The sequence below is a fragment of the Glycine soja genome, chromosome 2 (genome assembly GCF_004193775.1).
Source record: "Glycine soja cultivar W05 chromosome 2, ASM419377v2, whole genome shotgun sequence".
NCBI classification, from domain to species: Eukaryota; Viridiplantae; Streptophyta; class Magnoliopsida; order Fabales; family Fabaceae; genus Glycine; species Glycine soja.
In genome coordinates, this window is record NC_041003.1 from 9,361,768 (window position 1) to 9,422,715 (window position 60,948).

The 60,948-nt window shown below is 31.7% G+C and overlaps 4 protein-coding genes across 4 annotated transcripts; 3 read left to right on the forward strand and 1 right to left on the reverse strand.

Moving 5' to 3' along the window:
- Nucleotides 1-1,706: 1,706 nt before the first annotated feature.
- On the reverse strand, nt 1,707-12,962 carry LOC114385870 (receptor-like protein 4). The gene is made up of 9 exons (XM_028345921.1): nt 12,325-12,962; nt 11,178-12,233; nt 10,318-10,468; nt 9,726-9,797; nt 8,294-8,362; nt 7,486-7,554; nt 5,805-5,882; nt 4,602-4,807; nt 1,707-2,377 (listed from the first exon to the last, which is right to left on the reverse strand). Exons 1-9 carry the CDS (start codon nt 12,467-12,469, stop codon nt 2,271-2,273), a joined length of 1,953 nt encoding a protein of 650 aa, XP_028201722.1. The 5' UTR covers nt 12,470-12,962; the 3' UTR covers nt 1,707-2,270.
- A 17,833-nt stretch (nt 12,963-30,795) lies between these two features.
- Nucleotides 30,796-32,437, forward strand: LOC114385878 (probable galacturonosyltransferase-like 3). Its single transcript, XM_028345925.1, has one exon. It carries the CDS (start codon nt 30,901-30,903, stop codon nt 31,921-31,923), a length of 1,023 nt encoding a protein of 340 aa, XP_028201726.1. The 5' UTR covers nt 30,796-30,900; the 3' UTR covers nt 31,924-32,437.
- A 15,826-nt stretch (nt 32,438-48,263) lies between these two features.
- On the forward strand, nt 48,264-53,995 carry LOC114385887 (serine/threonine-protein kinase STN7, chloroplastic-like). Its single transcript, XM_028345931.1, has 10 exons — nt 48,264-48,811; nt 49,005-49,091; nt 49,853-49,972; nt 50,121-50,219; nt 50,739-50,907; nt 50,999-51,092; nt 51,819-51,912; nt 52,024-52,080; nt 52,454-52,861; nt 53,631-53,995. Exons 1-10 carry the CDS (start codon nt 48,365-48,367, stop codon nt 53,799-53,801), a joined length of 1,746 nt encoding a protein of 581 aa, XP_028201732.1. The 5' UTR covers nt 48,264-48,364; the 3' UTR covers nt 53,802-53,995.
- A 5,737-nt stretch (nt 53,996-59,732) lies between these two features.
- LOC114370789 lies at nt 59,733-60,471 on the forward strand. Its single transcript, XM_028328177.1, has one exon. It carries the CDS (start codon nt 60,039-60,041, stop codon nt 60,180-60,182), a length of 144 nt encoding a protein of 47 aa, XP_028183978.1. The 5' UTR covers nt 59,733-60,038; the 3' UTR covers nt 60,183-60,471.
- The last annotated feature ends 477 nt before the right edge of the window (nt 60,472-60,948 follow it).

Sequence of the window (60,948 nt, forward strand, 5' to 3'; positions counted from 1 at the left end):
CTAGAGGTGAGAGAATAAATGATAGTTCAGACAATTGTATGTTTGTGTTTCTTTCTAGCGATCTCGACCTTGAAGCATATTCCTCAAATTTCTTCTATTGTCTTCTATTTTGTTCTTACATATTTAAAATTCAAACGTTAACATTCAAAAAAGAGAGGCAACCAGATTGTGAGAAAATATTTGGTACGAGCACTTCTCTTTTTAGCCAAAGTGCATTCAATACATAGTTGGACATCACTTACATAATATAAAGTGTTTGTTTAAGTGCTTAGGCCCAATGGATGCATATGTAAAAGACTCAAATTATACGCATCGGTTTTCAAAAGATTGAATGTTGAATTTTATACTTAGTAAAACAAGTTCCAGTGAATGGACGACCATATAAAAAAACAATAATTATATAGAGATTTACCATATTTGCTCCAAAAGATAAGTCTTATTCACTTACAAGTAAACCATTAGTTCAACATTAATTTATATCTTTGTAATCATAAACAATAAGTAAAGGAAGGATCGTCTAGTAGTAAAACATGGATCATTTAGTCCTAACAATTGAGTATATATTTTAATTTATTATTTTATAGGAAAACATTCATGAAAAAAAAATGTAAAAGAAATGTTTGATCAATATTTTTCTTTTCTTACTTCATATTTGATTATTAGTAAGTGTGAAATCACTCATAATATTATTATGATTATATGATATAAAATTAGACTCATATCCTTAGTTTTTTTTTATGATTGTAGAGTTAGGTTAATTATTTATATTTTATTTTTTAAATGTTAATAAATATGAAATACATAGTTGATAAGAAAATATTTGATAATTTACCTTAATAAATTATAGTACTTGATATATTTTATTTTATAATGATAATCATATGAAAAAAATTGATAATTAACATACTTAATTTAATAAAAAAAATACACATAATATCTTAAAAAATCATTTATAATAAATTATAAATTGATAAAACAAATTACATTATAAAAATACTTTTATATATTTAAATTAATTTTTTAAGTTTAAACAAACTTGTACAATGTAGGGATATTACATCTAATATATTGTAAAATACTCTCTCCAATCTTAAATATAAGAAAAATATTAATTCACGATAATTAATAAAACTAACTAATATCATTTAATAATAAAAATTTGGCTTAAATATTTATTTAAACTATCCTTTAAAACTTGATATAAAAAAGTATTGATCACTCAATCTCAATTAAATGAAAACTATCCTGACAATTATTTTATTAAATATGATAAAATTTATTAAACTATACTTATATTTTATACCAATATACATGAGTTTAGTTTTGTTTTTGCTTAACTAAAAGGAACCCAAAGGATTAACCTAGTAGTATAAGGTCCCCTAAATCACATGAGTAAAAATGATATATTTAATAAAAAAAATCGATATTTAATTATCATGTGTAAAATTTCATTGATCCAACAAGAGTCATGCACCAAAAACATGATCAGTTTCTAACATTATGGTTGAGAAACACTTGTAGTCTGCAACCTAATACCATAAAGAAAATATAAAGACTAAAAGGAGTAATGGAGAGGATTAAAAAAAAAAGTTAAGTTCCCTGGGCATTGTAACATAATAGTGCACATGAAAGCTAATAGAAATGCAAATTTTATTGATGTAGATAACATTAAATTTTAATCCACTGAAACTAACTTTGACATGATCTTTCGAAACTATTGGTATTTGTCACTAAAGGTTTATATAGCATAAAAGAAAATTGATATACAAAAATATTTTGGTGCTCAAGTTACAAACCTCTCAAGTCTGAATAGAAAGAAGATGCTCGAAATACAATGTACAGTAAAGTTCAATCACTTGTCTTTTGCTACATAGATCGGTCTACAATGTTAGTGTCAATCAGACTCTGTGCCACGAAAAAATGTACACTAATTTGTGACTCAAATTTCATAAATTAATGGGTTGTACCTATCACATATTCAGCAAAAGTTGCGGCTAAGTATTGACATAACAGGGTATATGCTTTTTTTTCGTGGGTCAAGAAACAATGTGACACAGAGGGGAGCATGCATGGTACAATAAGTGGCTTCCAAAAACCTTGACGAGACAAAGAAAGTTGTACGAGAAAAGCCATTTCTTTTCTAAAAAAGCTGCAGTGTTGTTCCATCATTTGATGCTGCAACACATTCAAACCCTTTCAATAAGCTGTGTCGTTGTATGTTTGGCCAAAAACTATGAAAATCAGTATTCCATTTCCATTAAGAAAAATGGTTATTGTGTAGTAAAATGTGAAGGTAGTCCCTTGGCGTGTTGACTCTCCATCTCAAGAACCATTAAGGATTTCTGCCTTTGATACCGGTTTCTCTTGGTGGCTAATGCTGCATGAGAAACCATAAAATAGTCAACAACACTTAGTAGAGAATCTTAAGCATCAAACATATCAGAGATCATTCTAAACCCAAACATTTCTTGTCATTTTAAGGAACTTAAATGGTTCCATACTGAACAAATAGATTTAAGGACAGGATGTGTCTATTAGCAGTCCTAAATGAACTCATCAGGCTGAAATAGTTATTTAAAGAACTAATATTTGGGAAGGTTACAATTTACAAAACTGACACTCATTACTCATCAGTGACAATCAGACAACCCTAAATTATCACCACAAATCTAGTGTTTCTGAGACAACCAAACACATAGAGATTGATTGTTATTTTATTCAAGAAAGGATCTTATCCGGAGACATCATCATCACTAGTTTTGTCAATTCAAATAATCAACTATCAAATGTTCTCACCAAGTCATTGAGAAGGTCCTCGAATTAGTTGTATATGTCATGAGCATGCTACATATGAATTTTTAAGCTCCATCTAGAAGGGAAATGTATTTTTTTTCCTTTTGAAAGTAAGATATCCCCATAGCAGGATGCCATTATTGTATGTATTATTATCTGTATTTATGATTCTAATTATTAAATAAAATAAAAAAACCTTCGCTTTGTAATTCAGCCACTTGTGAAACATATGTTCCTGACTTCTTCAATTACCATTAGGAAATTCTACACAGGTGTAATAATTTTCCTTTGTCCTAAGATTAACATGGTAGTTAACAAGTTATTTATTGTACTTTGATTCCAAACACCTATCTTAGAAAGTTGGTTGAATGGACTTAGGAATGAATGAAGAATTAATGATTAATAAAAAATAAATCAATCAACTCTTGCTAATGAATTTGGGATCTAATGATAAAATTAACTTGCTAGAGAAATTGAATGAATAAAGAAATGAATTTCTTATGTTATTCACTAGGTTAAATATTTGTGATAGCATATTGCTGGGTGTTAACCCAAAGCTAAAATAATGGGGGAAAATATTCTAGAAATGAGTTTAAAGTAATGTCATACTCTAGAGTTAACACAAAGCTAAAATAATGGGGGCAAATATTATATTATTCTTCTAGTTGTTCTTAAAAGTAAAAGATGTTATTTCATGCTATTTGGACATTAAGGAGCATTGCAGGATGCCAACCTTGATCAGTAAATTTATTTGACTAATTTACTACCTTGATCAGTAAATAAGAAGTATTACTTGCTAGCCTTGATTACAACATTAATTTGACTAATGACTGGTCTAATCTTTGCTTCTTTTTTTTACAGTTGGTCTAATCTTTGCTAAAGAATTATTCTTTTATATTTAAATTAGAGAATTCAATTTAATAAATTAAATGAATATTTATGAGTGGAATATGTGTGTGTACATACACACGAATAATTCACCAAAAAAAAACACATACACTATATATACACAAAAACTACATTCACTGGTGTGGGTGGTGCAGTTATAACAATAAAGATTATTTTTTAACAATTGGGGTCAAGTGTCAAGAATTAATGGCAGTAGGTTGCTTCTCAATTTTTAAAGCAAAAATAAATTCTTCAATGCAAACTCGACGTTTTTGGTTTCTAGAAACATGATGGTGCAGTGCAGACTTCAAAAAATGGTGTGCGGGCACGAGATTCAAGCTTATTGACAATCTATAACAAGGATAGACCAAAATATGGCTCTACCAATTATAATAAACAATGGAACATGACTACAATAACACACATAAATGCCAAGGTAAAACCAGATTTGTCAGTACTAGGCCAATTCCACAATACACTGTCAAAAATTATGGTGCATTAACACTACTATTAAAAATAAGGAAAAAAGAAATAAAAATAATAAAGTGGATAAGCATAACAGTCCATGGGTACAACAAACAATTAACAACGAAACTATTGTAGTTTCTCTAAATGCAAGAAACACAAATAAAAATACTACATAAAAATCAAATCCTATTTTCTTAAATAAGATTTAATTTTGATTTGCTGACCATATAAATACTTTTACTTTTTCACTATCAATGAATTAATTCTGCTACCATTCAAAAAAAAGTTAAAATTTGAACTGTTTGTAATAAAAACCTTTTGGTTACTAGATAAATAAAAATTCTAATGTGTAACAGAAAAGACAAGAAACCACAATAAAAAAGTAATTAAAATCATACCAATTGGCTTAAAAAAAACTTACCAGAAGAAAATCTTAATGAAATCATACTTACATGTTAATTCATGAGGTAGAGCAAAGTCATAGTCATTCCTTCTTCTCCTAATGTAAATATAGACCAGCAGCAGTATCACACAGAAAACAAAGAGACAGGACAAGCCTATTGCAATTTTACCCTGAGTAGATAGTTTTCCATTCTCCCAAAACATAGGACAATCTGGCAGAGATGGTACACCACACAAACCTTTGTTTCCAGAGAGACTGAACACAAACAAATCAAATTGAAGATGTCAGAGATTATTTCTCATTGAATTATATAATTACATTTAATTGCAGCTTTAATAAGTACAGCCTGACACAATCCTTTGGTGAATTATTAGAATTTGGACTTAGAACCTAATTCAACCCTACAAAATCGGCTTGTAAGGTGAGGATTACCCAAGCCTTATAAGGACTACATTGATCACATGTCTAGTCGAAGTGGGACCTCAATCCGACTGAGAGTCAACGTCTGACACTACGAAGTTTCACTCAGTTTTTCTGGTCAGCCCCTCCTTAGGTAGCCTTTTCTAAGACACTAGCAACTAACATTGAAAGGCAAAGGCCACAATTAAAGAAGGCTAGGAGTGACTGCAATTAAGGTGATTTTCCAAAAGATATACGACTTTAGTACCTATAATTACAACCCAAGCAACTCAGTCCACAACTAATGCCTCTGATTAATTCCCAGAAGGAAAAAATGTTAGGAGGAGCATCCATGTCAGATTTGAAATGGGCAATCATCTGATTTTTGTGACTTCATAAGCATACTTTTCACTTTTCAGTAAAATAAAGCCATTGCATAGTCAGTCCTTTAAAGATTGAAGGTAAATCGAAGTTGAGGATTTCTGAATTCTGAAATCATCAATTTACTTCAACTTACATGAATAACTCAATTTGGATATCCTTACATAAAAAATGATTGTACAGGCAGAAAAACATTGAACAATGGAAAGAGACAGAAGGGAAGGAAAGTTTATGTAAAGATCTGGCATTGAAGCTAACTTTGGTATTAAATGCCGATGGCAAATGATATCATGAGCCAAGGTGGGTTTAGCTCAGCTTAGCAGTTTATTTTAAATAAGTACACACATGGACAAACACAAGAAAAACAGACAGGACCTTATAGATAATCAAGTATGGAAGTCGCGCAATAGTTCAATCTTAACACATTATCCAGAGGATTAAAGAATAAAAATATTGAATGAAAAGGACATACTCGATAGCTCCACCATGCACACCAATTGAATAAAGTTGCTCTGGTACTCGTCCTTCCAATAAGTTAGCATTCAATAGCCTGACATGATAAAATGAATTAGAAAAACGGACCGATATAAGCAAAAACTGTCAGGTGGGTAAAAGGAACACCTGCTTAAGACTCACTAGACATAAAGTGTTATCTACCATTTCTTTTCTACAATGCCAAACCACTTAAAAAAGAAGAATAGCAGTTTCATTGATGACTTAGGAACTTAAAAACAAAATAGTCTTTTCATTTGAGGAATACGGAACGGAATTATCAAGAAATTGTCGTGCTTCTCCCTATTTTACAATTTTTCTATTCAATAAATTGAATAGAAAAATTGTAAAATAGGGAGAAGCACGACATGTTATGTGTTGTCCCAAACAAATATAACTGCAATTTACAATCAGAATTCATTTTTTCTGGTATCCAATTGAATTGGAATATGGAATATCATAATAATGATAGAACCGGGATGCAGTTTTTTATATTCCTTAAAATGAAAAAAATCTTGAAATCCGGGTCGAATTTTTCAATTCATTTCCATTTTGAGATTATAATTTAGATTCTATCTGTTTGTTTTGTTGCAAATTCCTTTCTTCGAAGTTGAGTATAAAATTCTATTTTATTTATTCCTCTTTTCCTAATAGGTATTTCATACACGGGATTAGTTAAAATTTCATGTAATTCAGTATAAAGAACAGAAATTCCAGTATTGCTAAATTGATTCATGTGATTTGATGAAGAATGGCAGCAAATCGGTGGAATATTTTTCGATAAAATTCACAGGGAAATTGAAAATGCTTGGGGATGGAAATGAATAAGATGCAGTTTAATGGAATGCTGTATAACACTTATAATTACAAAAATCAATGCACAGATTTTTCTACTTTGATCCAGTGGTTCCAGTTTCCAGATCCACTACAAAAGAAGTAATCAGACCAAATTTAATATTGAGAACATTATGTGTATGCATTTGTGGGGGAAACAATATCAACAGAGAAAAAACAGCATGAAACATCTATGCTCTAGCTTGAGGGGGAGTGTTAAGAGTTGTTCAGAATAAAAAGTTTTAGTATGTATACGGGCTTGACCCATGTGCTTGTCTATACTTAACCTAGTAATTTAATTTGGGGGGAGCTACACATTGTAGAGTACCCAATTACAGTTTATTCATATGTCCCCATTCTCTCTCTTCACAATGAGAATAAAAAGGAATGGATACTTAGTGCACAGCAGGCAGCAGCATGAACAGATCAAGGGAATGATTTTAAGCAAGAACATCCGTGCATCTGCTCTCAACTCTAGATTTATCTTTTTATATTCTGTATTTTCCATTCTTGTAAAGAGCTAGTATAAGTTGGTTTTGGTTTTATCAGTAAAAAATCATCTCTATCAGATTATAGCACCTAATTTATGTCTCCACACCACCATTATCTAAGTATTTAAGAAAAGGACAATCACAATAAATATAAGGGTTTTGCTATAATGAACCTGTAAGAAATAACAAGAGCATTCATCAACAACCTTATTTATTTAAGAATGAAGGTATTAAATGTTTATAATTTTCATTTAATAGTTTTTACTTTTTATTCCTTACTTGTGTCCTAAAAGTACACATCAACAAAATCCTAAATATAGTGCAGTAGGTACTTACACAAGCTGCAAACTTGAAGAGGCCATACTATCTGGTATGGGGCCTGTTAACTGATTGTTGGACAAGTCCCTACAGTATATTTTCAAAGAAAACAATTAAAATACTAGATAAATAACATTAGATTTATTTACTAACAACTGAATTGTAATATTTACACAACTTATTCTTTTCATTAAAACAATTTACACCATTAAGTGACTCCAGAATTTACCATGTGGTTTTTTTCTTTCTACTCCTAAAATTTCTCTAAGACACGAATCATAAATTATTTTGTTACTCAAAAACCCCATAGAATTTGCAAATTGATTTTTTATTGTGTTTGGATAAAAAAAATGTTCAAAATTTTTAAAGATGACTTGTTTGTTGTAACTTGGAATAAAGTACTTATGCAAGAAAAACATATACTATGCATATATATGATAATATTCCAGTACATATCCATTATGGTCCTTCATTTATAAATGAATAATGCAACAAATTGATCATTCAATTTCAATTTATGGTATCCGATTGTACCTTATAGTAGCACCAAATTGGTACCTAAAAGGACAAAACTGATGGCATTTAATCAGAATGATCTATTCAATATTTCTAAAGGTGATATTTCATTGCTTCTGAAAAGCATAACGGACATTTTCTCTTCAATATATAATACAATAGCAAAAGTAAATGAAAGAAATATCTTTTACAAAATATGAATTTTAAGTGGATAAACTTGTCTACAGCTAATCAAACAAAGGACTCCAATCAGTCGAGTTCTATAAAACACTTTGCATAACATCTAGATAAACAAAAACCCAAAACTTACAGGTGTATCAAGGATTTTTGACCAAGTCCAGAAGGTATTTCACCCACCAACAAATTAGAACTCAAATTCCTGAAAATTAAAGAGAAGTTACCCAATGATAGAAATCAATATAAACATTACTAAGTTTGTCTTGGAAAACACATACCGAAAGCATAAACTTAATGAATTACAATCTACTACAGAAGTATATGGGCATCTATGATAAAAAAAAGTCCAGCCAAGATGCAAGTACAACAAGGCTGGCACAAAAATATTGAAGGAATTTTATCGGTGATTTAAGAGCAGACACAATTTAAAATAATGTCCATTTATCAAATATGATGCAGGAAAGGTGTTACTACATATCATGATTGTGTCAACATGATGTGCCATATCAGAATATAAACAGTGTAGCCACTGCAAAGAAAACAAGTTTGGTTGAATGTACCAAAGCTGATCACATTAAAAATGAATAATCAAACTAGCAAGTGAAAAAACTAGTATAATTGTACAACTTTACAATTTTAGGTAGGCAAATCAAGTCTACTCACTCACAAACTTGTTTCTCTGAAACCAGCAATCTATTTGGAAAACCAGTCACACAATCAAAGCATTTTCTGCATATTGTGATCCAACAAATCCAGGTTGTGACTCATGAAGGGGAAAATTGTTGTTGCAAATCCAGGTCATGACTCTCGAACTCAAATGCAGGATCAAATCATTTCTTCAAATCTGTTGTAATCTGTGCTTGCAAGTTTCAAGTATAACCAAGTTTTGTATGTGTTCTATTTCTGCTCCGCTTCCATCTGTTTGTTTTTCATGTACTGTTTGTGCTCAAGTTCTATCATATTCTGTGGTGTTTAATGTATTTTCCCAACTAACATTATATTATGCTTGTTTTATTGGGATGATGCATAACTAAGCACAGTTCTGTTTTTAGTGTTTCATTTCCCAAGGTAAAGTTGGAATATGTTTTCTTGTCCCCATTGCAGAATGTCCAGTTGAGCTCTATTTGTGTTCAGTTTTTTTTTTTTTTCTCATTTTGGCGTTAATACTTCTATTTATTCTATTCATTTCATGTTAGAAGGAGTGGCCTGTGTAAGTCATTAAAGGTCAGAGGATAAGGACTAAAGGTTTTGTTGATTTGGAATACTTACTAGAAGACCATTTTTCATTTTTTTATTATTTTTGCATCGTTAAACTTTTATCATTTTATGAGTTGAGTTTTTTGAAGCTCCATAAACAAGAAGTTTGCATAGACAGTTGTGTTTGACAACCTCGGTTCTGATAGAAGAAACAAGTATAAGCCAAGCAAAAGATAATGAGACCATAATAATAACTGCAGACTATGACTATCGCTTGAACATATAAACCAAATAGCACCTCAAAACATTTTAACCACGTGATGTGAAAGATGACTAGCATATGTAAACATTTGGCTGCTGATACTTACAGGCTTACCAAATCTGACAAAAGACTAATTTGATCACTTATGGACCCTTTCAAGCCTTGACTGCCCAAATCACTGAAATGAAAATTAAAACAAGGATAAAGTCAAAGCAGCTTTAGGAGAGGAAATAAATCATAAATGATTGGAGAACTATTGTCTGAACAAGAAACAAATTGTAACTTCCACCATTTTCTTTTTCTTTTCCTAGTTTCAGAGTGCATGAGCTGAACCCATAAACTCCTACCTACCAAGGTATTTAGGGTAAGGAATATTGATAAGCCCAAAAAGTGATTGGCAGAATAATTTAGATGAGGGAGAAATACTATTTTTAGTTTTGTACAAAAAATAAAAAAGAAGCCTTTCTGATACAATGATATGGCCACAACATATCATGAGCACTTTAGACTCGCCCACCCCTCTTTAGTCACATGATAACTACCACACCACAGCACCACTAACCTTACACAGTTTCAAATGTCAATTATTATGAGACTTTTTAAGTAACTCTCCTTGTATACGTAGCCATAATTTTCTTTCCCATAACCAATTAGAAGATCAATTGCATAAACTAAGAGAATGGAAAAGGAATGCATACATTTGACTGATCACCAGAGCAGTATTATTCTTACTCGTACGGCAGGTAACTCCCTCCCAAGCATCCCAATTAGTAGGAGCACAAGGATCACCATTCCAACCCATTCTTTCGGGTACCCGCAGCGAATCTTTCAATGCTTTCATGGCAACCACTGCACCCAAACAAAGAAAATGAAAAAAGAAAAAGTCATTCACTTACCACAATTCTCCAGTCAACAAAATCTTGACCAAGTCACTCCTTCCCCATTGTTGTAAATAAAAAAAATCATTACCCAAAAAGAAACACCAAAATAATTGGTAAATACTAACTATATTTGCAAAAAAATCATAAGCCATAACCCCTTAACAAAGTTTCCAAAAATGCACCAATTCATGCATCAGTTCACAGTGGCACACAAAATTATTACCCAAATTTTTCTTAAAAAAATCACACACACCAACCACCAAAATAATCGGTAACCATATTCACACAAAATTCGTAAAAAAATCATAAATCATAACACCCTAACTAAATTTCCAACAACACGCCACCTCATGACACCATATTCCCACACACAAAATTATTAACAAGACACCAAAAGAAGAAAACAAAATCAGATTCCTTCTAACCACCACAGTTTCCAAATACGCATGCAATGCAATTCAAAAAGAAAACCTCCCATCTCAAAACAAAAGTAAAAAAATTCATCAACAATACACCAAATCAAGAAAACAAAACCCGATCCCTTCAGGACATCAAATTTTCCAAAAATCATACAGAATTTAAATAAATCAAAAGCATAATTTTCAATCCCTCAAAATCCACAAAAGTGTCAAAAAGTAAAAAATAAAAATAAAAAAAATCAGAAAACCACCACTCACCTTGTTCCGGAACAGTGGAAGGATCACTCGGCACCAAAGCGTAATTCTCAATCCCACAAATCAGAGGCGCACCCACCACACCCACGAGCTTCACACTCAACACGCTGCTACTCAAATTCTTCACAGTGTGATGCCATGTAAACGCAGCAAAACCCCCAACTTGCTTGTATATATCAACCCTAGTTAAATTATCATCGTTGATATACACATCAAACACTCTTTCTCCCACCCTTCTCACCCTCTCTTCAATTTCTGCAAAATGAAGCCACACCAAGTAATCAAGCTTCGCGTCCACGCTCAATTCGTACTCCAGAACACCACCGCCCTCCTCCGCCGTCGCCGCAGTCTGGTACAGCTTCTCCGGGAAGTAATTCGGCTTCTGTTCGGTCCCGCTGATGCGACTCCGCGTCGACATGGCGCGGACCTTGCTCCGGCCGGTTCGAAAGTCCGAATCGGACTGCCACGACCGGCCGAACCGGTCGGAGTCGTTGGAGAATCCCGGCCCCCACTGCTTGGAGCCGCAGGAGAGTCTACCATAGTTGACTAAGACGCTGTCGTTTTTACCGATTGCGGCGGCGTCATAGGAGGCTGGATCGGCGGCAAAGAGCTCAATCGAGGAGACTACCGGAGGATCAGTGGCGAAGCTGTAGAAGCAAATTAGGGCTTCCGAGGAGGCGGTGATAGTGGCGAAGAGGTCAGCGTAGGCGCCGTCGCGGGCGAGGGACTGGGGCCACGGGGAGCGCCAGGAGAAGACGACGGTGGCGGCGATGGCGACGTCGAAGGAGGGAGGGTGGGACCGGCCGTCGTAGTTGTCGTAGACGACGAATGTGCGGAGGAGGTAGCGGGAGGGAGGAAGATTCGGAATGGTGTAGCAGTTCTTCTTGCCGGAGGAGATTGGGAAGAAACGGAGGGTCTTCTCGTGCCCGTGGCGGAAGCGCAGCGGCTCCGACACGATTCCGGTGGCGCCGCCGCTGAAGTAGCGGTCGGAGAGCCACGTCGTGTTGAACTGGTCGGTGGAGTTCGTGGGACTTCCACAGTCGATGTGGTACGACAGACCTGCGAATAATGAAAATTAAAAAAATAAAATAAAATATTTATTAACTAGTGTTAGTGAGAGAGAGTTTTGATTGCGTGCGGAGAAGCGTACCGGATGGGAATGATGGAGAGGAAGGAGGGAGAGTGGTGGAAGTAGTGGTGCTGGTGAAGAAGATTATGCATAAGAAGATTGGGAGAGTGTGAAAGAGAGACATTGTGTCTCTGTGTTTTAGTTGGGGTGATGATGCTATGGGCATAAAGACATAAAGGAGAGAGAAGTGGAAGTGGCTAATGTAATGTAATCTTTTTTTTTTCTATGCTTAAGAAAGGCCACATCAGATGTTACCACACATACTTTACTTAATCAATCGAGTTAACTTTTTTTTTTCTTAGTAATGCAATGCAATCTAAATCTAATCTAACTTAATGAAATGAATGGGGAAGAGAGAGAGAAGTGGATAAAATGTAAGCTAATTCTAAAGCAATGAAATGAAAGTGAAGATTCTAAATGGTTAGAGCATAGAGAGATGGTGTTTGCGTGGTTTACTTTATCGTTTGTGTGCCGTGAGCTAGAGGGTAGAGAGAAGGAGTGATAAATTTGGTGCCCAAAGTTTTGGCACTTTTTGAGTTTTGGTTTTGGGGGTGCTTTATGGTGAGTTAGTGTATTTTGTGGTTGGAGCTTGTTTGCTTCTGGTTGAAGGTGGGTGGAAGGTATAATGAGAGCGAGGGACTACTAAGAAGTGAGAAAAATTGGCAATTAGGGGATCCTAATCGTGTTAATTATACAAAATTGGTGAGGTTTGGCTCTTTAGTTACTCTACGTGAGTGAGTGTTGGTTGTGAGATATTGGTGAACTAGTACTTGATGTCGAAATCCATAAATGAAGCTTTTTAGGCCAATAATGATAGTGATTAGCTTTGCATGCACGTGATCATACTCAAGCCACCGTTTCTACAATGAGAAAGTAAAAAAAAAAAAAAAACATCAATTATTTATACATTAAAATTTTAAAATAATTAGGAGTATATATTTATATATATATATATATATAACAAAATGTGTAAGTATAGTAAATTTTGATAATTTAATTCTTACAAATAAAAAATATAATAAAAAGATATACTATGAAAAGAATGTGAAAAGGAGATATAAAAAAATTTAATGTTTATATACTAATAATATAAAATAATTTTATATTATTATTTAATCACAAATCATTATTTATTTAAATTATTTTAAAAGTTAACAAATTTATCATGGTGGATTGTAATTAGATGATTGTGTAAATTCTTTTACGATATAAAACATTTTTTTTCAAAAATAAAATAACAACTTTTATTCTAAATTATAATTATAAATTATATAAAAAAGAGAGAAATAAAAAAATATGTGATAATACAACTAATATAAAATAAAAAACTGTCGAATATGAATTATATTCTTTCCAACTAGATTAGGAAAAAAGTATCTTTGTTCCCAAATGTCTACTTCATTTGGTTAAAGAGGCTATTGTTTTTCAAAGAAGATACTATTCAATTCCTCCGTGAAATGGTCCCTGGTGGACAATTTAGAAATGGTTTCTTTTTTATAATTAGTTTTCTTTTATAAATTTTAAATCGGTGGGTTATGGTCAAAGTTTATGAAAGTTTATGGAATAAAATAAAAATTCAAGATTTCTACATAATAATATCACTCAACATTTATAATAACTGTTTAGGTTGTTTTTCTCTCTTCTTTCTTTTAATTGGGTAGTTTGATTGCCTTATCTAAATTGTAATTGCAATTGCATTTAATTTATTGTAATCTCCCATTTATTTTTATTTTTAAAAGACAAAATATTATTATTATTATTACTATAGCTCAGTTCAAAGCTTGTGCCTGAACTTCATCATAACAGCTAAATATAAATATTGTGCACCCACCAATATAATACAACTACAAAATAAAATAGCAATTACGTACAAATATACTTTATATACTTAAATTTCCTCTCAGCCAAAGATCCCTGATCATAACAGCAGTAATCTTCCATTTACTAAAGAGACAACGAAATTTTGTCTGTAAAACTTGGACTGCGGAGTCAAATTGTTGGTTGAAAATTCTTACTATACAAATAAGTTAATAATCGATTAACCAAGTTTAATTTTTATAGAAATGAACACATGAAGTCACCTTCCAATGATCATTTAATAGCTAATAAAGGCAGCCGGTGAATCCAGCGGCGGTGTCAGGATAGGCGGCAAATTCGCAATGTTATTTGCCAGAAAAAGCGGTGCAAGGAAATTTTAGCTAAGTTTCTCAGTGTCTCTGTAATGGGTTTTAATTAATCAAAATTACTGTTTGTGTGAAATTACTTAGTTTAAAAATATTTTTTAAAAAGCCCAGTATCTTTCTTTTTATTTTTTGGACAGAAAGCATGATGACTGTATATTCAAAATTTAAATTTAAGATTTTTAATTAAATTAAAACAATCCTATATATAAAAAAGAGAATGGCAAATAAATACTTCTCCCCTGAGTCAGAAGTTTCTCATCCTGTGAGAAGAGTTGTTCTTAGTTTTCCTTTTCTATCAAACAGTTTTCCAAGCCCTAATCTCATCCAACCTACCCATTATCTTTTGTAAAACCTACCCAGTTTCCCTACAGAGTTTTCGAGCCCATCTTTATGGAGAATCCAAATAACGAAATTCCGCCATTAGAGCATGATGAAGTTGACCTGGAATTCCCAAATGACATTCCAGAAGAGGAGAAAACGAATACTCCCTTGCCTGGTTGGCATATTCCTTACAATAAGAACCATTTGCATGTGTCCCCTTCATGAAAGAACGTTTAGCGAATATATGGATGTCGGATGGAGGTGTTTTCATCTCATAGATTGTTGAAAGCCTTGTTCCTTTTCATATTCTTCCATCATGTAGATGTCCAAAGGGTAATTAAAGGTGAACCATGGATTTTGACAAACGTTTACTCATCCTGAGTGCCATCAAAGAAGGAGAAATCCCAACTGTAGCTCTTCTTTTCTACGTGCCTTTTTGGGTTCAAGTCTACAATCTGCCCATTGGTTTCATGTTCCAAATGATCAGTCAAGGCATTGGAAATTTCCTATATGTGTGTTTGGATGAGAAAATTTAAAATTCTGATAAATTTAAAATTCTAAGAATTTCAAATATTTTAATTGAAATTTTTTATTTTCAAGATTTTGTGTTTGGATAAAAAAATTAAAATTGTGAGTGTGAAAAAAAATGGATGCAAAGAGAAGAAAATATATGGTTGGTGTGCTTCCAAAAAGAGAAATATTGATGCGGCATGGGAAGTCACAGGGGAACCAGGACACGGCGACATATATCACTACACCCGACCACAATATTTGGTCAACAACACAAGGCATGGCTAAGGTCATTCGCATCGACAAGCACCTCCGTCGTGTGATGGGTAGTGACGGCTGCTCCCTTGACTGACGGATACAGTTCTACGTGTCCCCTTACGCCCATTCCCGATCGATGCTCCACAAACTCATACAGTGTTTCTTGAAGAAGAGGATTAACGGCGTGAGGAAAGAGTTGTGAGTTCAAGAACGAGATTTTGGAAACTTTCAAGTGGAAAAGAGATGATGAAGGTTATAAAGGAAATACACAAAACGTTTTGGAAGATTCTTCTATCAAGAAGAGAATTTCAATTTCTCACTTTTTAGAAGGAAATTAAAATTTCACATTTTTAATTGTTTAAAATTCTGCTTTAAAATTTCAAAAATTTAAATTCTTCATAAAAAAATCCAAACAATGAATTTTAAATTACAAAAATTTAAATTCTCTAATAAATTACTTTTCTCAATTAAAATTCTCTATCCAAACGCACTCTAAATGAATTCTCAGAGTATGACGAGAAGAATAGCTGTAATTTCTGGAGACCCTAATGAAAGTTAGGGTTTTGATCGACGTATGTAAACCCCTAAAGAAAGTGAAAAGAATCAAAAAGTCTGGAGGTATTTTAGTTGAGGTTAACTTCAAGTATGAACGTTCGGGAATCTTTTGTTACGTATGTGGAATGATGTGGCATGTTGAAGAATCCGGCCAGAAATTCTTGGCCATGAAAGAGGATGATGGAGCTTGATCACTTACGAATGCCATATGCATAACTTCTCAACAAACTTCATGATTAGTGTTGAAATCTATAAGATTGGCTCCCTTACCTAGCAGTTGAATGGTTTCTATGGCATCCCTGACAGAGAAACAAGGTGTGACTCCTAGGACATCCTCAAACATATCTCTTCCCTTTCTTCGCTCCTTTGGTGCATCTTTGGGAATTTCAATGACCTCCTCTCTCAAGATGACAAAATTGGCTACAATGAACATTCAAATTGGCTCATTCAAGGATTCTGAGAAGCCTCTGTTGATTGTAACCTCCATGACCTCCCTACGAAGGGTTACAAATATACGTGGGCTAGACAAAAAGGCAAACCAAATGTTGTAAAAGAAAAACTTGACAAAGCTATGGCAAATGATGAGTGGATTGATCAGTTTCCAAATTTTCGTGTCTTCAATACCATTGCCTCCAAATTTGACCATTCTTCCATTCTTCTCAAACTTCACCATTTCACAAACAAAACCTACCAAAAGCAATTTTGCTTTAAAAATTCCTGGTTCTCCCACCATGATCTTCCACAAACTGTTGAACAAGGATGGTCAAATCCCATACACAATGACCTCATTTCAAAACTCAACAATTGCTTATTTGAGATGAATACTCGGGGATGTCAAATTCCAACTGAATTTGTTAGCAAATTGATACACATCGAAGAAAGATGGAATTTCTACGTGAGTTTCATGATGAGGAGTTAACAAAAATATAAAGGAATGAGTGACAATATGAACTCTTTGATTCAACAAGAGGAGGCCTACTAGAAGCAACGAGTAAAGTATTACTGGCTAAAAGATGGCAACATTGTCAACTCAAGTTTTTTCACTTGTATGCTTCATCCAGGAAAAAAAAAGAATATCATCTCTTCTATCTCATGTGATGATGGTAATCTTTTCATCAGCCATCGTGATATCAACCATGTTGCTAGGAATTATTTTTGAGGACTTTTATTGTAATGATGTTGCTGATTTTGATTCAATCATTAATAATATTATGTCTTGCCTTTGGTATGTTGGTAATCTTGATTTGCTTGCCCCTTTAGATGAGTACAAAGTTGCCCTATTCTCTATGCATTCAAATAAATCACCTAGACTAGATGGCCTTAACCCTATTATCTATATAAAAAAAATTATGGCATTTTTGTGGTCCTAAAATTTTCTTTGCAACTACCTCCAAGCTTGAAAATGACAACTTTCCTTCCCAACTAAATTCCCCTTCCATAGCCCTTATCCCAAACATTAACAACCCAAAGACCATGAAAGACTATATAGACCCATCTCCTAGTGTAATGTTATTTACAAAATCATCTAAAAAATCCTAGCCAACTATTTCAAACACCACCTTAATAAATGCATTTTCCCATGAGTAGATGTCTTTGTAGAGGGCCGTTCCATTCTTGATAATGTAATCCTAACCTCATAGATTATTCATCATATGAAATACAAGACTACAAGCAAGAAAGGTGAATTAACTATCAAAATTGATGTCAGTAAAGTTTTTGACATGGTTCATTGGGATTATCTTTTAAATGTCATGGCCAAATTCGTTCCTGAAAGTGTGAAATATTGATAAATTGGTCCCTTAAAGATGAAAATTTCAAATTTAATCCTTAAATGTTCACAATGACAATGCAACAAATTAGTCCTATAAGCAATTAAATGACAAATTAATTCTTAAACTAGTATAGTTTGTGTATCTCCTTTCTACTTTAACTGACAAAGATTTTAAATTTTTTTTAGATCTCATATCTTGTTTTAATTTTAAAAAAAAATTATTTTTCTCAACATTGATAAAAGGTTATATCAAAATTTTATTTATTTGTTTTTAGATTTATCTAGATCAGATGATAAACGTGTTTCCATCTTAAAAAAAATTAAAATTTTTAAAAACACAATTCAATTCCTCTTCCTGTATTATTTGCTTGTACAGGTGGAGGAAGTGAAATTCCTGTGTTATTTGCTTGTACAGGTGGAGGAAGTGAAATTCCTATCTTGGTCCTGGTTGCATAACAAACATCGGAATTATTTCGGAGATGCTGGTTGCAGGGTGTTTTTTGGTTTGGTTTTGTATATGCTATTGGTGGTAGTTACTCTCAGCGGATACTTTTCTCTTGACAGGTGTGTTTTGCAGGGTGTTATTCGGGTTCCATACATGTGTAAGGGCTCTGCCTGGTTTATTCGAGTTATTTGGTATTTATGACAAATATCCTTTGTAACTCTAGTTAATCCTTTTGGAGCATGATTGTGTTGTAACTTTGTGGTGGTTAAGTATCTCTTATACCCCAGATATATATATATATAACTCCATTCTTGCTGGAAAAAAAAGCAAATGACAATAAGAAGTCACTAAATGCAGCTCGTGAACCATGGACACTTTAATGAATAGGGACAGTTTTCTCAAATGATATCAGATATACCATGCTGTAGTAACCTTGTACCGAAAAACCAGATAAGTACACCTGCAATTCTACAATAAATAATTAATGAGAAATTATTTTCACCAACATTTTTGTATAATATTTCTACAAGTAGGAGAGAGGACGAAAAAATAATAAAATATAGAATAAAATGAATGATGTTCTTGATATTTAATAGAAAGTGTCGTAAACTTTTATGTACAAATTAATATATCTCAGAATTAATAGTTCATGACATAATAAATCTAAATTTGATTCACATTCAGTGTGATAAAATGGATTAAAATATCAGTAAAAGATTTTAAAAAATAGTCTCTGATAATATTTATTTTAACAATTTAATGGTACATAATGAAGTAATCTTTTTTACAGGAAATTAAGTAAGCCTTTTTTTATTCAGACATCAAATACAAAACTAGAATCTCTAGAAAAAATGAGTACCGCAATGTCAAAACTTAAAACATTTCAAACAGAAATGCTAACAAATACATTATATAACACATTTTTTTAATATACTTTTATATTAACTAAAATTTATTGAATATTGTAAATTTTAAAGTAAATTACACAAATCTTATGTATTTAGGATTTATTATACTCACACTCACTTCCTCAATGCATTTTTTTTTTACCTAAATTAAATTATTACGGTTACTAATGATGTTAAATTTTAAACAAAATGTCCATAACATCCTTATCATTTAACACCACTCTCAGAAAACCCTTATCACATAACCCTTCCAAATCTACAACAACACTAGCCTTTGTCATCTCCTCCCCTAGCATCCATAGCGGCCACGTCGTCTTCGTCACTCTCCCAATATTCTTGCCATGAACGAGCTCTACATCATCATGGCCTTCATTGGCATCATCCTCAACAACATCTATACTTGCATCATCTTTGCCACACCCCTTCTTCCCTTTCATTTGGGCCACATAGAGGAGCAAAAGAATAAAAGCAGACGAAAAAAATTTGAGTGTGAAATTAATTGAAGTGAAGTGAGGTGATTTTTTTTTTTTTTTTGCTTCTTAGTTACTAGAAGAATTGTATAGGAATGAATAATGATAGGTTTCATTTTTCTTTTTCTTTGCCTTGTGAGGAATTTTTTGGGAAAGTGAAAATTGGTTAATATTGGAATGTTTACTTGGTTTCTTCAATTGTAGATGATATGGTATGGGGTTTTAACGATGAGAATTGTAGGTTAGTGAAGAGATGGAGTGAAAAGGGAATTTGAATTCTTCAAGATGGGAGTATGGTGTGGGCTTCTTCAAGTGCAGATGATACGGTGTGGGGTTTTAAGTGTATTTTGGTTTCTAAATGTGCTAAAGATTGCATTTTTTCATTCAAAACTATGTTTGGATATGGGTTTTTTATTATGTGCATTGAAACTGTGTCTTTGAAGTTGTATTGAAATGTTCTTGGTGTTCTTGAACTTATTGTTGAAAGCAAGAACATCAAAGTGTGCCCATGAAGATGATAAGGATATTAAAAATTCATTAAAATGCATGTGCATGGCACATGACCCCATGGAGTTAAGGGAATGAGGGGATCTCTCTACAACAAGTTTGTAAAGGTTAATGTAGGGGTACAAGAATGAGTGGGTGTGTGTAATAAGTATATAAGGAATGATAGTGTAATTTGCTCTAAATTTTAATGAGTGTCAATGTGTCATTTATTATTTAACGAGTCTCTTTCTTAATTTTGTTATTTTTTAAAAATTTAACAAATGACTAAATATATGTTAAAAAGAGTGTGTTAGGAAAAGTATTGCTAGCACTTCTTGCTTAAGTTGTCAAAATAGACCGTCCAACCCATCAAGCTAAGACATAAAAGCAGGTTGAGCTAAGCTGACTCAATTTTCATATGATGTTGGTCCAATTGCCCGGTCAAGTTGGGCCAAATTGCTCTGTTTTTGCATAAGATTATATGTATATTGTAAGAAGAAAAAATCAGAAGTCCCAAGCCAAATACATATGTGTGAAGTAGAAACTCAATTTACAAATAAAACTATTAAAATTTAAAATCCAAAAATTAAATTCCTCAAAAGTTTCAAATATATTGAGGAAGAAGAATTCTATATTATCTATTTTAATGATAGTTACCTCATAATGATTTTATTCTTAAAAGGTGACTGAATAAATTAAAAAAGAAATATATTTATAAACTATAGACCTTGATTTTTAAGCAATGAGACTTTTTGGCATAGTGGAATAAGTCTCTTAGTTGATACTAAGGTGAAGGAGTGACAAGTTTTTCTTTCTAGGACCAATATTTTGACATGAAGTCCATCAGGTCACCATATACAAAGTATTGGCCGTTTTGATACTTGATAACTTATCACATTTTTATCCTTAAAAGATATCTTAATGAGTTAAAATATGAGAATGTTTAAAAATTATCTTAACCTCAAGTCCTAAGTGATATAAGACTTTTTTTACATATAAATAACTGCGAGAAATTACAAATTAAGACAAGAAATAAAGAAAAAAAAGAAAGAAGATAAGAACATAAATCATATTTAAACTTAAAATATACTTGACAAGTTGAAACAATGTACTCTATTTATTAGGGGATATAATGTTGATGGGAAATAAGAAAGAATGAAAAGAGGAAAAGGTGACCAATTCTTCTACTAATAAAAAACTAGCTAAGTAATTATTAACATTTATCATAATAAATAAATAAATATATATATATATATATATATATATATATATATATGTATGTATATATTATTTAATTTGTTTTGCAAGAAAAACTACAATCTCTGTCCCACTTTTTTATCCGATCTTGTTATGAGAAACACCAGGAAAGCAGCGTGTGGGGATGAAATATCATGGTCAACAATTCCTTTTACGCATATATATGCTTATTTTGCACATCTCAAACGTAATTTTTTTCCACGTTATTTCTGAAATGTTGGTGCTTGCAATATATTTATTCGTTTTTACTTTTTAAAGAGAATACCTACTAGATTTGACGAGCTTTAACTACGATGATTTAATCGTGCATAGATAAGTCAAGAATTGGATGTGTATAGCTACCTTCCAAATTGATGTTCACGTGAAGATTCTCTTCACGGATGTTGAGTACTAAAAAAGCATCAATATATTAAAGAAAATGTGTTGTCATATATATCAGTATGAGTGCTAATCAACAGAACTTCATATTTCTTATACTAATTTATGAAATGCTCCATAAAAATTGAGTAAAATATTGGACCAATCGAGTGAATAGACTGTAGATGCTCATAGTCGTGGCTTAGAGTGTTACCAAACCGGTTCACAATTGTGAGAATGTGCGTGCGAATACTCTCAAGTCTCAAATAAGAAGTTTTTGTTCAAATTTATGAAAAACAATATTTGAAAAACATCTTATTGCATTTAATTGACAACAGTAGTTTGGGATTTTAATTCACGCATTACACATTGGCATTCTTTTTTGACAAAAATACACATTGGCATTTTAAATCTTGTTTATTTAAATGTCTTTTTTTTTTTTTACCGAAGTATTACTTTCTCACAACCAAACACACACGCATGAGTTTATTACAAGAAAATTTTTTAGTTTCTCAAGAATATGAAATTGAGAAACTTTATTTCCTATATTTGGCTTACTTTTCTAAAAATAACATTATTAGGAAATAATATTTTTTTAGAATGTTTTTAGTATTTTTTTTAAGTTATGTTTTTTCACGCATCCATGCTCACACGAGAGGTGAGGTGAAAAAATAAATAAAAAAAATAGTTAAACTTTTTTATTATAATAAAAACACTATGTTACTATTGTATCAGATTATTTAATGTGATAAATAATTAAAATTTTGAATAATAATTTCATGTTACTGATTCCTATAAAACTTACATAAATCCTTTCAAAAATATTTATGATCAATTAAATAAATTTTAGCCATTCCTTTTTTTTTACGGAAAATTTTAGTCATTTCTGAGAATAATAATTTCTGAAATATAATTGTCAGAAGTCATTAAGGCATGATTTTTTTAACAAATGTGCCCTTAGTTAAAAGTGTTCGGGAAAATCATATTTTTCCATTTGCATGGAATGAAATATAAGATAAGCAAATTATTGTATACTTTTGTGATAATTGTAATTTGTAAAGAAGCGAAAAGCTATATAAAAGAGTTGTGATAATTGTTAGGAGACTTTAAGGTAATTATTACAAAATAAAAAATCTTATTATATAAAAAATAATTTATAATTGGATGAAAATATAAAAATATTATCATTATATTCTAATTACATTCTAATATAAATATTTAGTTATTCGACTTATTTCACATATAAATTATTGGTTTAATTATGTTTCTATATTTTTCCAAATTTTCATTAGGTTTTCAAATTTTCTTTGAATTGGGTTTTTGAACTTTTTTTTTTAATCGGCTCCTCTTGTCCAATTGTTGTTATAAAAAAAGTTAAACTCATACACCTAACTAAAGGTACAGACAATAGATTGATATTTCTAAAGTATGTTATAAGCATATTTGAGTTAATTATAAGAAATTTCTATAATGTTTTAACTTATGCAGGTCAATTCAATAACCCTAGTACTGATTCACAACTCTTTTAGAATTATTTGACTCTGCAGAAGGTTAAATTTGTAAAATAAACTCTCTCAATTAATTCAATTGTCATTACAATACAAGTACTAGTCTATTGTTTGCACCTTTAATTAGGTATTTATAATTAATTTTTTGTCAATTCGACCAAATGATCGAAAAAAAAAGTTTAGAGGACAAATTTAAAGAAAAAAAAATAGAGACCTAATTAAAAATTTGATAAAAATATGGGGACAACCTGCTAATGAATGTAACCTAAATTATTAATGCATACGAATAAATTTTTTTATTTATTTGCACGATTACTTCAATCAAAGGTATCAATTTATAAAGCTTTTTACAGGTGCATTATGTATATATATTGGTGTATATTTCTAGTGAAAAGATGAATCATTTAGTTTATTTTTCATGAGTTATTAATAGAAAGATTTTCATATTGTTGATCAATTAAATAATCTTTCTTTAAAAAATTAATTAAATAATCTTACATTAAGTAATTAATATAAAATTTGATAATTTTATAAATGATTTTTGGTCTCAACTCATAAGTAAGGTGAGACTTTGACCTTTAGCAACAATAGTTGACGTAATTGATAATAATTTATGTCTTCTAATCGAGTGATTTAAGATTTGAATTCTAATCTTAAATATAAAATAAATCATATTAAAAAAATATTCAAATTGTATGCGCTTAATCTCCTGAAAAATAATTAGTTTTGCCAATTCTAATATACATGATAAGTTGTTAGATGGTAATGTAGTTTTTTTTTTTTTTTACATTCTCAGTGCATTTGAATTAAATTCATGAATAATATCCTAACTGAAATATATAAAATTATTTTTAAATAACGGTGTATAAAAATAAAATCTAATGAAGAGTGATTTTTTTTTTCCATTCCACCAATAGAAAGAGTGTAGAACACAAGTTATAAACGGTCAATGGAAAAGTGCCCCATGCTCAAATGCAAATGAAGAAAGGAGGTATCTCTAAAATTGTTAATTTTGATGAGTTGTGATTGGCAATGGTTGGAGTTTGTCAAATCCTCTTGAAACGTAAACACTGATTGCCGCAATTGTAGCCATGATTCAGGATGTCTCATGTGTTCCACTTAAATTATACCGTTAATTAATGTGTTACTCAACTTATTGGATAAAGATTATTTATATTCACAATGTGTAATTATGGCTGACTCAAAAAAGATTTACTTACTATAAAAGTCGAATACAGCTTGTTTCATTAAATATATCCTTTGCACTTATAATAGACTCAAACAAGGATTACCTAGTAGCATAAAAGCTAATAAAATTGATCATAAGTCTAAGGATAACTCACTGCTCTAAATTATTTTTATTTTTTAAAATTCTAGGAAAATATGAGCACCATTCCCTCTCATGGGAGTATATTGTGAATTATGATCGTTGAATGAGATTGGGTCTTAGCTCACAAAAACTTGAAGCCTACTTAAGAATAAACTAAAAGCAAAGGCCATGTCGTCGAACGGATGAAACTCAAAGTCTAATATTCTAAAAAAAAAGTCTAATATTCTGTTTTAAAATATAAAATAGAAGAGTCTAATATTCTGTTGATATGCAAGGCACAAAGTTGACCCAAAAAAGAAAGACTTTCCTTTCTTAAATTTATTAAATTCAACTTGAAATGTACTTTCATAAAGTTTGAGTTTAAAGATGGGCTAGTTAATTTGGAAAACAAAACTCAGTTGAATTTAAACCAACTTTAAATATCTAATATTCGAGTTCAATATAATTATATTTTAGTGGATTATACAATTAGTTCTACCCAATATTGGAACAAAACTTCATGGAAGAACCACATATCCAGAATGTCTATTTCTTCATGGGTGCTGCGCTGGTTTGTTCGGTGGTGAGTGATGGAGATCAAGGATCCAAATCAGAGCTAAATATAAGTGATTTACTGGTGTTTTGTGGTGTTCCAATTACAAGAGCTTGCGTGAAGAGAGTTAAAGAGGTTATACTAGCCTAATCGTTTAGAATTCAATTTATACAAATTTAGTCATAGATAGCAACATAATATTAGAAAAGTACCTTGAAAAAAAAAACTTGGTTATAATTAATTGGAGCTTTGGAAGATTAAATGGCTAAATGGGTGTATTTAGAAATATTAGAAAAGTACAACCAGGCTTAAAATATGTATTGACATTAATATGGGCGCCCATGCATGATTAAAAAAATCTAATTTGGACTTCTAATTATCTAAAAACAAATTGTTCTTCTAGTAATCTAATTTCATAAGGTGAGAATTCATTCATTTTGGTGGTTGAACATTGCTTTAAATAAGAAATTTCATATTCTCTTCTCTAAATAAAATAATATCTTTTTTCCTTTTAAGGGTTGTAATAACGTATTAGAATAATATCAAGAATTATGAGCAGTCATTTTTAATAAATTTTTCCCTTTTAGGTTTGAGATTGCGAAATTTTCATTAAGACAAAGATTATCTTCGGGGAAAATGTGATTTTAGTTTCTAGTTAAACTTAATTTTTGCATCTCACATATATTTTCAAGTTGTTGAATTTATTCCTTTAATTTTAAAAAATGAATGAATTTAGTCTTTTCTTGAATTTAAATTTAAAATTCTTCAACTCTTCATAGTCAAAATCAAATCTACATTAAAATAAAGTCATTTAAATATTTTATTTTGTCTTGAATTAGAAACTAGTGTTTTTGACCAACTGAACCAAAGACTAATAATATATGTCATACAATATAAAAAAAATATTTTATTTTTATTAGTATATTGTAAAATATTAGTTTGTAGATAATTTTGCATTAAAATTACTTATGATAATTAATTGATTTGATCAAAATATAATTACCTTAATTCCCATAATAACGTGTGCTTTTTTATGAATTATTAGAGAGGAAAATCTAGCAGCATTTCCACACAAAAAGAAAAAATGATTTTAAAATACTTTTTTTTAAATAATCTTGAGGTATTCATTTATGATTTTTAAATAATAGAAATAAATTTTGTGATATTCAAGACTATTAGAATTTTCTTATGAATTCAATAAATTATTCTATTGGTATTCAATTAAGATTTTTTTATAGTTTAAAAAAAGTCTTTCATTGTTCAAAAATATACAAATTTCGATGAATTCTTTTTTAGGATGAATTTTAATGAATTTTTTGGTAGAAAATACATATCAAACAATCTCACTCAAACCCTTGAGATTTCATGAATTTTTCTTTCTTTTAATGCTCATTGACATTTTTCCTCATCATATATAATCCCTTGTTTTTTTGTTGAAAGCGATAAACATTTATAATTTTTTATTGTTTTGATCCATGAACAACATGTCTTGGAACATGTGATATGAGAGATCTTCACAATTCTTTAAATTTGGAATATCTTGGTTACATTTTTATTTTTAATGGAGGTGAGAAGTTGACTCATATATAAGTAGATAAATATATAAATGGTTTATTTTTTGGTACATGAGCTTTTTTTACTACATCTATAAATGAGGTTTGAAACAATTGTTGAACATGATTTTTGTTTGGTGTGATCATTATTCTGAAAATGACTACAAGTAACTATGCTAATGAACGTTGCAGTATATAATTTTTATACCATTAACAAAATTGATAATTGAACAGAAATGAGCCTATTGTGTTTGTAAATATGTTAGGGAAAATTAATTCGTTATGTAACAAGTTTATGGTTCTTTTTATAGATGATCTTATTTAAAGTGTTAGGTGAGAAAAATTCATGGACCTTTATCAATAATTTTGAATGTTTTTTAAAAATTTACCAAATCCTTTAAAATCTTAAAAATTTATAATGTGTTTTTAAATTTTATGAATTCATTAAAATTCAAATTACAAAATCCTAATCATAAAAGTCTTTTAAAAATTTTTAAGAGTCATTATATTCTTATAAAATCTTTTAAATTAAAATCCACAATTTTTTTTGTTAAAATAATATTTTAAAATCCTAATCCAATACCTCTAATATGATTTTTTTTTCAACATCATCGATACACTATCAATATTCAAAGATTTTTACATTGTTAAGTAAATAAAAAACTTTTATAAATATATATAGAGAGATAAAGAGAGAGACTTATATGAACACAATCCTAACACATCATATTTACCATCATTAAAAACTAAAAATTAAGTTACAAACTAGATTTTATCTCTTCATTCATCCCTCTTTTCTGCACTACAACCCTCATCCTCGTAGCCTCATCTCTTTCTTCCTCTATTGTCACCCGTAGCCGCACAATCCACCATGGCAATTCATTGGTTAAATAGAATATTGATTAAATAAATTCCATTGGATCTGTAAAATTTTCATTTTTGATTCCCTCAACAAAGCACTACATGTTCAATTTGTGGTTATTTTGGCATATGATTTTAATGAGCGACTTTGGCATATATATTTTATCATGCAATATACAATGAGCAACTTTTGCACATGATGTTATACAAATAGTAGCTTTAACGATCGAACAACAATTTATGGTTAGGTTCAGTACAGAAAATTTGAAAACATTTTTTTTTTAAACTGAACCTGATGGAAGCTTGCTTGTGGAGCTTCTATGGAGGCTGGATCTTTGAGCTTCAATGAGGTCCTTCAATGGTGATTTTTCACCATGGAGATGCAGCGGAAGACAAAGGAGAAGAGGTGAGAGGAGGCGCCATCCATTAAGGAATAAGCCATGGAAAAAAGAGCTTCACCACCAAGATGAGCCTTGGATAAGAAGCTTGGAAGGATGCTTCAATGGAGGAAAAGAAAGAGGGGGAGAAAGAGAGAGGGGGGAGCACGAAATTGAAGGAAGAAAAAGGGAGAGAAGTTGAACTTTGAGTTGTGTCTCACAAGACTCTCATTCATCAAAGTTACAACAAGTGTTACACATGCTTCTATTTATAGACTAGGTAGCTTCCTTGAGAAGCTTTCTTGAGAAAACTTCCTTGAGAAGCTTCTTTGAGAAAACTTCCTTGAGAAGCTAGAGCTTAGCTACACACACCCCTCTCATAACTAAGCTCACCTCCTTGAGAAGCTTCCTTAAGAAGATTCCTAAAGAAGCTTGAGCTTAACTACACATACCTCTCTAATAGCTAAGCTCACCTCCTTGAGATGAGAAGCTAGAGCTTAGCTACACACCCCCTATAATAGCTAAGCTCACCCCCATGACAAAAAACATGAAAATACAAAAAAAAGTCCTTACTACAAAGACTACTTAAAATGCCCCAAAATACAAGGCTAAAACCCTATACTACTAGAATGGCCAAAATACAAGGCCCAGACGAAGGAAATACCTATTCTAATATTTACAAAGATAAGCGGGCTCATACTTAGCCCATGGGCTCGAAATCTACCCTAAGGCTCATGAGAATCCTAGGGCCTTTCCTTGGATCTCTAGCCCAATCTACTTGGAGTCTTCTACCCAATGCCCTTGCGGAGTAGGATTGCATCAGAACCTAATTAGAAAATACTGCATCCAAACCAATCAAATTACTTCTTTGATTCAATATATTATATTCTAAAATTTGAATCGAACTATTTAGGGCTACTGAATTGAACTATTGTTATGTTCTGAATTGAATGGGAAAAGCACGTTGAGAATATGGAGAAAGGGAATTTCACGATTTCAAACTTGTGCATTGCAAGTTTTGTTGAACCTAGGATATAGAACTTTGATTTGGTAGCAAAGGTTCATAATGAAGAAGATTTCTGGAAGGGAGGAAATAATTCTTGTTGATGAAAGGCCACAAAGTCGAGCGAGATGATTTTATGGTGGAGGAAGAAAGAGATGTGTAGATAAAATGATGAATGAAGAGAGAAATTTTTCTTTTTAATTACTAATGATTTGTAAACTTTTTTATTGGATGATACTTAATCGTTATCACTTGTGTCGTTTATATAAGCATGTTGAAGTAAAAAACAAATCATAAACATCAATGATCTTTATCATAATTTACAATATGATCATTAAATTGTAATAATAATTATTAAATTATACGGATATTTCTTTTTTTGAGTTTAATACAATTACATACTTCATCAAAGTCTCTCACTTCATACTTCTTAATTCTTATTGGGTTAGTACTAGGAAAATTTCAATCGGAGCTTAAAGGGAATAAAAGAGTAAAAAAAATAGAATATACATAAAGCACGATGAAATTTGAAGGTCAAATTAAAACATTCGTATAAATGACCAAAATTAAGTTTTTAATTCATAAAAAATGATAATACAATAAAGATGACACAAGGGGGGCGAGAGAACCATTCCATACCTGCTCTCACCTTTGAATGAATCACACTCAACTCAATCAAATATTCCATTCTACTCAATGGTGCTATCTCGGGCAAAACCGTAAATATAGCAACATCTTAACACCGTTTCAAACTTATTAAAAAAAATGCACACTCCTAATATGATCATCCACGTCATACCAGTAATATCCTACGTGTCAACGTAACCTCGGTCAAGTTAACATAATTCTTCGATCCAACATATTTTTTAAGCTTAATTATAATTTTTTGGAAATTTTATCTTTAATTTTTTAATTGAATACATTTTATATATAATTCTTATGAAACTTGTAAATCATTTATTCATTAATAAACACAAAATAAAATTACCAAAAAAATAAAAATTAGGAATAGAATTTTCCAAAAATAAAAAAATTGAGTGCAAAGTTTATAAAAAAAATAATGAGAATAAAAGTATAATTTGATAGGAGTAAAATCTACAAATGTCTTAAAAGTTGAAATAAAATATGTTAAATTAATTTATTAGAAATAAAATTTATCAGAAATTAAAAAATTAAGAATGAATTAATATTTTAGTCCTTTAATTTTTAATTTAAATTTAATTTGATTTTTTATTTTTCTAGTATTTTTGTTCAATTTAATTTTTAAAATCAATTTATTTTTTTAAAAAAATATATTTTATGATAATTTAAAATTATTTAGTGTCGGTTTTAAACAATTTAAGTGTAAAGATGGAATTGAATCAATTTAAACAATTAAATTGAACTAAAAAAAATTAAATAATGAAATTGAACCTGAATAATAAATTAGAAAAACAAAATTTATATTTAAAAAAAAATAATTGTACCACGCGCGTGATTACATGCTAAATAATAATTACAGTAACTAATTTAATTGATTTATTTATTACATAATTACATTTAATATTCCCACCTCCCACTTCCGTCAACAACGACAGATTCCGACGCAAATCGCGATTATCAGATGCAGACAAACCCACCGCACGCCTCTTCCCTTACTTACCTTCCTCCATCAAATCACAACCGTTTATTTCTGATCGCGATATAGATCCAACGGTGACCATGAAAACGACGTAGTAATAATAACAACAACGCCTACATGTCGAAGCTATAAAAAACGCGTCTTTCCAGCCTGGCTTCCTACCATGTTGTTCGATCCGGGGCCCACAACCCAACTAAACTTTCAAATTACCAAAATACCCCTAAACCTTCACAAAAATACTCTCCAACACTCTTCGCTGTCTGGTTTTTTCGATTCTCCCCTTTCGTCACCATGCCACCGACACTCTCACTCTCACTAGTGTTGGTGGTGCTGTTTTTCGCCGCCGTGGACGCGCATTTTCCGGCGACCGGCGAGCTTCCAACGTTCCGCGAGGCGCCGGCATTCCGCAACGGAAGAGAATGCCGCAACCGCCCGCGAAGCGACTCCGTGATCCACATCGCGATGACGCTTGACGCGACCTACCTCCGAGGCTCCGTCGCCGGAGTGTTCTCCGTGCTGCAGCACGCGTCGTGTCCGGAGAACGTCGTGTTCCACTTCATCGCCACCACGCACCGCCGCACGGAGCTCCGCCGCATCATCACCGCGACGTTCCCGTACCTCTCCTTCCACCTCTACCACTTCGATGCGAACCTCGTCCGCGGCAAGATCTCGTACTCGATCCGGCGCGCGCTGGATCAACCGCTAAACTACGCGCGCATGTACCTCGCGGATCTTCTTCCGGCGACCGTGCGGCGAATCATTTACTTCGACTCCGACCTCATCGTCGTTGATGACGTGGCGAAGCTCTGGAGCATCGATCTCCACGCGCGCGTGCTTGGCGCGCCGGAGTACTGCCACGCGAACTTCACCAACTACTTCACGCACCGCTTCTGGTCAAACCCTAGCTACGCGGCGTCATTTAAGAGACGCGACGCGTGCTACTTCAACACTGGCGTAATGGTGATCGATCTGTGGAAATGGCGCGAGGGAAGATACACGGAGAAGCTTGAGACGTGGATGCGGATCCAGAAGCGGAACCGGATCTATGAACTAGGTTCGTTGCCACCGTTTCTGCTTGTTTTCGCCGGTGACGTGGAGCGCGTAGAGCACCGGTGGAACCAGCACGGCCTGGGCGGCGATAACCTCGAAGGTCTCTGCCGAGATCTGCATCCCGGTCCGGTGAGTTTACTTCACTGGAGCGGCAAGGGGAAGCCGTGGCTGCGAATCGATTCCAAGAAGCCGTGTCCGTTGGATAGTCTTTGGGCTCCGTACGATCTCTTTCGCCACTCGCCGTCACTGTTCTCCGATTCGTAGAATCGCAGCCAGGGTTTTGGTGCGGGTGCATGGTTTTTTGCCGTGGGGAGTGCGTCACTCGATTGCTGCCGCTTGCTCCTCGTGATGTGAAATGACGTAAAAGGACACGCGAGTGTGAGTGAGATGTGTATTCCTGGATAAAGGGTGACGTGGCTATGTGTTTGGGGTGTTATGATACGATACGGTGACGTATTATGAGTTTGGATGATGATTGGGTTGATGGTTATTATGTACAGTATTCGTAGGCAGATAGTATAGTACAGCATGCACACTCTTGTGGTAGGGTATGCGCATTGTGCACTCTTCTGTATTCTTACACTTGGATGGATGATTCTTCCCCTAAGTTCTAGTGTTTGTTTATTTTTTGTACAAATAAAAAGGAACTAAAAGAGTGTAGTGTGGTGGGTGGTATCTGGCATGGTTGACGGTGCAATTATCATTTTGTTTCGATCAGACCAAATAGAAAATAAAGAGTACAATACAGCAATGTTTCAAGATATTTTAAGATTAAAAACACTGTTGTCACAAGCAGGGTTAAGACTTGAGAATGTGTTTATTTTCGTTTTTAGGAAAAATATTTTTTTATTTAGAAAAAGGAAAAATAATTGTGAAAGTTTATTTTTGAAAAATTTCAGTGTATTTCTTTAAGGATTGAACTTTAAAAAGGTTATATTTTAATTGCTTTGACTTTTGAGAAGTTATTTTGAAATTATAATGATATTAAGATTAAAAAAACAAATTTTAGATTATAATAAAATAAAAGCATTTTTTATTTTACATAAAATTTGTAGAAACTAAGATACTCTTTTATATTTTCTGAAATGTATTTTTAAAAATAAATTGCACAAAATGGATCTTAAATTGCGGGTAACCAGTGAGGCTTTGTCTTGGTTCTTCATAAATTGTCCTAAGCAAGATACCTTTTCACTTGGTTTAAACTGAATCTGTCCATGTAATTTTTTTATTAAAGGACTTGTTATTTCTTTACATGCTTAGTGGTACTTAAATATTTTGAAAAGTTCTGTGAATTATTTTATTTTGAAAAGCTATTTAATTTTGTAGAAATATTAGGAAAATTTGTTAAGGTCAATCAATCTAGTGGTTGGAGATTTTAAGAAATTTGTATGAGGTTTTTAAATTCAAACTCTATTAATGTTATTATATAATAAAATACGACAAAAATTAAATATTTTTTTATGACATTTTATTAATGACATTGCCTATGGTGCAAGTATTGTACATGTTAATGGTAAACAAAACAAGCACCAAGGTAAGTATCAAGACAATCATCAAGTCTTAAAAGGTGAAGTTGGGACTCATATTGCCTTAATTTGAAGTTCCATTTCAAACTTAGATTTGTCAATGTATGTTTAGTTTGCGTTGGAAATGTTATGGTGTGTATTTTAACGTAAATCTAACGGATAAAAATAAAATAAATACAAGAGTAAGGGTCTTAATTTGATAAAATTACTTTTGTCGCAAATAGTTTTGCAACGAATTCTCAAAACTCTCTCGGTTAATTGAAAAGTCACATGTTCTTGAAAAGATTGACAAGCTATTGGTTAAAGAACTCTATCAACAAATGTCTAAAGAATTCATGTAGATTGTACTTGTTAAAGTCCTCATAGATTTAGAAAAGTAAAGTTTTGAGAACTAACAATTTAATAGTAATGTGAGACTACTTTAATAAGAGCTTGTAAGGCCTTCAAGTCACATAATTCATATATTAAAAAAAAAGATCGGTGAAGAAATGAAGAAAAAATAACCTATGAATGGAGATGGCTATCGTAGAATCCAACTAGGAGCTATAAGACTTTCACATGTGTACAACACTTGAAGTAATCTAACTGAGTTTTGAACCTGGAGTCATTTAAGGTGAATGTCTGCGATACAATTTGATTTGTGTTCTTTTGGATGAATGTTATGACATTAAATAAAAGTTCGATTTTTCTTTCTCTCCCTCTTTTTATATTTGTATATTTTGTTTTGTTGCAATTGTTTTTTGTTTAGGTATTTTAAGTAGGTTTTGTGTGTTTGTGTTTATTGCATCAATTAAACTAAAATGTGATTACTACATTGTTGTTGGAATTTTTTTCCCAATATGAGGATTTCTTCTTAACAATATTGCATAGTCTATTGCAGAGAGAACAAACTTTTAAAGGGGTGATAACCATTGTTGAATAGTTAAAAAATAAATAAAATCAAGAAATTTTGTAGCACAGGATTAACCTAGGTCGAATTTAAAAATATGATTCAATTTGTTTTTTACGTTCATTCACTTATAAACAGAAAGAGGAGAATTTTATCAAACAGTTTGTAAGCGAATATAATGGAATGTGAAAACACACAAAAACAAAGATGAAGAAACAAACCAGAACAAGAACAAAATACAAGTCACGTTTAAAAGCATCAATCCAATTCACCAAACTAATGCAAATCGAATTATCACAGTTATTATGAATGATGTTCAGTGTGAAAGTTCACTCAAATGCATTCGAGAAAGTTCAATCGAATCAATCTAAATTGTTTGAGATCGCAAATTTGATTGGAAAATCATCCAAACAATCTCTGATTAAATTTTGAAATTAGGAAATGAACCCATAACCTAATTCATTTTCAATGCTAAGCATAATCATAATCATGAAAATCAATAATAGGATTGAAGAGAAAGATGAATATTCACAAAGATTAGAGATACTAAACCAGAACTCAAATTCAGCCTTACTTGGAGTGAATTCTTGGATTGATTAATTGTTTAGCCCTCCATGATCATCACCAATGGAAAAGCCACAAAATTTTGTGCAAGAAAATGGAACAACAAAAGTGAAAAGATGAACAATGAAGAACAATTGAGAGAAAAAGATAGAAAAGAGGAAGCTTGCAAAACAAGTAACCAATTTTGTTTTTTACAAAATGAAGTAACTAACTAACTAACTATATATAGAGTGACTACTCAGAAGGGAGTGATGAGCCTTGATTAGACCCATCTAATCCATCTAATTAAACTAATTACACAAAACAAGCTCAAACTTGCAACCCAATTAATCAAGTGTAGAGATTCTAACTTCCAAGCTCAATTTGATCCTCGAAATGGTAGAATTGGCCAAAGCTTATTTGTAACAAAATTAAATATATTTTTCTTAGATTTCCAAGGACTACTCATACTCTTCATTTGGAGTTCTGCAGTATCCTCTAGGTCCTGCACAAAGACAGATAGGTCAAATAAACACAAAATCTAAAAATTAGTTACAATTTTCAATTAAGTTCAATCATTTGCCTAAGACCAAAATTGACTTAAGGTGAAAAAATAAAGGTCAAAGAGATGTAAATCATGCTAAAAAGAATAAAAAAAATATTAAACTACAAATGCTCAATCAGGGGAAAAACTTATGCATAGTCTGGCGAATGTTGTTGATTTTTTTTTCATAATAAGAGGATTTATATTTTACAATAGTGTGTTGTGGAAAGAATCAAGTTTTAAAGGAGAAAAACTGATGCAGAGTCTGAAAAATGCTAGATGTGACAACTTAAAATCTATTATGAATAATCATGTATCTTTTCTTTGTTTTAAACTTTGATTAGATAATTGTGTCCATCAATGTACTTAATGAAGTATTTTACTTTGAAAAAATATGAGTAATTTTTTTTCTTTTTTTATTTGTTTATTACATGAAAGTCATGACATAAGTTAAATTTCTTGATAAAAAAATGCCTTTCAATATACTTTAACAAGTACAAAAAGTTGTTTTCAAATATAATCATACACCATTTTTAGACGAAAGGAAAAAAATGAAATAAACTGTTGAAATATATGTAAAAAGTGCATAAATACACAAATGTATTGTGTTTTGAAAGAGGCAAATACATCCAAGTGCATGAGTGAGCCAAAATGCATATAATGAAAACTAATGATTGAAAGTACAAGTAAAAGTCAGAAGCCTGGGCCTACCCAAAACAAGTACGTATAGAAGTAAAGGTCCTAAACTCGAAGCATCTCTAACACCCACCCCGGTGTGGAAACTACACCCAAGCATAAGCCAACAAGGTCTGCACATAATTGGGATACCCAAGGAAGTGATCAACACCTGTGGTCACGTTGGGCATCATCGCCTCCAAGTTCACTCATCCTCGAGACGGGGTGTTGGCTCTATGCTCGTCGTATGACCCTAAAATAAAAACGTATGAGTGTGTCTTTTTGCTTCATCAACCAAAACAGAAAAAGCCCTAACACAAGTCAAAATACACAAGACTAACAACTACTGCGTTGTGGTTATTTGCCAGATCTCACACCCATCTTAAGGCATCACATCTTACCTTCTCAACATACATAACACACTGATCAGCTGCCATTGGAGCTCCAAGAACTTAGTAGTCTTACAACATTTTAGTTTGGAGTACACCTTTACCATGGTATAATGACAAGCTCTCACTGGCCAATTATACCTCGCATTTTTCGGCATTGCCAAGTTGGCAATGAGGAAAACGCAACCACAAACTGAGCACCACATCCCCTAGAAACAACAAGTCTTTAAAGAAACATTTCTTTGAAGAAACGTTTTCTAAGTGATTGAGTTTTTTTAACAATGTTTTTAAAGTAAGGATAAAAGAAGATGTAAAAAATTATAAGGCTTAAATACAGTTTTGGTCTCTCTATTTTTCCTAATTCACAAACTTAATCCCTTTATTTCAAAATAATGTCTCTATTTTAGAAATTTTACAATTTTGGTCTAGTTCTCAATTTTGGCTACACTTATATCTTTTATTTCTTACAATTTTATTAATTATATCATTTCTTGATGGTACCTTAAATGAATATGTTAGATTTAAAGGTTTAATTGAACCAAAATAAACAAAATAAAAATGTAGGAGAAATTGAGGATTGACCAAAATTGTGAATTTTATAAAATAGAAGGGGTATGAAGCAAATGTCTTTATTTTAAAATGGAGAGATCAAAATTTTGGATTGAGCAAAATAAATAGACCGAAATTGTATTTAAGTTTTGTTTCACTATGTCTTTTATCCAAACAATAAAATGAAAACTCTTGTTTGATTCCATCATAAATTACCCAAACAATGGAATCACATTTTTATTTCATTCCATTCCAATCCTCTTTCTGTTTTGATATCTACCACCAATCTAAATATAACCTAAGCTTATCTGTATCACCTTTATTTGATTAATGTTAAAGTAAAATTTATATCATAATTAATTTAATTTTAATTAAAAGGTTTATTTTTTAAAAAAAGTGACTAGTATATATATATATATATATATATATATATATATATATATATATATATATATATATATGGTTGGATAATAATTCTGCTATCCTATCTTTTCAAAGTGGTGGGTATTGTAAATATAAAGGTATTAACAGCGTCAGGGATCTCCTCATTATCATCATTTGTAATGACTTTTCCATTGAAATCCATTTTAATAGCGCTGCGTATTTTTTATTTTTCATCATTAGTGAGATAATTATCCCACTATCCTTTTAATTGGTCGAAAAATCCTACAACTAGAATATCTATAATTGTTTCTTCTGAACACACATAGGATGTTTGGTATGTCATGGCTACCATGGTCATGTTTTGGAGTGTATTCATGATATTATATTCTATTTGGGCATCTATATTCCATTCATAGATGTTGTTTGCACTAAAGCTTTTAAAATTACTTTCGCTTCTTTCTTCTAGTAAAAGATCAGGGGCGGTTGGCCTTTGGTAATAAAGTTTGGAAGGTGTTTTCCAATGTTTGGTGTTAATTGGATTGATATCTTTTCCAGATATTGAACCTTCCTCAGTTACTTGTTCTGAGTTTTGGTCGCTATCATCGTTAGTGACATTAATTAGTTTGGAGGTGTTTCTAGTTCTCATCTTAAATGATTCCTCCGACGGTTGGGATGTTTCAGGGATGATTTTAAGTAAACTATTAATCTTGCTTAATAATTCACTATTGTTATCACTTATTTCCTCTGTAAGGGATTTGTTTTTTTTTCTAAGTTCTCTGAATTTTTGTTTTGCCTTTTCACTAATCTTAAAAGGTTTAAATAAGGGTTTTTCTTTTGGAACATGTGATGTTGATCCTTCATGGTTTTTAGGCTTAGGAGATATTTTTTTCTCTACTAATGGATTCTCCTAATAGTTGGTGTAGTTAGCCTGTTCCATTAGGCTTCTGATGTCTTTTGGGGTAATGTCTTCGTTGACATCTTTCATTTTAAAGGGTGTGGCCATGACAGGTTTATCATTACTATCTTTGACCTTTGGCAATTGATACTGTGTTGTAGGAGGTAATTTCGATTGGATTAAATCACCATCTTTGATTTGCAGTTAGAAATAACATTGGTTGTTGGATCACCTATTATGTCCTGTTTCCAAGGGTAATCTAAATTTTCTTTAATGGTATAAGCATGAAACCAATCAAAGAGGAATATTAATTTTGACTCTTTCAACAAATTCATAAAGTTTGTCTTGGATTTGCTTTCTTTTTAACCCCTTAAAATGTTGAAAAAACCATTTCCTTTGAGGTTCATTCTCTGGAGAATAAAAGTCTTTTCTAAGGGTTTCCTTATCAATGCTAAATTCGTCAGATAACATCAAAAGGTTCATGCATAAAGGAATATGTTGGAGATTGTATTGATTTTTGGTCATCCTCTTGTTCTTGATTGTACGTGGTTCTAGGTATACTAGAAGTCGTATCTAATCCTTGGAGGTTTATGCTAGAAAACTGGTTATGTGACTCAGATCTAGATAACCCTACTAGAATTGACCGGGTCCTTATTGAAAAAGACCTTCTTGCTGATGCATACTCAAATTGTCCTGAGGCCTCTATTCTGGACGAGAAAGAGTTTCTCCTACTGAAGGTTATTTCAACCTTACTAGAATTATCTTATTTAATTTGCTCTATGGTAGGGACAAGTCTAGGGACTAAAGGTATAGCCTTGTCCATGACCCATTTTTCAGGAAGAGTTACCTCATCCCATTTTATGGTTATGGGAAGAGAAACATTAGTCTTTGTCATATCGGTGATAAACAAAGTTGTCTCTCCTTTTTGGGGTTTGAGAAGGACTCTTGATGCATAAGTGTTCATGACTTTATACTGGATCCTATAAATTAAAGCTGCTAGAATTGATCCATCTTTCATGTCAAGGCCATGAAAGTGGATATTTAGGAATATGAAGTCAAGAATATTTCTATCTGTTGAACAAGTGGCCTTAATAACTTAAGGCATGGGGGTAAATTAAGTCTTACAATTCCCATTAACAAACTTTTAACCCCCTTCTAAATGATAAACTCAGAATGCAGAAGAAGAAACAACAATCAATTTAATAATGTTCTTTAAACATGAAAGACAAAATTGATTGTAATAACATAAATGAGATAAGGGAAGAGAGAAATGCAAACTCAATTTATACTGGTTTGGCCGCTTCCTGTGCCTACATCCAGTCCTCAAGCAACCCACTTGAAATTTTTCACTATCTTTGTAAAAATCCTTTTTACAACTTCTGAACACCCAAGGAATCCCTTTCCCTTATGTTCAGGAAACTTATAATTCAAGAGACAAACAGTCTATTGATTACAATTTGACTTTGTGAGAAGAACAAAAAGATTTCTCTCATTTAAAGTGGATAATACAATTTGAAGTTCCTGGATGACCTCTCAATAGATTTGCAAGTGTAACCCAAGAGTTGTCGAGAGGGCATTTGACAATGAAGTTCTCTTGAAATATCTCTCTCTTGCTTTTTGAAATTAGACACACATATATATAGGCCCTTCGTGCCTTTTCAAAATGGTTTGAAGAGATGTATCTTTTCAAAAAGCTTTTTCTGAATTTTTTCATTGGTAATCGATTACAGATTTCTGGTAATCAATTACACATCATGACTTTTGAATTTGAATTTCAAGTGTTCCGTTGCTGGTAATCGATTACAAACATCTGGTAATCGATTATAGGTTCAAAATTCAAATTAAAAATCTTTTTTAACAACTATTTTTCAAAATTGCCTTCTGGTAATCGATTACACTGCCTAGTAATCAATTACTAGAGACTTGGATGTCTTGGAAACACTTTGTTTTGAGGCAAGGCTTGATCTTGAGTTAATCTTGAAGCAAAACTTTGTTTGTTGAAACAACTTTGTATTAATCTTAAAACAATGTTTATCCTTTGAAGCAACCTTGTTTGATTATTCTTTGGCATCATCAAAATTATGTATTCATACATTCACACTATCCATCAGACTCACCGTTTTGTTTGGGTAACAGTTGAAATAGATTGGTCCTTGTCCTAGGCTTGTTTCTACTGTTCCTATTAAAGAGTCTTTAAATTTGTTGTGTCTAATATCTCCAAGACACATTAAGACTGTTGCGTCTATTCTCATGTCAATTAGTGGTTTGATTGCTATTTGGACACATCCTATGTGTAGGTATTTATATTTTCTACTATGTTCAAAGATTGAATTTTTTGATAATAAATGAAATTATTGCCCTATGTCCTGTCCTAGAGGAATATTATTTTCTACAGCCTTAATTATATAATCAAAATTGTGTTTGTCTTTAATTGTCTCAGGGACATATAATATATCCTGGGGGATTTCTGGAATGCTCCAGTCATCCATGTTTTGGTTTATCTCCTCTAATTGAACTTCTTCATTGAAGAGATTTTGTTCAGGGGTGACCTCGTGAGCCTGATTGTCTTGCTCAATGAGCAAAGTTAAGTTTCTTGGGTCAAAGTTTGAGGATGAGAATGACGAGTTTGAATGAAAAGAAATACAGGAAAATGATCGTAAAAGACAAGACATAATAATTTTCATCCTCTAGTATATTTGCCTTCATGTGGTTCCATAGAAAGATTTACATAAGGGATATGTTACAAAATTTCCTGGATTCGGAAAAATAATAATAAAAAATAACTTTTTTTTAATACGATTTGAACTTTACTCCCATAGCCACTAGTATATTATCTCTTAATATTTTATTTAAACAATACATCGCCTTACTGCCCTTTTTCAACCATGGGACTTATTGCTACAATATTATTCAACTAAAATATCAAACTGTTGTACTTCCAAGAATACTCTTCAAACACATATTGTTTAGATTAAAGTTACTGTACAAAACATTTATTGTGCATACTTCCAGATCCATGAAATCAGTATACATATCCCCTAACGAAAAATATTTCTACTTCCCCATCAACACTAGAGATCAGCAGAATAAGATCAAACAGACAAGTGAGAAGTAAGAAAGATGGAATATGGATGATCAAGATATGGGTGGTATCCTCAAACAAAGAGTTAATACCCAATAAAATGTCATTGCATACACATGAGAACATTGAAATTCTGCACAATTGAAATATTCAACTGTGAAGAAAAAAGTCTTAGCTATTGTTTTGTGCATTTCCAAATTCCAATATGATTTATTAAATCAAAAGTTTTTAATTAGGGTTGACTGTAAGTCAGCCAAAGATATTTTACAAAAAGACGTCAAAAAGCTTGCCTCAAAACAAATTTTTGCGAGATGGCAAACAATTTTAAGTGTTTTTGATTTCGAGATAAAGTATATCAAGGACACTTCAAACTCTCTACTTGACTATCTTACCCGTGAATTCTTACAGAGAAATTGCCATGCCACCTAGGGCATCTAGCACCTCTTTATGAGGAGGAAGAAGTACAAGTAAAGATTTCAAATTGACTCTACCAGAGCCATCCTCCAAAAAGAATTCACCCTCAAAATCTGGGTCACCAACCCAAGTTGGGTTATTAACTCAGAAACCAAAACAAGAAGGGTCATCTATCCAACTAGTTTCAATTAAACCTGAGTCATCCACTTAGGAATTTCCTAAAAATCAAACATTAAAACATACCAAGGTCGACTATGCCTTCCTAATAGAAACACTATTGGCCCTCCAAGAAATTGGCCTCACAAAGCTCCCAAAGAAAACATGGGCAGACATGGCCTCTGAATCAGATGATGATTTTGAAATTGATTTACAAGTCCTTATTCAAAAAACCAAAGAATCTAAAGTTGTTTGTAACCTTCCAAAAGAAAAAGAATTATTGACCACAATATCCCAAAGGGCAACACCAACCTCAAAGCCAACTAACAGTTATATTTATAAAAATAAATTTTCAACTGTTTTGCAGATGGAGCCGGAGTATTGGGACAAAAATCCCTTTAAGGCCACAGCCAAGGCATTTCCTTTTGGATTCCATTTTAAACTAGTAGCTATAAAAAAAACTAGAACTTTCCATGAATTTATTTTAATAGACTAAAACTCAATGTTTATCAAACACTTCAAAGACCCGAATGATCCGCTATTGAACACCCATTCAACAATCCAAATCTTAAAAGTTTTGCAACCAAGACAATTTGGACCAAATTTAAATGAAGTAAAAAAATTATTGGTTGCTTTTGATCCAAGAGGTTATACTTACTGGGATTATATGGATGCTTGGAATAAAGTGTTTTGGCACCAAAACAATAAATATAAGCATTCCTGGCTGATTTACTTCAAGACCAACACAGTCTACAATTTTCCAAATTGGTTCCTTTAGTGGTGGTATTTTTTTGGTCCAATTCCCGAAATTTTCCTAAAGCAGGTTCAACAAGGATTTGCACAATTTAACAAAATTTTTAATTCTTAGGAATCACGAATTCCCGCAGATTTAAAATATTTTTCCAGTTTTGCTTTGTTTGGATATTTTCATGGCAATACAGATATAACAAGACTGAAAACAACAAACAATTCCCATCACTTCAACAACATGCATTTGTCAAGTGGTGGAATCAATTCGATGCATCCAAAGCCGAACCAGATCAGGTAAAAATTTGGTTCAAAGCCCATCCGGAGTTCTTGAAAGTAGCTAATCCTGAAACTTCCTTGTTTCTCAACCAGAAGTCCCAATTAGCTACCTTCCTGGCTGGATCCAATTCTAAAGAACACCTAACCAAATACTTGAAGGAAATTTCGTAATTACTGTTAGACAAGTGGCCTCAGATATCTTAAGAAGGGGGGTTGAATTAAGATATTCCAAACTGTTTCCCCTAATTAAAAATCTATTTCACTTTTTACTCAAGTTATGAATTCCCTTAATGACAATCTTCTTAAATATTAATTCAAATGAAACAATTTGAATATGAATATAAAGCAATAATAAATAAAGGAGATTAAGGGAAGAGAAAATGCAAACTCAGTTTTATACTGGTTCGGCCACACCCTTGTGCCTACGTCCAGTCCCCAAGCAACCCGCTTGAGAGTTCCACTATCTTGTAAATTCCTTTTACAAGTTCTAAACACACAAGAACAATCCTTCCTTTGTGTTTATAATTCCTTTACAACAAGAGACTCACAGTCTCTTAATCACTTAGAGAATGAGAAGAAGAAGAACAACAAATCTCTCTAGAAAGAGATGGATTTTACAGATTGAGCACTCAAATAATTCCTTAATGAATTGCAATTGAATTGGCCAAGGAATTCTTAAGAGGATAAAATGAATTTGCTCTTTGAGAGGATAAACACTTTGTTGTTCTGAAAATCTCTGAGCAATTTCGTGTTTAAGTCACATATATATAGACCAATGGTGGTCATGAATAAAGCCTTTGAAAAGTTGTGACTGTTGAAATTATTTTTCTGAAAATCCTGTCTGGTAATCGATTACAGTAATTGTGTAATCGATTACAGCTTTTAAAATTTGAATTAAAACGTTTACTAACTGCTGGTAATCGATTACCAAAATTGTGTAATCGATTACACAGTCTAAAATTTCGAATTCAAATTTTTGTAGCTGTTATAAAACGTATTTGGCCACTGGTAATCGATTACCAGGATGTAATCGATTACCAGAGAGTAAAACCTTTGAGAAACACTTTTTAATTTAAATCACTTGGCCAAACCTTTGCTAATTCAATTAGGAATTCCCTTCCTAATATTCTAGTGATCATCTTGATGTTGTGACTTGTAATCTTGAAGTATTGTCTTGAACTTTAATCTTGAAAAGCCCATTTGCATCAATTGCAACACATCATCATGATCATCATCAAAACATCAAAGCCAATTGTATCTACAATACTTCAAAAGGAAGAAGAAGAGAGTTCTTCCTCAAAGAAAGAAAACACCAAATCTTCAAAAAATGATGAGGTATTTTACCAAAACGAGGATGATTATTTTGGTATTTCTTTAGATGACATATAATTCAATTTTACTTTTTCTGTAGAAATAGTTCTAGTCATGTAACATGTACTATAGCTACAGTTCAAATATTATGTCTATAAAAGGAGTCCTCAATTCCATTGTGAGGTACCTTTTCAGACAGATAGTCTTGTGTAGCTTGTAGAGAGAAAGGCTTTGAGAACTCTTTTTGTAAGCTTTTCTTTTTCAAATAAATTTTCAAGTTCCTTCTTTCATCTCTGATCGAGGCCGTACCCGAATCAAATAAACATTAAAAATGCAGTATCTAGGAAGTGATCCTAGGTCGTCTCCCAACGAGCAATGAACAACCAAACGTTCATAACAGATAGTAATAAAACAGTAACAAATTGGGGGGGGGGGTTGTTTGTTTTTGTAATTTAAACAACGACCAAATTTTAATTAGAAAATAACAGAATTAAAACATGTTGTTTCCCCTTGATTCACAAGAAGTCTCTTATCCTAGGTTACGAGAATTTATCTTGTTCAACCACTTAATCCAACCTTAAATTAAATTACTAAGCGAAAATTAACATAAGACTGCCATTATGTGATTAAGCAATACATACACCAATTAATCATGAAAGAAACTGATCATTAAACATGAACGTAAATTAAGCTCAGAGACAATTAATCAAGTACTAAGCATGCATGGATTAATAAAAACAAATACAAAGTAATTGGTGAAGAGGAAAAACTGATCAGAATTCAATAATAATAATAAAACCTCAAAGAGAGTTGTGCTTGATCCTCAAGAGAAAACAACGCTAGATACTTAGTCTTCCATTAATCAGTAAAAAATGAAATTGCAGATTGAAGCGCAAAACGAAATTGCATATTGAAGCGGAAAACGAATATTATTGCTACGTGAATAGTACGCATGAACAGTAAAAACTAGAATTGCAAAACCTCAAATTATTCCCTCCAAACGAAAAAAACTCCAAATGAAAAAACTCCTTAAACTAAAACCTTGGTGCTGTTATATAGGTTCTCAACCCCAAAGCTTACAAATCTATTTTAAGTCCAAGCCTATAAATAAAATAAAATCTGGACAAGATAAGATAAGATTTGATAAAATAAAATCTAAATGAAATAAAATCTAGATAAGATAAGATAAGATAAGATCTAGATGAAATAATATCTAGATGAGATAAAATCTGGATAAGATAAGATTTGGTAGAATAAAATTGTCTGCTCTCTTCAAGTCCAAACCCAATTACTTATAATTCTCATGAAATTAAATTAAAAACACAAAATTAGTCCAGTTGACCCAAATGATAAAACTGCATAATTAATTTGACAATTAAGGCTAATCAGTAATTAAAATGGTGACAAAAAGGGTTAAGAAATAGGAGAAAATAATGACACATCAATCTCTCTTCTCCCTTCTTATTGATCATGTGCTGACTACCGCCCCTTCAGTCTCTTCTTTTCTTTCCCCCTAACAGATTCAGTGCGTATTACCGTTGTTTCTGTTTTCTTTTTAATAATGTTTTTGATGTTCTAAGTTTTCATATGCTTATTTAAATTGTTCATATTAACATATGTTGATCGTCCATATTCCATCTTTCTTAGTTCTCACTTGTCCGTTTGATCTTATTCCGGGCTGATCTCATATATATATATATATATATATATATATATATATATATATATATATATATATATATATATATATATATATATATATATAATTAAATACACAAAAGAAATAAATTTTCATTGTATATTTTTTCTAAAAAGCTAAATAGAAGAAGCATGTTTCCATTGTGTTAATTTCTAGATAGGTAGGTAAGTTGTGTATTTTGTCTAAAATAATCAACAATATTATTTTTTGTGTAAAGGAATAACACAATAGAAATATATTTTCATTGTTAAATTTTTATGAAAAAGTTAACACAACAAAAACATATTTCAATTGTATATTGTGAAGTCACACCTCTCTAATACAATGGAAACAAGTTTGCGTCAAGGGTAATTTTGTATATATATATATATATATATATATATATATATATATTGTAAACTTGGAGGTAAACTTGCAGAAAATTTGTGTGGGAATAGCCACACCCAATAGAGAATAAGAGTACCTGGTTTGCCTAAAAATCCTTCGCAATAGTATATAGCATAGTGATAGGACTGGAGAGAATATTGAAAGGTAAGCTACTGTGTAAGCAGAGCAAGACATTGATTCGATTAGATGCCCATTCACACTTCATTATTGGGTCAAGGTCAGGTAGTATACAGCCCAACCCAACTAATTGGGTACCTAGCACATTGGTATAAGTACGCCCATTATGGATGTTGGGGCAAGTCCTTGTATCTAGCCCAAAAAAATGAATAAATCTTAACCACCGTTTATCTTCTAAGATTAAAGTGTGCATAGGGTAAAATCGTGTAAAGCAAGCTCCAAATAGTGGTCTGATGATACGGACATGCACCGCATGTGTTGGACACATATTTCCCGTGTCCAACTTGTTTTTTTTTTTAACCTTCGACATGATTCAACATAATTTTTGTTATTTTTCTTTTCAAAATCATATTTTTTAAAATCTTAAAAGATAAAATATTAGATTTTAAATTATAATAATAGATTATATTTTTTATTATTTCCTGTTCACGTTATTTATGCTTCCTAAATTTTTTTAAAAATCTTAAAGATAAAATATTATATTTTAAATTATAATAATAGATTAGAATTTAGATCAAATCAAATTAAAATAATAACACTTCCAACATAGGATCTTGTATTTATTCATAGTAATCTTCGTCTTCTTTCAAGAAATTTTTCATAATATCATCAAGAAATTAATTGTCGAATATAAGTTTGGATCACTTGATGAGAATGAAATTATTGAAGTTACTAATTTATCCATTGATGAATCAGAAGCTGTGTTTTTCAATGGTAATGATCAAGAAGGAAGAGGAAGAATTAAGATTAACAATTTTTTATTTATCTTTTTAATTATGATAATTTATCTTAATACTTTTTAAGTGAAACTCTTTATTAAATATATTAGCAAGTTTATTTTTAGATTATTTTTTAAAGAGACAACTTTTATCTTGTGAAATTTTCTTTTGAATGATAATAATGCGATTATATATATATATATATATATATATATATATATATATATATATATAATTAGTGAGTAAATAGTCTATATCTACTGATTGTTTGAAGAATTTTAACGGTCATTGAAAAAATATTTTATTAATTTTTACAATAATTACCTAAAAAATCATACTAACAATGATTTTCAATTGAATAATAATAATGTAACGGTACACTAAAAACTAATTATATAGTTGTATAACTCTATTAGATATACAAATGCTCAACATGAACCATTTAGATGGGCTTAAATCATAATAACTGGAATAACAAATGTAGTAGATTTTTCTATATTTTTTTATGGATTAATTACTGTTTTAGATATTGAATTTGGAGTTTTTTTTAATCTATAAAATTTATAATTGTTTTTTTCTTAAATTTTGATTAATTTTTTTAAATTTTTTATATAATAAATTAATACTTTATGATAACATGTAGTTGTCATAAATTAATTTTTAGTTTTTAACAACTTGAATTTATATTTTAAATCTGTCACATAGGGTTAAAAAACAATCATAAAATGTTAAAAATTATCATAAAAGTATCAAATTTATTATGTTAAAAGACTAAAAAATTAATGTTAAAATTCAGAGATTATTTTTTTTTTTTTTAAATTTGAAAGATTAAAAAAACATATCCTTTAAATTTAAAAACTAAAACAATAGTTAAACTTTTTTTTATATAAGAAGAAAATGCTAACAAAACAACTAAAAAGAAGTGAAACTAAACAAGAAAGGCCATTGAACTGATTGAAGAGACTATGAAACGTCTAAGCAAGTATATAAGAGGCAAATCGTGTAGGTCCAACCCAAACCACAGCAGTATCTACGTGTTCCTTGTGGCGTATATCATCCTCAATCCAATTTCCAAGCTTCCAAACTCACCACATCCACAATAAATACCTGACATAACCGCCAACACACACACACACATATATATATATATATATATATATATATATATATATATATATATATATATATATATATATATAAACACAAAATCATATCTTATATTACGGTCGTAAATTAAGTTAAAACAAGAAAAAAATTGTGGTCTAAAATTGAAGCAGATATAGCAGGACAAGTTCTCAAGATTTTTCTCCTACAGAGACCAAAGCCAACTTTGAACTGGCATGGCAACTATAGGAATTGGAGTAGGAGTGACAAAGCTTCAACAACCCCACAGACCAAAGTCTAAGTCCTTGTTTCTTGGACAGAGGCTTAGAATTAGACCCTTTTGGGGGGAGCCTCAATGCAGTGAAAGAAGACTATTCGGTGTCTCAAACCCACCAAGAGTGGTTCAAGTTTTTGCACTAGGGGGTGGTGAATGGCTTGACACAGTTCATAATCTCTTTGTGGGTGTTGGGGTTGGACTTCCTTGCAGTGTGATGCAGTGTGGTGATGTGATCTATCGGAGCACTCTTCCTAAGTCCAATGGCTTGACACTCACTGTCCCTGGGGTGATTCTGGCTTTGGGGACTCTTTCTTATCTTTGGGCCACACCTGGTGTGGCACCTGGTTTCTTTGACATGTTTGTTCTTGCTTTTGTTGAGAGGCTCTTCAGGCCCACTTACAAGAAGGCATGTGAATTCAAGTTGAAGTTTTTAAATTTTTATATGATATTATTTTTTCGATTCGTAGTAATCGAACACAGGTGGTATCAGGGGGTTTACAACAAGTCACGCTGCTCGACAATTTTTATACAATATTGTTTATAGAGTTGTTGATTTAATGATTTTAGTAGTTGTTACTGAGGTTGGTTTATGATGGCAGGATGATTTTGTTCTGGGGAAGAAGTTGGGGGAGGGGTCATTTGGAGTTGTTTATAGAGTGTCACTGGCCAACAAACCCTCTTCAAAGGTATTATTTTATATTGTATTTGGAAGCTCCTGAAGAAATATTTGAAAATTTCCACTTGTTCTTTTGGACTTGCTGATTCTTGTTTGCATTTTTTATGAACTACTTCACATGCACACAAGTTAATTTCAAGATAACCATTAATTTTCAATAATGAAGCAAAGACAGTTCTCCCCACTTGAGGTGTCATGGTGTTGTGACATGTTTCTGACACTCATACACTCATATGACACATATCAACAAGTGTCTTATTAAAAAAATTGTTTTTGTTGGCTCAAATTGTTGAGCTGACACCAGTATAGGCTAGACATTTAAAGGACACTGGTAATTTAATAAGACATTCAATTTTTTTTTATCATCTACAACAGTCAGATTGAGAAATAATATAATACAGAGTATCAAAAGCTAATGTCTCTTGGTATTTATTTTTTTTGTGAAACTCATAATCATATGGAGAAGGTGAACATACAGATCTTGATTGTCAATTTAAATCTTTTGTCCTGTTGATATTTAATTTCTTTTGTCATGCGGTGTTCTATAATACGAACATTAATCATATTGGGGTGCCCTTGTCCATGTCATGTCTGGTGTTTGTCTGTGTTAGTGTTATTTTCACTTTTGATTGCTTTGAGTCTCATGGTTTGAGGAAACAAAATGAGGAACCCACAAGTTGATATGGCTTATGTGCTTGTGAGATTTCACTGTCTTAGACAGCTTGACCTGTATAATTATGACTTATGGTTCTTTTTGGTTCTCACTGGAAGGAAGGTGACTTAGTCTTGAAGAAAGCAACTGAATATGGTGCTGTAGAAATTTGGATGAACGAGCGTGTACGAAGAGCTTGTGCAAGCAGCTGTGCAGATTTTGTTTATGGTTTTCTTGAGGTGTTGCTCTATTAAAACTAATACTACCTAACGAATTTCGGGTATCATTGTTGTACTTGTATGGGGAAATCAAAGACATTCTCATCACATCATTTAACAATTAGTATCAGTCATGACAAATACAGAAGTTCTCATATAATGTTTGCAGAGCTCTTCAAAGAAAGCCGCTGAATACTGGCTTATATGGCGGTTTGAAGGGGATGCCACCCTAGCTGACTTGATGCAGAGTAGAGACTTTCCATATAATGTTGGTACTCTATTTAATCGGCTTGGTTGTACTTGATAAATTGCCAATTTATACTATTTTGGCTGTAAATTTTCTAATGAAGTTGATATCAGTTGTGCTACATTTAAGAAACAAAGTATGCACCTATTTGTATTAGCTCCTAGAATCTAGACTTGGGAGTTTTTCAATTTTAAAACTTTACTGTCAAAATTGATTTTAATTTATGCTAGAAGTTTGATTCATTTTATCTTGTTAATTCATTTTATTTTGTTTTTATGCAAGTTTTTTATGAGAGGTTTATCCAAACAAATTCTATATCCTCTTTCCTTGTGTGAGAAAGTAAGGGGGTGGGGGTTCATTGTGCATCCATTTTCAAATGTTATTTTGTGAGAAAATGTTTCATGTTCTTTAACTGTACTCCACTATGTTTCTGAACTGAAGCATTTTGTTCTTATATTCTATTTGAATTTATGCTCCCATAGAAAATCATGATTTCTTAAAGTCTGCATATCAGATAAATGACGGTGCCACAAAATTCAGGTTGAAACATTAATTTTGGGTGAGGTCCAAGACTTGCCCAAAGGATTGGAAAGAGAAAATAGAATCATTCAAACAATCATGAGGCAGATCTTGTTTGCACTGGATGGTCTTCACTCAACTGGTATTGTGCATAGGGATATTAAGCCACAAAACGTTATTTTCTCTGAAGGTAAAAAATCTAAAGATTGCATAACTTTGCGCAATGCAAAAAGGGTCCACAGTACAAATTAGCTCACATTTTTTTAAACCATGTGGTTCAGAATCTCGTACTTTCAAAATTATTGATCTTGGAGCTGCTACAGACCTGCGAGTTGGCATCAACTACATTCCGAAGGAGTTTCTTTTGGATCCAAGGTATCTTCTTTGACATTAAAAACTCAAGTAGCCAAATTATAGTTTCCATCAACATACTTGGTTTTAATTTTTTATTTTTGGATAGGCAAAAACAAAATATTATTGCTAATGCTATAAAGCTCCCACCATGGAGGGTCTAGGGAGGGATTGGATCCATTGTAGGTCTATTGTAGACAGATTTACCTTTCATTTGATTGTAGGAAGCTTTAACTTTCATTTGATGACTAATATCACTGCAAAATTTAGATATAAGTTTGAACATCCAGCTCTAAATGCTGCAAAAGATCAGTAGTTGAATGAGAGAATGAAGATTACGTGTTTTATATATTCAAATTGATAACCCAAACAATCATTAATTTCCTTGTAGTTTCTGAAAGAAGAAATTAGAGCTGTTTTTCTAGTAGTCATCATTTGGTTTTTGGATGATAGAAGATATAAGTATTGTATATAAACTATATTCATGTATGTGATTGGGCATAAGTGATTAATGTGTTGAAGTTAAGGTTGAATCGTTCGGGTACTACCCGAATTCGATCCTTGGAGGGAACAATTGTTGGCCAGAGTTTACTTACCTCCTGGCCGAACTCTAGATTAGTTAGGGTCTCTTTCCTCTGATGAACCAGAAGATTAAGATTAAAAAAAAAACTATATTCATTGAGTCCATGTTATTAGACACATGATATCTACTGTAGGCAATTCATGATGTGTGCAATCCTTCCATTTCAGATATGCTGCACCAGAACAGTACATCATGAGCACACAAACTCCATCAGCACCCTCAGTTCCGGTTGCAACTGCACTTTCCCCAGTCTTATGGCAGGTTAAATATTTCTTGTTACCCATCCATGGTCAATTATCACGCATATAACTTCCTTTATCATGTACTGATGTTGGCTTTTATTACTTATGATGGTTTTCATGTTTCAAACAGTTGAATTTACCAGACAGATTCGATATCTATAGTGCTGGTTTAATCTTTCTTCAAATGGTAAGTATCTAATAGAGTAATAGTGATGAAACTGAAAACTTGTTTCTGCTTCTATTATTGGAACTAATCAGTCTATCAGCAATAAATTTCATATGAATATTACGTATATTAGCAATATAAATCACTTTGATGATAATGAAGACCGCATATTAGTATTTTTAGAGTTAAAATGAGTTTGGCTATGCATTTACACTTTGTTGTATTTTGGTTGTGTTGATCACTTAAGGTCCTTGTAGAATAGTTTTTCATAATTCTGGACCTGAGTTTGTTTTAATCAGGTGAAACATTTAAAAAGTGGCAAAGAGTGATGCAACCAACTATATGATCAAGCTGGTATTTTGAAATGCTTACAGTTTATACGATTCTCTTATAGGCATTCCCCAGTTTACGTTCTGATAATAGCCTCATACAATTCAACCGTCAACTAAAGAGGTGTGACTATGACTTGGTCGCGTGGAGAAAAACCGCTGAGCCTCGATCTGAACTTAGGAAGGGCTTTGAGTTGTTGGATTTGGATGGTGGAATAGGATGGGAACTTCTGAAATCAATGGTAAGGTACAAAGCAAGACAAAGACTGAGTGCAAAAGCAGCATTAGCTCATCCTTACTTTGTCAGAGAAGGCTTGTTGGCATTGTCTTTCATGCAAACACTGAGACTGCAGCTCTTACGTGCAACTCAGCAGGATTATTCAGAAGCTGCTAGGTGGGTTATTCAGCTAATGGCAAAATCAGGGACACAGAAGGATGGTGGATTCACCGAAGCTCAGCTTCAAGAACTGAGAGTATGTGTCTTAATTTTGCAATCACTTTCTGTTATATTCATCAGGATTTGGATCTTCTCATGTTATTAAGTATGCTTAAATAATAAATTTTGGTCCTTGTAAATTAACACTTTTTTCATTTCCATCCCTGTAATTTTTTTTTTAGTCCTTACAAGATGTGTTTGTTTTGTTTTTCTTCCTTGAAGTGCTTTAGATAATACTTTAAGGATGAAAAACAAAACAAACACATTTTACAAAGATTAAAACATTTTTTTTCAGGGATGAAAATGAAAAAAAAGCTAAATTACAGAAATAAAAAATTTAAGCCTAACAAGTAATAACAAGAGAGAAAGGCACAAAAACAAAATTAATGAACCTACACAAATAATGGCCAGTCCTACTACAATTGTTTGTCTTTGTCTCTCATAACTTGACATTGTTGTGTTATGTGTTAGGGTTAAATATATTTTGTCCTTATAAATATGGCCGTATTTGTTTTTAGTCTCTAAAAAAGTCGTCTCATTTTGATCTCTCATTCTTGTGTCGTGTGTGATTGTCATCCCTATTTCCAAAAACAAAGGGACTAAAAGGAGATGATTCTTTTTTTTTTTTGGAAGGCAAGGATCACACCTGATACATTGTCATAAATGATGGACCAAAAAGAGATGATTGTTTTAGGAATTGAAAGCAAACATTTCTATTTTTACAACTAAAAACATATTTAACCCTAATAATTAAGGTTATCCAAATATCAATTATGATCTTATATCACTCTTTTCTCATGATGTAGGAAATTGAACCTAAAAAGAAGGCTAGTGCACCAAGAAATGCTCTAGCTTCAGCCCTTAAACTTCAGAGGAAAATTATAAGAACTATAAGAACCTTAAATGAGAGTATGGATGAGCTCACAAGACGCCGGAAAAGCTTTTGGTGGAGCAGATGGATCCCTAGAGAGGAATGAAAATTGTAGATGCTAATTACCCATTTTTCTTTTTCAAATTTTTTTGTCTATAGTGTGTATATCAAAGTAAAATATCATATTCAGATATAACAATGTTCAATATAACTTTTTTTTTTAAAAAAAAAAACTAACTAACTGGAATTTTATACTGTTAGTATTTACCACCATAAACTAACTGGAATCTGATGGATGCATACCTGAAATCTTTTGACTGCTCGTGCAACCACATTTATATAATGTATTTTCAAAAGGTTTTGTTGGATGAACAGAAATCGTGATAAAAAAAAATGTTATGGCACTTTCCTTAAAGTTCCTTCTAGCCAGTTGTGCATCCACAGGATAAATCAATAAATCAAACCTCATTGTTGCCCATAGACTTGAGAGCAGGAAAAGAGATTGTAACTTCTCACTGTTAAACTACTCCATTGCTTGCTTTATTGTTTGATTGAGAAGGAAAGTGTGTTCAAGTTTTCAATGGAGAATTTGATATTGGATGTACTTTCACGAGTGACTAAAGTAATGGGGCTGATTCATTTTTCTTTTTCATGGTTAGAACCTATTCATTTCCCCCCCTGTATAATGGTAATTGTCAAGTGTTGAATGTTTTAATGTTGGGTATTTTGAGTTTCAAAAGTTTTACAGAGGATAAGTTCTGTATTGATTAAATGAAGAGTAATAAAATAACTCTACAGGTTTCAAGTTACATACTTTTTACTAATTTTTCAACATGTAATTCAAACCCTTAAATTCACAGGTTCACACACCCCTAAAGCTCTTCCTAAGTAAGCCATGAGGAATACTATAAGTAATTACATCCTAAACTCTTTCTGAATTTCTTTGGTAAGGTTATGCCACCTCTCAACAGCTTTTAGTCAATTCATTATGCATGGATAGCCATAACAGCTGAACCTTAGTAAAAAAAAAAAAAGAAAAAGAAAAGAAGTCTAATGCCTATATTATTATTGTAATTATGGTAAAATCTTTGTAACTGCCACACTATACCCTCGTTTTGCTTATGAAAGTGCTCTATGATGCATCAAATCAAAACGGGGACGGAACATATAACGGGTAAATACAAATATAGAAATTTAAAGCATGAACAATATACAGACATCCCCATCTTTGGTGCTCAAATTTATTTTTTCAAGAGCTTATTTAACATGCCATTCACACAATAGTACTTTGAATTTAAAACATGGACAATATACAGGCATTCCATCTTTGGTGCTCAAATTTGAAATTTTAATTTAGGAGAACAAGAATTAAAATCTACAACCATAAAAGCCTTGACACAAAGTCATGAACCAAATACCCCCAAAATCATAAGCAACTGAGTGAAGACACAAATGCCTTTATTATATATAATAAAGAAAATGGTGGCTATTTGAATAATTTCAAATCAAGCTTTACATGGCCATGTGGGTTGAAGGTGAAGGGACATATGGAGAGGTTGTTCCTTAATAAACAAGCAAAAACATACAACGGTAATGGAAATGAGACGTGGCTTAAACAATGGAAGTTTAGTTAACAATTAGATTGATACTAAAATGTTGATTATAATGCAGGCAATGGTGTTGTGAATCACGAGAACTTCACGTGCAACTCTGACTTGTTTAGTACAACCGAACCTTTTTTTAAGTTTCAAGATATGACAAAAACCTGAGAGGTAGATTTCAAGATATACCATGGGTTGGACCACTTTGATCAAAGTGCATCTCAGACATTAATTTTACCACCCTTTGTCTTACCTACAAATGTAGTACTAGTTAAGTTTCCACTGTTTCAATTAGTCTCACGATTTTAATTTTTTTTCGTAAGAATTTAATAAAGTACTTAGATTTATAACATCTCACGATTTTAAATTAACAAATAAATGTCTTATAGCTTAAATGCATTACACGAGCAGGATTTAAAATTGTTATAATTTTACGTGAGTCATTTTTAGTAATAAGGCTATTTAGTAATAAGGTTATTTTAATGATCATAATTCCATATAATGGCATTTTAGTTGAATGATTCCCTTACACTCTTTTTAGATGAGAGATGATATAAGAAAGAAAGAAAATACAGGAAAAGAAATAGGAAAGTGAAACATAGAGTAAAAACTAAAAACAAAGTGGAAAAACTGATTTTTTTCTTGTGGGCTTCACCTTATTATTCTTTCTCCTCTCTTGAACCATATATGAAAAATATTGTTTCCTCTCCCTCTCTCCAAACAAATGGTTAAGTTTTACTAGCAGTGCTATTTAATAATTTTGAATATATTGCTTTCATGCCACTTGTGCTGAAAATTGTAAACTTGTTATTTGAAATATATCTAAACATACTTTGGAGACGGGGCGCTTACAAACGGTCATAATAATTTGGATGTGAAGATATTGGTGAAAGACAAGTCTAATTTTGTAAAAGATATTATTGTAACATCCTACTATTAAATATTTAAAAATATTATTGGATATATTTTTGGGTGAATATAAGATATCTCTGTCGTTCAGAAAAAATAGGATATCTCTGTCCACAAGCCTTTCTAGGTATTAAAATTTATTTAAGAAATTAATTTCTCTAAATAGATATTTTTCTGTACACATAAATATAAAAATTCATCTCCTAATCACATGCTTAATAAAAAAAGTTATAACCATGCCGCATGTATATTATTGAATATATATATATATATATATATATATATATATATATATATATATATATATATATATATATATATATATATATATATATATATATTAAGTGGTTTTGGTTACATAAATCAAACAATATTATTGTGATTTTGTCAAAAGTTGTTTTTTCTATTTTTCATGATTTCTCCTAAAACTCTGTTTTGTTTTGTTTTACCTTCACTTAATGAGCTGTTATCCATCTGATTTTTTTTTTCGCTTTAACAAGCAAACATAATAAATGATAAAAAGTAGAGTTTAAAATTAATGCATTAATAGTATAATTAGCTTTTACTTTATCATTCAATCATAAATTATATGTTAGAGATTAATTTTAAAATACTTAATTATTATAAAATTAATAAAATTATCGTGCATCACAATTTCTAATTAGTTGAATGTATAATAAAAACTAATTATCATAAAAATTATGCTAGTGATAGTTTTTTATGCTGTTAGTAAATGTATTATTTATACATAAAAATATAATTAAGCTCTATTTAACTTTTCAAAAAGGAAATATATTAGGCTATATTTGAAAAAATTAGTTGAAAGCTGAAAAAACTTATTGAATCATTTGTATTTGATAAATTATCGGTTGAAATAGTTAAAAAAATATAAAAGGATAAAAATAATAAAATTTTATCTTAAATAAAAAAGATTAAAAAAGAAATTTAATAAATATTCAAGAACAAAAAAAGAATAAATATAAAAAACTAGAAACTAACATTTTAAAAAATACTACTTTAATAACATTTCAAAAAATATTAAAAATTATAAAAAAAATTCTTTTATCAAACAGTCAAACAAATTTTTTAACTACTAAAAATGTTAAAAATTAATTTAAATATCTTGCCCAACACACTCTTATCTTATCATAAAATACTTGGTGTTTAAAAATTTTGTATGTTATATTTATTCAATAAATTAGCATCCAATTCCCTTTGTTTTCCCCTTCCTAATCTCTATTTCATAAACAGGAAGAAGATGAAAAAAGCAACAAAAAAATCACTGACACAGCGCCTAATTCGATATTAAGTGCTTAAAACTGCATGAGCAAGCCATTGAAAACAGGTTGGCATCCAAAGTGGCTTGGGGAGAGCACGAGGCAGAGCAAGTAGATGTTCTTCTTTGCCTTTACCTAAGTATAAAAATTTGTGTGCCTTCTTATTCTAATACCCCCATGTTATGGAATCTTAGTCAAAGGCTTGAAACTTACGTCCTCAGGCTAAGCTACTTTTTTTTTTTCATGGCCCCCTATGTGATGTTTGCAGAGGAGAAAAATAACTTTTTACCCTTTTGATCCATTACATTAGCAAAATGCTTTGTGGCTTATGCAAAGCCACTTTGGCTTAATTATTTTATTTTCCTTTTGTTTTGGGGCAAGGGATATTAAACCATTGTTAATTTTGGATATTTTTTTCTTTCTTCTTATGGTATTTTGAATTTTCTGTTAAGGAGAAGAGGCAGCGTGACAGAAAAAAGAAAACTTTGGGCTATCATCATGTGTAAAGGATCTTATTATTCAAAGTCTCATCCTAAACTCGTGCAAAAATTTCATTGTTTCTTCCATATTCTTGCTGTCTCCTCCAAAACTGTCAGAATCATGTCGCATATTTAGCTGGTTTGAAATCAATTTTGCAGCTTTTTCCTACTGATTTTAAAGTAATATTAACAAAATCTCCAAGCTCAATTCTTTAATTAAATTCAAAATTCATCCCATGATCAACCACTAGTATTTCCAAAGAAGGAAAGGCCAATTGATCAAAGAATTTAAATAGTGCTAATTGAAATATTAATCCACATAATTTGCATATCACTATGTTGCATGGTTACAAGTATGACTGTTGGGTATAATATAATAAAATATGTAAATACGATAATTATTTTTAAAATTAAGATATGGATAAAACAATATATTAAGTAATATATATCTACATCTATATAGATTGCTTATATTTTGTTAATTTATTTTCTTGATTTCATTATTTTTCTTAATGTAGCTGATATTTATATTAATTTGTCATTGTCATGGCATTGTTTCTAATCTTTAATCTCTTTGAAAAATTTATGGAAAAGCAAAATCATAGTCAAATTTAAATCAAAATGTTATGTTGAAGTTATGATAATGATCCCTTAGTATAAGTAGAATATGAATACGTTACCAATTTTGAAGTATCTAAGCATCAGTATATAACCCCATCAGTCAAGAGGTTCTGTAAATTTAGATCAAAGTAGCACCTGCAGTGCATCAAATTAGTGGAATTATTCAAGTGATCAATGATGGAGTCGAGTTTTAACATTTTGTAACTGCAATAACTCAACTCAGCTATCAAACTCAAAATGGTTAAATTTGGATTTTGCAAGCATCAAATCATCTGCCAAACACTGTAATTTGGATGATCTTATTGCCCCTCCTTTGCACAAGTTAAGGAAATTCAAGTGTTCCTTATTATGGGGTTAGGCTCATCAAATTCGGTTTCTTGTTTCTTGAGTGATCACCTAATATGTGCATAATTTCTGGACTTCGTACCATTGCATTGGATAAACATAATTTTATTTAACTAAGGAAATGCAAACTTTGATGCTGATAGACTGATAGTTGTAGCCCCCACCCTACTTATACATGCCATTTCCAATTTTCCACATGAGTGTCCATTATGAAGGTTAAAGACCAAGCACTCTCTAATGGTTATTTCTGTTATGAATTGTTATGTAGGATTCAACTAAACCAACCCCCTATCCACCAGTCAATTCCCTGATTATGTGGATCCAACCAAAGATAAGCAGAAGAAAACAAAACAAGAAGCATTATAAAATAAAAAATAAAAAAGATAATGCTCATGATGTCCTCATGAACAATCAGACAAATCATCTACCATGCACAAATTGAGGGCAGGTTGTTTTTTGTTTTTTTTGGACTTGACCGTGTATCACAGTTATCTTCCACTGAACACAAATCCTGTTTGAGGTAGGCAGAATTATTATGAACGATACAACTATCCCTCAAAATATTTAATATAATTACATATTTAAGACTTGAATTCAAGATTACTGTTAAGCTGAAAGAATCACACACTTATGAAAGAATCACACACTAATTGATTCATATGTTAGGTAGGTTGTTGTTGTAACTTGTAATACGTTATTTTTGTAATGACAGACCCATTATGCTGGTGGGTAGTGCCTTGCCTATACACGTAGGATTAGTATAGAGTGAGACATGGCAATATGCAAGAAAGAGAGAAAGCTTGGCTTCAATTTCTTGTTTATTTGTTTTTATCAATTCCCCCTTATTTGGGTATGGATTCCAAAGTGGTAAGGGTGGGGTCCAATTAGTGTCTGTCTGGTGGGTTTGGAGGCACTGCACACCTTTTCATGCCCCATCGCTGGCCCTTTACTAGACCAAGGTGTGTTAGGACCACGCTCTGAAGTCTCTTTAAGTACCCTCTCCTCTCCCCAATTCTAAACCAAGTCTCACACACAAAGTTACACAAGTTTATTTATTAAGCTCAAGAGAGAACACCCTCATTTCCAATTCTAAAAAGAGTTTATTGAAGAAATGAAGATGGATAGTGCTTCCATGACAGGCTCCAAGAGAAGGATATCATCCAATAGAGGAATTGGAGGAGTCCTCAGAGAGCAAAGGGCAAGGCTATACATTATAAGAAGATGTGTTGTCATGCTCCTTTGTTGGCATGACTAGTTTTTTCAACACTTGAAGAAGTCCAACACAAGCATGGCAATGGAAGAAAAGTTCTTCTTTCTATGTTTTTTTTTGTCTTGTTTCTTTTATCTCTTCCTTTTTTCTTTCTTTCTCCCTCTTATTCAGATTCATAATGGTGGAGTGTAAATAGAAACGGCGAGATATCATGGGAGACAGTATAACAAGTTTTGTACTATGGGGTTGCTGGCCTTCATGGCTGGGCTATATATGTAAATCGGAATACCATGGATTATAATGATAGCTATATCAACAAATCTTATGTCCAAAATCCATCTTACTTACTCTTTGTTCTTTGCACTAATTAACTTGGAATAGTCATTATGGTACCTTTCATCATATTTTCTTAGCTTCATCTTTTCTTACTCTTTGTTCTTTGTTCTTACCTTATTGGCAGTCTAATTTAAAAACTCCTTTAAAAATAATTTATTAATTGGCTTAATTAGTTATAATCTTTAACGTTTAATCATTCATTTGATTTCTATACTTATTAGTTGTTACACCTAAAAGGTACTTGTTTAAGTATTTATAATACACTTTTTAATCTATTTTAGTGTTTGACTATGCTGATCAGCTTGCTAGTGATTAGAAGCTGAAAATTATTAGAAACTAATTGATTTAATTGAAAGTGTTTGGTAAAATATAAATGATATATTTAATATTTTTAATATTTAAATTTTATTTCTAATAACTTATTAGGTTAAAAAGTAGGATAACAATTTTTATAATTTAGTATTATAAAAAAATG

Bases quoted from the DNA above. Each gene is read 5' to 3' on its own strand.
- LOC114385878 (XM_028345925.1), top strand. From the start codon at position 30,901: ATGCCACCGACACTCTCACTCTCACTAGTGTTGGTGGTGCTGTTTTTC.
- LOC114370789 (XM_028328177.1), top strand. From the start codon at position 60,039: ATGAAGATGGATAGTGCTTCCATGACAGGCTCCAAGAGAAGGATATCA.
- LOC114385887 (XM_028345931.1), top strand. From the start codon at position 48,365: ATGGCAACTATAGGAATTGGAGTAGGAGTGACAAAGCTTCAACAACCC. The intron at 49,092-49,852 runs GTATTATTTTAT...TCTCACTGGAAG, and splicing joins CCAACAAACCCTCTTCAAAG to GAAGGTGACTTAGTCTTGAA. The intron at 52,862-53,630 runs GTATGTGTCTTA...CTCATGATGTAG, and splicing joins CTCAGCTTCAAGAACTGAGA to GAAATTGAACCTAAAAAGAA.
- LOC114385870 (XM_028345921.1), bottom strand. From the start codon at position 12,469: ATGCCCATAGCATCATCACCCCAACTAAAACACAGAGACACAATGTCT. The intron at 12,234-12,324 runs GTACGCTTCTCC...CATTATTCGCAG, and splicing joins CTCTCCATCATTCCCATCCG to GTCTGTCGTACCACATCGAC. The intron at 10,469-11,177 runs GTGAGTGGTGGT...GTTTGGGTGCAG, and splicing joins TTCCACTGTTCCGGAACAAG to TGGTTGCCATGAAAGCATTG.